General features: G+C 45.5%; 1 protein-coding gene across 1 annotated transcript; it reads right to left on the minus strand.

Moving 5' to 3' along the window:
- Positions 1-22783: 22783 nt before the first annotated feature.
- On the minus strand, positions 22784-54608 carry HAPSTR1 (HUWE1 associated protein modifying stress responses). Its single transcript, XM_069210407.1, has 4 exons — positions 54088-54608; positions 53200-53280; positions 45971-46246; positions 22784-24829 (listed from the first exon to the last, which is right to left on the minus strand). The coding sequence occupies exons 1-4, from the start codon at positions 54281-54283 to the stop codon at positions 24585-24587; spliced, it is 798 nt and encodes a 265-aa protein (XP_069066508.1). The 5' UTR covers positions 54284-54608; the 3' UTR covers positions 22784-24584.
- Between the last annotated feature and the right edge of the window lie 17481 nt (positions 54609-72089).

Below are 72089 nucleotides of genomic sequence, written 5' to 3' on the forward strand. Positions count from 1 at the left end.
TTACTGCCTCAGTGCTCAGGTGACTATCTTAGCACCAGAGCACCGAGGCAGATGAAAGAGGTATCACTGGAAAGGGGAGAATCTCCCCTTTTCAACGGTACCTTTCATAAGTGGATGTCTGCTTGGGGATCACAAGCAGGGATCCACTCCACTAGACACCAGAGAGGGGGAGGGGCCCCTTGGGCAAGGGCTTTGGCTCCCCTTTTTTTGGGGTACCTTTCAGTCTTTCTGCCCTCCCCCTCCTCCCCCGAGAGGCAGATGGAGGCAATAGCTCCTGATCTTCCCCCGGGGGGGCAGAATGTCCACTAGAACACCAGGGAATATCTTTTGTAATTACTCTTTAAGGGTGGGGACTTCCCATGATGGACCTATCAATGCCCCCACCCCCCAAAAAAATGAGCATAGTCTTTCTATGGCCAGGGAGCAGAAAGCTTGCTAGGCACCAATGATTTTTTTTTATTAGTGGAGGGGTTGGGGCTGCCCAGAATGGGTATTACAATGCCCCCACACCCCCTAAAAAATGAGCAGTCTTTCTGCCCCCCATTGGGGAGCAGATGGTGGCAATAGCCCCCAGATCTGTCTCCCTGGGGTGGGCAGAAAGCCCACTGGGGATTTTTTTTTTATTATTAGTGCAGGGGTGGGGCTGCCCAGAATGGGCATGGCAATGCCCCTACCCTCACAAAAATGAGCACACGGGGCAATTGCCCCCAATCTGTCCCCCTGGGAGGGGCAGAAAGCTCTTCAGGCACACAGGGCTATTTGTTTTATTAGTGTAGGGGTGGGTACTTCACAAATGGGCATCACAATGCCCCACCTATCCCTCAAACAATGGGCACAGTCCTTCTGCCTGACTTAGGGGTCAGATAGGGGTAATAGCCTCCAATCTGCCCCGAGTGGCAGAAAACCTACTAGGCACGAGGGACTATTAGGGGTGGGGGGCTGACACAATGCGTATGACAATGCCCTGCCCCACCTCCCCCAAATGGACACATTCTTTCTGCCACCCCCGCTGACTAAAGCATCTCGTCCCAATGGCAAGCAAAATGAGATTTTACTCTTTTAGGTGTTGATTTCACATATTAGCCAGCGGAACTTGACTCCGTGGACTCCACTTGGTGTCTAATTTTCAGAAATGTCTGGGTTTGGTAGGTTTCCCTGAATGGCCGCTGAGCCCAAGACCAAAAATGCAGGTGCCCTCCCTTACAAAAACAGTTCATTTTGATATAGATAATTTTGGTGTGTCCACAATATGTTTTGAGCCCTTATCTGTTGTGGGCACTTGGCCCACCCACACAAGTTAGGTTGCATTTTTATCAGGGGACCTAGTGGAACGCTGGGTGATAGGAAATTTGTGCCTCCCCTCAGATTCCACAACTTTTGGTTTTAGACCTATTTTGAGGTTTGCAAGGGATTCTGGGTTACAGAACCTGGTGAGAGCCACGTCGCCCCATCCTGGATTCCCCTGGGTGTCTAGTTTTCAAAAATGTACAAGTCTGCTAGGTTTCTATAGGTGCAGGCTGGGCTAGGCACATTGCAAAAAAGGGCTGTTTTTTGGTGGGAAAATGTGATGTGTTCATGTTGCATTATGGACCGTTTCTTGTCACCGGCACTAGGCCTAGCCACACAAGCGAGGTACCATTTGTAACGGGAGACTTAGGGGAACACAGAATAGTAGAACAAGTGTTATTTCCAATTGTCTTTCTCTGTATTTGCCTTCCAAATGTAAGACAGTGTGTAAGAAAGAAGTCATTTTGAAAAACTGCCCTCTAATTCACATGCTAGTATGGATACCCACAAATTCAGAGCTGTGCAAATAACCACTGCTTTTAAACTCCATATCCATTTTAGAAATACATAGGTTTCCTTGATACCTATTTTTCACTCTATATTTTACCAAATGAATTGCTGTATACCCAGTATTCAATGAAAGCCCACTGCAAGGTGCAGCTCAGTAATTGGGTTCGGGTACCCAGAGTTCTTGGTGACCCTACAAGCCCTATACATCCCAGCAGCCAGAAGGGTCCAGAGGACGTAACGGTATATTGCTTTCGACAATCTGCCATGCCTAGAAGAAGTTACAGATTAAAACGTAGACACAAATGGCTGTTATTTGCAACTCAATTGTAATATGTTTTTTTTTTTGCAACTGTTTCTTTCTATAGGAAGGAAGTACACAAATGACCCCTTGCTGAATTCAGAATTGTATACCATTCTGGAAGCCACCAGTGGTTTCATACCCATTTCTACCACTAACTGGAAAGATGTTGAAAGCACAAAAAATAGGAAATCAGGGTTATGTCGCAGTAAAATGCCAAAACTGTGCTGAAAAACTGTGTCTTTCCATTTCAAGTCTGTCTGTTCCTGGAAACTGGGAAGATGGTGATTTTAGCACCATAAACCCTTTGTTTATGCCATTTGCATGGAAAAAACACAGACGCTTTCTTCGACAACACTTTTTCCCTATTTTGCTATGTTTAGCTCGTTTTCTCTGCCCCTCCAGGGGAATCCACAAACCCTGGGTAACTTTAGATTTCCCAGCATGTTAGGAAAAAAAAGTTGCAAATTTGGAATGAATTCCTTATGTGGACAAAATATTATGGGGGCCTAAGCACAAACTACCCAATATAGCCAAAAAGTGCTCAGCACTGGAGAGGAAAAGGCCTAGCAGCGAAGGAGTTAAGAACTTAAGGTAAACATGAAGGTTTATATGAAGACACTAGCAAATAGATAACCCTTTGTGTTATCAGAACTGTTCGTGAAGACCAATGCAGGGTTCATCACAGGATGGTAAACACCCCTCGTGTCCCTCCCCGCCCTATCGCCATGAAGGGGGTGGGGTTTGAGTGAACAGTAGCATTGGCCGCGTCACAGCACTTTTCCCTAACTTTTAGCAATGCTGCTGTACAAAATTGCTAAAAGACATGGTCAAACCCAGACCTATTGGCTTGCTAATGCTCATTACCCTTGCCACTGTACTTCTGGACAGCAAGATCCTGATGAAGCCTCAGATTAAGGGAATTGGGTTTTGGGATGAAAAATAATCTAGTTGTTTGCTAATGCCTAGCCACTGTGGTCCAGCCCACCTCTACGGGGCCATGGTGTACTGTCTGCTTATAAAGGGTAACAAAGAACAGTCTCTTAATACTACTGAAGCAGATTTGGGAGCAGTGTGAGAGAGGGTGCCACTTTGCATGGCAGTTAAATTAGTTGCGTGGACATAGAAGTGACTCCTACCGTAAATACAGCTAAAACATATTTTACTGCAAAGGATTAAAAGACACCTAAGTAAGTGAAGAAAGGAAAATGTTACTTACCCTGTAAGCATCTGTTCGTGGCATATAGTGCTGTAGATTCACATGCTTTGTCCTGCCTTGTAGTGTTGGGCTCAGATGTGTGCAAGTTGTTTTTATTAAAAGAGTCACATGGTAGAGTGACTCCTCCTCTAGGTGATAATGCGCATGGGCATGGATTCCATTGTTAGATTGTTTTCCCGCACAGCGGGTGAGGATGGAATGTGAAATGAAGTGATAAGTAAAGAGCTGTCCATGCTTAAGAGGAAAAGATGTAATAGGAGAATTGTTTTTAACTGTCACGTGTCCGGGGAGGAGGGTGGGCGCAATTTAATCTACAGCACTACATGCCAAGAACAGATGCTTATAGGATAAGTACCTTTTTTTTGTTCGAAGAATGTGTGAATATAGACACAAATGATTTGTATAGACTGTAAAACACTCCTCTACAAGCACAGTGGCTAACCTGTGGATGTTGGAGTTGTTTGGAAAAGTGTACATAGCACTGCCTGACACACATTAGCTTGTTGGCATGCTAGAATGTTTACACAGTAGTGTCTAGTGAAAGTGTGTGGTGTGGACTAAGTAGCTGCTTTGCATATATCAGCTATTGGAATGTTTCCTATGAAGGCAATAGACGCTCATTTCTTTAGAGGAAAGTGTGGTCTAGAATGTGTAGGTAAAATTATTTTAGCTCTGGCATAACAAGTTTGAATGCATTTAACTATCCACCTGCCAGTGCCTGATTTGGATATGACATTTCCTTTATGAGGTTGTAACAAAGCAACAAAAAAATTGTTGAGTTTTTCCAAATGTTTTTGTCAATGTAGTACATGAGGACTCTTTTAACATCTAATGTTGAAGAGCCCCTTCCGGAAGAGTCTGGCTGTGGGGAAAAGACAGGAAAATCTATAGATTGACACGGAGATGACAGACTACCTTTGGAAGGAATTTGGGGTTGGTGTAGAGGACAACCTTGTCTCTATGAAGTTGGAAGAAGGGTTCTTCAAGGTTAATGGTTGAAGCTCACTAACACCTGAGTGAAGTAATAGCAACTAGAAATTCCACCTCTAAAGAGAGAAATTGAAAGAGGCAAGTGTGAAGGAGCTCAAATGGAGGGCACATAAGTGGTGTAAGAACAATGTTAACGTTCTATGAGGGTGCAGCTGGAACCCGTAGTGGAATTACTCTTTTAAGACCTTCCATGAATGCCTTAATTAATGGTATTCTGAAGTGAGAAACGGGTTGCCTATTTTGAAGATAGGCAGCCACTGCGACCAGATGTAACCATATGGAAGTGAAGGCTAGGCCACTGATCTATATAATGAAGCAGATAACAGACAATATTTTGTGCGATTTCCTTTAAAGGGACAATTTATTTAGAGTGATAGTAGCAGACAAACCTATACCATTTGGCTTCATAGCATGCCCGAGTGCCAAGTCTACAATCTGCACCAAGAATGGTCATGAACTTAAATGGAAGATTGAGGTACAAATTCTATGACCTCTGGAACTAAGTTGCTGGGTAGGACGATTTGGGATCCTGGTACCCGTTATCTCCATGGTTCTGTGAGAGAAGGGCCCGACTTTGAAGAGATTCTCGCGGGGAACTACAGAAAGGTCTAGAAGAGTTGTGAACCATGGCTGGCAAGCTCATGTGAGAGCTAATAGGATGAGTGTGAGACACGTTTGCCTGAGCCTCTCAACCACAAATGGAAGAAAGAGAGGAAAAAGGTAGGCACATATACCTGACCAATTCAGCCATAGTGCAGTGCCACTGGTCTGTTGGAACCTGGAGGCACGTTTGGGGATTTGGCATAGTCCGCGGCTGCAAACAAATCTGTTTGAGGGAACCCACATTTGCGGATATCAGGGGAGAATTTGTGGTTAGAGTTCCCACTCATGGACTTGCTGCCACATCCTGCAGAGGTTAGAAAAATTGTTGTCCATCTCCCGGAATGTACATCACTAACAGGTGGATGTTGTGACGGAAAGCCCAGCACCAAATAGTTTGAGATAGATGCAACAGTTGTAAAGAACGTGTTCCCCCTTGTTTCTGTACATAGCACATAGCTGTCATACTGTCGGTCCGGACTTGGACAACCTTTCCAATTAGGTGATGTAGAAACGCTTTTACTACTAGGTGAACAGCAAGCAGCTCTAGGTAGTTAATGTGGAGACCAAGTTGTTTGGTCTCCAAAAAGCCCTGCACAGTGAGATTCTGTAAGTGTGCACCCCATGAATGATGTATCCGTTGTTAGAATGATGGGTGGAACAGGGTCAAGGGAAGGCCGCTCCTGAAAATGGTTGTTGGTGTACCACCAATGCAGAGCGATGAGTCCAGCGGACGATAAACACTCGATCATCCCAGTGACCCTCTTTTAGAGACCACTGTTGAGGTAGACATTCCTACAACAGACATTTGTGTAGCCATGCAGGAGGTACTATGGTAATACAAGAGGCCATCATGCCTAAGAGGCGCATCAATGTCCAGTGCTGATTTGGTTGAAACAAAGGAATTAGCGCCTGAAAGGACAGAATCCTTGCATGATTGGGATATGCTAGGCCTACTTCACGTTTAGGATAGCTCTTAGGTAAGGTTGGATCTGGAAGGGTTGGAGGTGGGACTTGGTGGCATTGATGGTGAATCCTAAGAGATTAAGTGGATCTATCGTGATTTGGATGTGGTATAGATACTTGACGGCTTTGATAAGCCAATCATCAAGGTATGGAAATACGTGGACTCACTGCGAGCACAGGTGTGCAGCTACTACTGCAAGGCATTTGGGGTTCAATTACAAAGAAATGACGCAGAGTGGCACTGCAACCCAGCTTGCTGCCCCGCATCATTTTGAAAGTGCAGGGTTTCATCGTATTTACAGAAACACAATGCATCCCTGTACTTTCCTTAGCGCTGGCACATAAACTGCTGCCTAGCGCCAATGGAGGCACCCTTGCACTATGGTGCAAAGGTGTCTGAGTTGCAGTGATGATTGTTTATGTGCAGGAAGGGAGGCCTTCCTGCACATAAACAATCATTCATGGCATTTTCCTCTGTGTGCTGCAGAATGTAGCACACACAGAAAGGGGAAAAACATGGAGAAATAATGTTATTTCTCCCCGCTGCACCATTTTAACGCCATCCCTGAGTTGGAATAAGAATATGACGCATTCCCAGCTTTTTAAATCTGGGACAGCATCAGAATCCATGGGTGTTGCTTGGGAACACCCACAGCGGCACCCATGGAACACGCCTTTTATGCAGAGTTATGCATGAGAGGAAGCCATATTTACAAGGCCATGAAAACCCGTGGCAGGTGGCTTTGCGTGGCCTTGTAAATATGGGCTGGCACACTGTGCCACCGGAGTGTCAAAAACAAATGCGCTCCAGTGGCACAGTGTGCAGCTAGGGGCTTGTAAATAAGGCCCGTGATGAATTCTCAAGGTGCTTGGAGGGGGCGGGGCGAAGCGCAGGATGGAGGGGGTTTAGGCAGGTGTGAGAAATAAAAATAAAAATATATTATAAAAAAAAAAGAAAAAACACTTACCTCGTTCCTCGCCGCGCTGCTCCTCTCTCGTCTTGCTGCTACAGGCACAGGTTCCCAGCCTGCCCTGTGGCCAATCCTGACGCTGCTCAATGAGGTGTCATGATTGGCTGGGAGCACCCACCCAGGGCTCTCCCAGGCAGACTGGGAGCCTGTGCAGGATCTCTCCAGCCTGGCAAACGTGTTGCCGGCTGGAGACAGCCTTCTGCGCATGTATGTTTGGCCGGCCAAACAGACATGCGCTGTGAGGGGGGAGTGCTGAGCACTCCCCCTCGCCTGCTCGTCACCCCCACGTCCCCGCCCTTTCAAAAGAAAAGAATAATAAACAAAGTTTATTATTCTTTTCTTGCAAAGGTTTGAAAGCTGCTGGCGGGGGGCAACGCTTCACCACCCTAAAGGAGGAGCTGCCCCTGTGCAGTAGCCACCCTGAAAGGAAGGATCTTGAATTAGTAGTGTTTTCTGCCTATTACAAAACTGAGATATCGGCAATGTGCTTGGTGTTTTGAGATGTGGAAATAGGCATCCCTTAGGTCTAGTGTAGTCAGAGTTGCCTTGTTGTAGGAGCGGGATGAGAGTGGTGTTCTGATAGAATATTTTAGTTTAGCAGCCTGAGATCTAGAATGGGCCGTAAGGAATGGTCCCTTTTTTGGATATTAGGAAGTATAAAGAGTAAACTCCTGTATCTTTCTGATGGATGGAAGATGGGTTCTATAGCTCCTTTGAGAATGGTTTTGTCCTCCTCTTTGAGTAGTGTTTAATGTTCCACAGGTAGCCTGTGTTTGCAAAGCGGTATGTTTGGAGATGTGATAGTGAGCTCCAGAGGAAGGATATCAAAAGGATCCAAGGGGAGCTGGCATTTGTAGTGCCCTTATTGCTTTTGCTGTCTCCTTGTCTTTTTTTAATTTTTGAGGGTTTAGCCCACCCAGTTGCCAAAAAGATGTCCACCATCAAAGTGCATGTTTAACACATTTTGTTGAACCTCAGGCTTACAACCAGAAATATAAAGCCATGCATGTCTTCTCAAGAGGATGCCTGTGTTGACCACACCCCTTCTGCCAAGCTGCAATGTCAACTGCATCTAAAGTGCAGCAGATTGAAGTGTTTGAAATCTAGTGGTCCTCTGAGACAAGTTCTTATCACTGTTTTCTGTGCTCTTCTGGGACGTACTGGAGGGTCTACATTTCTTCCTAGTGGCCAGTCATACCTTGAAAGGAGGCCCATGGAGCTTGCAATCCACCAATTGTTGGTTGATTGTGCTGTTTCCGTCACATCCATTATTTTACTCTGTATCTGGTGGTGGGGTGTCTCCACTGCCTGGACGTTTGCTCGCTTGTGTGCAGTGGTAATTACCAGGGAATCTGATAGAGTATGAACCAGAATATAAATGGGGTCAGATGTGGAAGTCTTGTAATTCTGGTCTACCCGGGTGTTATAACCCTAGCTTTAATTGGGTGTTTAAAATTGTCTGGGGTATGTCTAAGCATGCTCATAAGCATTAGAAGATACTGGGTGGATCAGTGTGTGGAAGAGTGTCTCAAACAAAATCTTCCACTCATTCAGTCATTTGTAGAGCACACTGTCACCCCAGGGGGTATCTGGTCGCTGGGGTGTAATGTCTCTGTGAAAGAGCCAGGTCTTGAGTCTCTTCCTCAAGTCTGCCAGTGAGGGTGCAGTTCTGAGGGAGAGGGGTAGGTTGTGTCGGCTGTGGCAGCAATGTAGGAAAAAAAGCAGCCGTCACTACAGCTCGTCAGATTCTGGGGGGTTGTGCGCAGGCCTGACAGGCAGAGCACAAGTGTCTGGTGGGTTGGTGGAAGTGTAGACGGTGGTTGATGTAGTCCAGTCCTTGATCATGTAGAGCTTTGTAGGCATGCGTGAGGAGCTTGAAATTACATCTCTTCTAAGGGCTCCCTATGAAGTTCTACCTGATGGAATTAGGCAGCCGTACCGATAAGCTCCTGATAAGACGTAGAGTCATTGGGTGGGGAGGAGCCGGCAGGACACAAGTCAGGGTCTGTGTCCCCAGGTGGGACTTTATCATAGCTATCCCATGGGTCACCTTCAGGAAGTGTCACAACTGTCCTGCCCCACCTCTACTATGGCCAGCAGTGTCAGAGTATGAAGGCCCTTGAGATCAAATGTCGAGGGGATCCCTTCTAAAGAATGATGTGGGAAGGAAGAAGGCAAAGAAAGTGGATTGAATGGTGGTGCAAGAGGTAAAGGGGTAGTAGCCTTATCTGCGTTCTTGCAGATCTGCGTAGGATCTAGAGTGTCCAGGGCTTCTTGAACGGACAACTGTCTTTTGGTTGGTTGAGCCATAGCTGTGGAAGGGCGAGCATGCAGCCTGTTTGAGGCGGGATATCAATTTGTCTGTTTTGAGTCCAACTGTTCTTTCAGTCAGTGGAAGATGGGCTCCACTGCTGTCAGAATCAGCCTTGGAGATTGGCTTTGAGATGGTTGTTTCTTCAAGTGGTTTCCGCGCCAAAGGTCCACTCACTGTTGTGGCAAAGGAACTCAATGTTGTAGTTTGGGTCAGCACCAAGGTTTGGGTCAGTGCTAATGGGTGCTCCAATGCAGACGTGGTTGGTGCCAAAGCATTCTGCATGGATTGTTTTTAGTGCAAGGTTGGTGGCGGAGGGTCTAAAATAGTTATTTGGTGCCAACCATGGCCAGAAGGCAGAGGGGGGCCAAGAACCTCAGTTTGGTGTTCATCAGAGGCCGAATGTCTTTTAGTCAGAGGCTGTTCAGAACAGTGTAGAGAGGGGTTCCATACTTATAGCCTGGTGAGTAGGTGGGAGATCCTCTATCTCCCAGTCACCAGGTCAATCTCAAAGTCAGAGCTGGAGCTGCCTTCAATGGAGGCTTCTTCCTCTGCAGCCGATGTTTTAATGGGTAGTTCTTTCTCAATGTAACCAGAACCAAAAAGACCCAATGTAACTTTCAAGCTCTGTGACATCTCAAGCCGATTTGCAGCATGCTTCATATGACCCTTGCTGTGTTCCAGCAAGAGGCAGGGGTTGCAGACCTGATGTAAGTCAATGTCAGGGTACTTTGCACGGCATGAAGGACAGTAACGGAAAGGCGACGTTCCATCACCGCCAAGACATTTTTGAGAGATGAAATGGAAACCAGATGAGGCCCTGGGGGTGCAGCGGTTGAGATGAACCAGACTATCGAAATCCATGTCCGTCAATGCACAAAGCAAAACAGGAACGTGACCAAAGACAATACCAATGGCAGGGGAAGGTACTGTGTAGACCAAAAAAAGCACCACTATGTTGTCAAACTGGAGCACATGTACAGACCAAACAGCGGAAAGAAGACAAAAGGAAACAATGGTATCAACACCCATGCACATTATCACCAAGAGGAGTCACTACCTTGTGACTGAAAAGATTTCTTTGAAGAAAAACAACTTGCACACATCCAGACCAAACACTAGATAGCAGGAGTATGCAAAGCATGTGTATCTATAGCCACACACACTCTATATTTCGTGACTGAGCTAGATCTCAGCATTTAAGCTGATTGCACCAAGGCTGTCAAAAGTAACAGGTTCCCCAATTATTATTATTATTTTTATTTAAGTTTCTTAAACCTACAGCAGGATATTCTGGTTTGGCAGGAAAAAAAAAAAAAAGAGTATTATTCAAATTAATGAAGTGTTCAACACTGAATGGAGACTTGGAATTTTTGGACATCTAGTGTTAGAGAGCTCTTCACTTGCAAGTGGTCTCAGAGAGAATCACTTAAGCACTGGGCACAGATGAATAATGCAGTTGCAGACAGGCATTAACCTGTTCTGTGCCTTGGACTAGGTGACCTCGTCCAAGGCTACAGTTCCCCTGTGCCTTGGACGAGGTGACCTCGTCCAAGGCACAGGGGAACTTGGGGGGAGCGCTAGCGTGCCCCCGTGCACCCCCCTCCCCCCCAAGGCGGGGATGGAAGGAGAAGACCTTCCCCTTCCACCCCGACCCCCCCTGTGACGTCAGCGCGCGAGCGCGCGCTGATTAGTCACAAGGGCCTCCCCCATCACGCTGGAAGCAGAGCTTCCAGCGCGATTGAAAGAGAAATGCTCAGCATTTCTCTTTCAATCACGTGGGGGAGGCCCGGAGGGGCTTCAAAGGGAAGGAAATGTATTTCCTTCCCTTTGAAGTCTCTCCCAGGGTTTCAAAAGCCGGATTGCTAGCAATCCGGCTTTTGAAACCCCACTAGACACCAGGGATTTTTTTTTTGAGAAATTGAAATAAGGGAGCGACCCCTTCGTGAAGGCCTTTTCTGCCCCCCCCCCCCTGGGGGCAGATCGGCCTATTATTAGGCCGATCTGCCCCCAGGGGGGTCAGAAACCTCTAGGCACCAGGGATACATTTTTTAATTTAATGTTTTTTTTTTTTTTTTTTTTTTTTTTTTTTTTAAGGTGGGGAGCCTTTTTAGGCAAGGGTCGCTCCCCTTGGGGGAAAATTATATTTAGGCCATTTCTGCCCCCCTTGGGGGCAGATTGGCCTATTTTGATGAGGTCAATCTGCCCCCAAGGGGGGCAGAAACCACTAGACACCAGGGAGTTTTTTCTTTGCATGAATTTCACGCAAGGGGAGCGACCCCTTAGGCAAGGGTCGCTCCCTGGGGGGGCAAATTTATTTTAGGGCGATCTGCCCCCAGGGGGGGCAGAAACCTCTAGACGCCAGGGCAAATTTTTTTTTAATGTTTTTTGTTTGGTTGGTTTTTTAGAGATGGGGAGCGACCCATCAGGCAAGGGTCGCTCCCCTGGGGGGCAAATTGTATTTAGGCCATTTCTGCCCCCCTTGGGGGCAGATTGGCCGATTTTAGGTCAATCTGCCCCCAAGGGGGCAGAAACCACTAGGCACCTGGGATTTGTTTTTTGGCGCCAAGTCACGCAGGGGGAGCGACCCCGTAGGCAAGGGTCGCTCCCGGGGGGGGAGGGTGGGGGTTGGAGGGGCAAATTTATTTTAGGCCATTTCTGCCCCCAGGGGGTGCAAAAACCTGTAGGCGCCAGGGCAAATTTTTTTTTTTAGTTTTTTTTTTTTGTTCGTTTGTTTTTTTAGAGATGGGGAGCGACCCATCAGGCAAGTGTCACTCCCCTAGGGGGCAAATTGTATTTAGACCATTTCTGCACCCCTTGGGGGCAGATTGGTCGATTTTAAGTCAATCTGCCCCCAAGGGGGCAGAAACCACTAGGCACGGGATTTGTTTTTTGGTGCCAATGTCACGCAGGGGGAGCGACCCCGTAGGCAAGGGTCGCTCCCGGAGGGGGGGGGGGGGGAAGGGTTGGGAGGGGCAAATTTATTTTAGGCCATTTCTGCCCCCCCGGGGGCAGATCGGCCTATTATTAGGCCGCCAGGGCAAATATATATATATTTTTTTGTTTGTTTTTTTAGAGATGGGGAGCGACCCATCATCAGGCAAGGGTCGCTGCCCTGGGGGGCAAATTGTATTTAGACCATTTCTGCCCTTTAGGTCAATCTGCCCCCAAGGGGGCAGAAACCACTAGGCACCAGGGATTTGTTTTTTGGCGCCAATGTCACGCAGGGGGAGCGACCCCGTAGGCAAGGGTCGCTCCGGGGGGGGGGGGCTGGGGGGGCAAATTTATTTTAGGCCATTTCTGCCCTCCCTGGGGGCAGATCGGCCTATTATTAGGCCGATCTGCCCCCGGGGGGGCAAGAAACCTCTAGGCGTCAGGGCAAAATTTTTTTGTTTGTTTGCTTGTTTTTTTTAGAGATGGGGAGCGATCCATCAGGCAAGGGTCGCTCCCCTCGGGGGCAAATTGTATTTAGACCATTTCTGCCCCCCTTGGGGGCAGATTGGTTGATTTTAGGTCAATCTGCCCCCAAGGGGGCAGAAACCACTAGGCACCGGGGATTTGTTTTTTGGCGCCAATGTCACGCAGGGGGAGCGACCCCGTAGGCAAGGGTCGCTCCCGGGCAGGGGGGGTCAAATTTATTTTAGGGCATTTCAAGGGCATTTCAGCCCCCCCCCCCTGGGGCCGGCTGAGCTAGAGGCCAAACTCCACAGGTAGGCACTTTGCAAAAAACACCTCTGTTTTCTGTGAAAAAATATGTTGTGTCCACGTTGTGTTTTCGGCCATTTCCTTTCGTGGGCGCTAGGCCTACCCACAGAAGTGAGGTACCATTTTTATCGAGAGACTTAGGGGAACGCTGGGTGGAAGGAAATTTGTGGCTCCTCTCAGATTCCAGAACTTTCTGTCTCCGAAATGAGAGGAAAAAGTGTTTTTTTGGCCAAATTTTGATGTTTGCAAAGGATTCTGGGTAACATAACCTGGTCAGAGCCCCGCAAGCCACCCCATCTTGGATTCCCCTGGGTTTCTAGTTTTCAAAAATGCGCTGGTTTGCTAGGTTTCCTCCAGGTGCTGGCTGAGCTACAGGCCAAAATCCACAGGTAGGCACTGTTTTCCATGAAAAAATGTGATGTGTCCACGTTGTGTTTTGGGCCATTGCCTTTCGTGGGCGCTAGTCCTACCCACACAAGTGAGGTATCATTTTTATCGGGAGACTTGGGGGAACGCTGGGTGGAAGGAAATTTGTGGCTCCTCTCAGATTCCAGAACTTTCTGCCACAGAAATGTGAGGAACATGTGTATTTTTAGCCAAATTTTGAGGTTTGCAAAGGATTCTGGGTAACAGAACCTGTTCCGAGCCCCACAAGTCACCCCATCTTGGATTCCCCTATGTCTCTAGTTTTCAGAAATGCACAGGTTTGGTAGGTTTCCCTAGGTGCCGGCTGAGCTAGAGGCCAAAGTCTACAGGTAGGCACTTTGCAAAAAACAGCTGTTTTCTTTAAAAAAATTGGATGTGTCCACGTTGCGCTTTGGGGCGTTTCCTGTCGCGGGCGCTAGGCCTACCCACACAAGTGAGGTATCATTTTTATCGGGAGACTTGGGGGGAACATAGATTAGCAAAACAAGTGTTATTGCCCCTTTCTCTACATTTTGTTCTTCCAAATATAGGAGAGTGTGTAAAAAAGACATCTATTTGAGAAATGCCCTGTAATTCACATGCTAGTATGGTCACCCCAGAATTCAGAGATGTGCAAATAACCACTGCTCCTCAACACCTTATCTTGTGCCCTTTTTGGAAATACAAAGGTTTTCTTGATAGCAATTTTTTACTCTTTATATTTCAGCAAATCCAATTGCTGTATACCCGGTATAGAATGAAAACGCACTGCAGGGTGCAGCTCATTTATTGGCTCTGGGTTCCTCGGGTTCTTGATGAACCTACAAGCCTGCAACCAGAGGAGTCCAGCAGACGTAACGGTATATTGCTTTCGATAATTTGACATTGCAGGGAAAAGTTACAGAGTAAAACGTAGAGAAAAATTTATGTTTCTTTCACCTCAATTTCAATATTTTTCTTTTTCAGTTGTTATTTTCTGTAGGAAACCCTTGTAGGATCTACACAAATGACCCCTTGCTGAATTCAGAATTTTGTCTACTTTTCAGAAATGTTTAGGTTTCTGGGATCCAGCATTGGTTTCATGCCCATTTCTGTCACTGACTGGAATGAGGCTGAAAGCACAAAAAATTGCAAAAATGGGGTATGTCCCAGTGAAATGCCAAAATTGTGATGAAAAATTGGGTTTTCTGATTCAAGTCTGCCTGTTCCTGAAAGCTGGGAAGCTGCTGGGTTTAGCACCGCAAACCCTTTGTTGATGTCATTTTCAGGGGAAAAACCACAAGCCTTCTTCTGCAGCCACTTTTTCAATTTTTTGTAAAAAAAAAACGAAATTTTCACCGTATTTTGGCTAATTTCTTGGCCTCCTTCAGGGGAACCCACAAAGACTGGGTACCTCTAGAATCCCTAGGATGTTGGGAAAAAAAGGACGCAAATTTGGCTTGGTTAGCTTATGTGGACAAAAAGTTATGAGGGCCTAAGCGCGAACTGCCCCAAATAGGCAAAAAAAAAAGGCCTGGCACAGGAGGGGAAAAAGGCCTGGCAGCGAAGGGGTTAAGGAGATGTGCAATGGGCACCTACAAAATATTGTGAGTATTGGTTGCCTTTATAAGACGGTTTACTACCTACGCATTGACCGATTGATTTCAAGCCGTCATTTTTATTCGTTAAGTATGGGACTGCTCTTTAGAGATGGTATGGTATATCAATTTATCTGAAGACCGTAAAATAATGATTTATAGTCTAAAAACAAATGTTTCATTGACAAATACTACTTTGAGTGCTAGTATTTTACAGAAACCAGTGAGAGAACGTGCATGCATCAAAAATTTAAAACCACATACTTAAGTAAACATAATACGTTGATTTCAAGTGCTTATAATTGGTTAAGACCCATCTAGATGGCATGGTAGAAGAGAACTGGGGAACATTTTTTCAATAGGAACCTTGGAAACACTACATAAACCCATCAACAATAAAGGTGTAGGAATACAGAAAAGGGAATCCTGTAGGAAAGGCACAACAAACTGGCAACTAATCCCCACCCAGCTTAAAAAAAAAAAAATCCAAGGATAGGTGGTGGTGGGGCTACAGTATAGGAGCAGGAGTCAGAGAAAAGGGCACACGCATCCATTCACAAGAGGTGGTCATGGTGTGAGTTTGAGAAAAACATTAGAATTCAATATAAAACAGTGTAAAGGCATGATGCTGAAGCAATCCTCTAGCCCGCCCCATCTAGAATGTGTTGTTGGAAGAGGTTAGAGACAAAGGACATGGAGAAGCTTATAATAAATTAAAAAGTAAATGAATTTTCTAGCTAGAGTGTTCCAGTTATGGAGATACTTAGAAGGGGGATACTGAAAAGGGCTATCCCTCAGAAGCAGCAGACAAGTGTCTTGACGGAACAGTAACCGCTACCCTTTTACATTGGAGCAGTCGGCAGTGTTAAAAAAAATACTAGGTCTGCACTTTTCCTGCCCATTAAACTGTCTTTGTACAAAATCTATGAGCAATTTGAGGCTCTGACAGAACAGACAATTAGCTGATTATGGAAAAAGCATTGGCAAGGTCAACAGGTCTCCCCGGCAGAACAGAGCAGGGAGTGAAAGCATAGCAGCAAACAAAAGCAGAGCTGGGGAGCAGCTGGCATGGACTCCCAAGAAAACCTTTTGGACTGGAAATGTGTGGTATTATGTGGAGTGTAACTGTTAAATAGAGTGGAACTGTGTGGTATTGTCTATCAACAAGTGGCACTGTGTGGCGTGCTGTAACACTGTGTGGCATAGGCTGGAGTGGAAATGTGTAGCATAGAGTGGAACTGTGTGGTGTAGACTGGAACTGTGTGGTGTAGACTGGAATTGTGGGGTGTAGAGAGGAACTGTGTGGCATTGTGTAGCATGGAGTGAAATTGTGTCATGTGGCATGAATTTCAGTGTAATAATGTGTCATTGTGTGAGGTGAAGTGAAATTGTGTGGGGTTGAAATGTGTAGCATGGAATGGTGCGGAATGAAATAGTATGGCATTGTGTGTAGCGGAGTTAAATTCTGTCAAGTAGAATAGTATCATTGAGTGCACTGGGGTGCAACTGTGTGGAGTGTAACTGTGTGGCATTCTGCGTGGATTGGTATTGTGACAATGTGTGGGATGCAGTGTGCAGGAGTGGAAGCGAGTGATGAAGCGGAACTGGGTAGCGTAGAGTGGCACTGTGTTAAGTGGAGCATTCTCATTATGTAGCTGTGTGGAGTGGAACTGTGGGGCATGGATTGGAGCTGCATTGTGTGGAGTGAAACTGTATGGCACTGAGTGGAGGTGAATTTTGTGGAAAGGAGCAGAATTGTTTGACATTGTGTGAAGTGTAATCATGTGGCATTGTGCAAAGTGAAATCCTGTGGTTTGGAAACGTGGCACCATGTGGAGAGCAAGAGTAGAATTGTGTGGCAGTACCTGGACTGGCTTTGTGTGGAGGAGAAATATGTGGCAGGAATGGAGTGGATGAATAGCATGAAGTGAAAATCTATGGCATTATGTGGGGAACAAATGTTTGGCACTGTGTGGCATGAAATAGAATTGAGTGAAGTGAAATTGTGTGTCATGGACTGGATAGGAATTAAGTAGAATTATGAGTCATTATGTAGCAGAGTGGCATGGAGTGGAATCGTGTGGTGTGGAATTCTGGGAAGAGAGTAGAATTGTGTGACATACTATTGTGTGGGGTAGGATAGAATTGTGTGGCACTGTAGCAATGTGGAAATGTGTGGAATGGTTTAGTGTTGAGCTGAATTGAGAGACATTGTGTGGAGTGGAATGCAACTGTGCGGCGTGGAACCATGGAGTGAATGTGTGGTATGGAGTGGCATGAGTACAATTGTGTGGCATGTATTGGAGTAGAACTTTATAGCATTGTGTTGATTACAGTTACTGTGTGTGCATTAAGGGACAAAGATAGGGTGCAGAGGCACTACTTGGCACATATACAGACTATATTTCTATACTAGCATTTATCACAAAAATAAAAATACAATTAAACAATATATCAGATGCACAGCTCCCATGGACAAAGGCAGCTATGCTTCAGAATCCTGTAAGTCTATCTCCAGTACCTGCAGCTAGAGCACAGATGAAAAGTGGCTCCAAACTAGTCCAATCACCTCCACCACTCTGTGTACCAGGCTATGCTTTTTAAGAGCAGTGTGTGTGTTGTGGCAGAAGGAAGTTCTCCTAAAAGAAAAAGTTACTTACCAAGTAAGCATCTGCTTGTGGCATGTAGTGCTGCAGTTTTGCGTGCTCTGCACACTTCTGCCATCTGATATTGAGTTCAGAAGCTTGCAAGTTGTTTTTTCTGCAAAAAGTCTTTAGAGGTACGAGATGATGTGACTCCTCTTGCTGGTAATGTGCATGGTCATCAACTCCATTGTTATTGGTCTTCTCGCAGACAAGTGTGAATAGACTGTAGTGGAAGAGTTAAGAGGTCTATGCAAACATACTTTTTATGGAAATAAACTATAACAGCCACAGTCTATATCCGGGAAAGAGGGCAGGCCACATGCTCTGCATAGACTTCAAAAGCAGTGGCTAACCTGTGGGTGTTGCAGTTGCCTGGAAAAGTGTACATAGCACTGCCTGTCCTACATTAGCTTGCTGGCATGTTAAGACATTAAAACAATAATGTTTATTGAGAGTGTGTGGTGTGGACTAGTTTGCTGCCTTACATATGCAAGCTATGGGTTCACTAAAAAGGCCATAGCTTTAATTTTTACATAAGTGGAGTGCGCTCTAGGAGATATAGGATACAGTTTACAATCCATTTAGCTATGCCATATTTAGATGTAGGGTTGCCTTTGTGTGGCTGTGAAAAAGCAACAAAAAGTGGTTTCATTTTCCTGAACGTTTTAGTTCTACCAATGTAGACCATAAACACTTTTTTCTAGAACAAACTCTGGTTAAGGGAAGAAAACAACTGGCAGCTCAATGGATTGGTTGAGGTGGACTGAAACCAGACTCTGGCCAAAAACATTATGCTGATGAGGGAAGCTGCAAAAAAAAAAAAAAAAATTGACCAGCAGTAAACCGCTCTGTAATGGACCCTCACTAAAATATTTTGTTGCTTATATTCAAGCTGAGACTATGTGTGAAAAGGGAAGGGACTCCAAGTGCTCTTCAAATCCCACCCCACTTCTAATAATCACAGTGGATACTTTTACAGGTTAACAAGGATTGTCTGAACAGAATAGTATGTTTGATATAATTAATTTGATTGCACTTTTAAAACAAGAGCTAGTAAGTGCGTGTTTTTTTTCCTTTCTAGAAGGATGTTGATCCAGGGCTATGCAGAGGCTACAAGTATTAATGTGAGGGAAGCGTAGGCAAATACCCCTGACCAACTCATTCATAGAGCATTGCCTTTAGACTGAGGTTGTGGAAACTTGAAGGCCAAGTTTGGACATTATGCATTTTCTGCTCTTGCTTACAAGTCTATGAAAAATATAAATTAATAACAATCTGGAAGTAGGGAAGCAGGACTTGTAGGAGTACCACCCACTCATCGACTTATTGCTGCATCCTGCTGAGGTCAGCAAAATTGTTGTGCATCCCCAGGAGATATCCGCTAGAAGGTGGATGTTGTGATGAATAGCCCAAAGCCAGAATGTTTGCAATAAGTGAGACAGTTGTAAAGAATGTGCCTCCCTCCCATTTTTTGTACACAATACATCGCTGTCATACTGACTGAGCAGTTTAGGACAACCTTGCCCACCGGATGAGGAGTGAATGGTTTCAGCGCTAGTTGGACAGCTAAAAGTTCTAGCAGTGGTGTAACAAAACTGGAAGCCCCTACACACTCAAGACAGAGTCCCGGTGATGTGCCAGAGGGTGGGTGTCCCCTGGCGCTCAGGCGTCCCCCCCTGAACCCTAGAAGCCTTTGTTATACCGCTGATTCCAGGTAGTTGATGTGTAAACTGCAGTGTTTGGTATCCCAGAGGCCTTGGTGAGGCATTCACCTTCACAATCTCAGTGTTGCGTTGTCCGTTCTCAATATAGTCTGAGGAACAAGGTCAAGGAAAGGCCACCTTTTTACAGGGTGTTTTTGTTTCTCCACTGCAAAGAGTGATGGGTTTGGCTGTCTACAAACACTAAATCCTCCAGTTGACCCTGTGACAGACCACTGTTGTCAGACGTTCCTGCAGTGGACAGTCATGCATTCGGCACTACAGCAATGCATAAGGCCATTCTACTTAGTCTCATGACCAATCTGGACTGCGACCTGCTGTTCGGGGTAGACACGCAATATTTGTGTTTGGAAGTTCTGTATTCATGATGCATTGGGATAAGCTAATCCCAGCTGTGTGTTTAGAACAGCTGTAACATATGGTTGGATTTGTACAGGCTGAAAATGAGATTTTTGGAAGTTGATGTAGCAAATCTATGATAGTTTGGGTGTGATGAAGACAAAGTGGGAGAGTACTGGCTTTAATGACCCAGGCGTCCAGATATGGAAAGACTTGAATGTTTAATTTGTGCTGCTACTACCGCTAGACATTTTGTGGATACATGAAGGGTGGTAGTTATACCAAATGGAAGAACTTTGAGCTGGTAGTGATTACCTGCTATCACGAATATGAAGTATTTGCAATGTGCTGGATGTATGGGAATGTGAAAATAGACATCTTACATCTAGGGCCAAAAGGAAATCACCCTGTTGAATAAGTAGGATCACGTCCTGGAGGATGACCATGTGAAAATGCTCTTAAAGGATGCAATGATTTATTGGCCACAGATCTAGTACTGGCCAGAAAAATCCATCTTTATGTGGATTAGGATGTATAGGAGTATACTCCATACCCATGGTGTTTCCCGAGGATGCGGTCTAAGGCTCCTCTGATGAATAGAGCCTGAACTTCCTGTTTGAGCAGGGTCAGATGTTCTGTGGAAAGTTTGTAAGCGGGAGGGAGGAGGTGTGAAAATGAGCTCCAGGCAGTAACCATGTTGGATAATACCCAACACCCACAGTTCTGATGTTATATTTTGCCAGAGGGGAAATTGTTGTAATTGTGGCAGAGTTTGTGTCATATGGTGAAGTGGTTTTGTCTCCCCCCCCCCCCCCCTCCCTTTCTTTTTGAATTATTTCATCTGTATGTGCCTCTGTGGAAACCTCTGGGGGGAAGATTGATAACCTTGTCCTCTGGCAAGAAGTCTAATGATGTTGTCTTGGAGCCTGGTTTATAGGATGGACAACAAACTGACCAACAATTACTATCAGTTTGCAGTGCACCCATGGAAATTGCAACCTGTGTGTCCTTTTACATCTTTTTAAGTGCCTGATCAACCAGAAGGCTGAAGACGTGCTCTATATCAAAATGTACATTCAGGTTGGTTTGCTGCACCTCCGGTTAAAAGCTGGATACACATAATCACACATGGAGAAGAAGCAGGACACTTATATTAATTCCTCTGGTTGCTGTGCCTGATGGACCTAATGCACACCTAATAGAATTGTTAAAGATGAGGTTCTGCCCCTCCTCCCCCTGTAGGCTTGACACAGATAGTTGATTTAGGCTAGTGCTTCAGTTCCAAGAGCAGGAAATCCGAATCCGAATGGCCTGTTGGCAGTGGTGGCCCAGTAGCCTTGGTTTCTGTTAAACGTGGGTGTTTTTTCAGCAGTACATGGATATCTGTACTTGCAGTACCCTGCAACAGTAGGAGAACCTCCATTCCTCAATTGAAAAGGCCTCTTGGAATTCTTCCTCCTCTCCCTCGTCATTGTGGTGTTGAAATAAGTTAATTCTCAACCTCCAGCCTTTCGATTTCTCTACAGGGTGCTCTTTAGTCCAGTAGAGTCCATTTGACTGAAAAGACAGACAGGCTTCGCAGACTTCCTCTCTGTGGTCAGGAGGCAATGAGGCAAGCAGACTGTAGTCCTGATGTCCTGATGTCCGTCAGACCACGGGAACTTGGCATGCCACTTTGGGCAAAAACAGAAAGGAGTCCATATGATTAGCAAGCCATTCTCAAGGTGAATGTAATTGAGAAAATGGTGGCCCGAAGGGCGCAGCCCAGATGTCCTCTGATCAAACGTGTTGATCTGAGTGGAACATTTTCTTGGCTTCGAAACACCAAAGATGTGGGTAAACATGCTCAACAACAATACCAATGAATATGGATGGATCCTGAACAGAAGGAGCAGAAAACAAGGTCTCAAAAGCAGAACTCAGAGAAACATGACTGGACCCAACAGTGGAAGAAAATAATCTAACAATGGAGTCAAAGACCATGCATATTACTGACAAAGAGGAGTCACTACACCTCTTGACCCAAAAGTCTTTTCAAAGAAAAACAATTTTTAAACCTCCAGACCCAAAACAACATAGCAGAAGTGAGCATTGCAAGTAAATTTACAGCCACACATGACATACAAAAATAAGATAAAAAACCTAAAACAGAGTTCCCTGTTAGCACTGCAAAAAAAAAAAAAAGCCACAAAACACTACGATAAAGTAGGAGAATGAGTGCATGTGGTTGAGTAAACACATGTAGTGCAAAGGCGGCCCTGGTAGTGCATAATACACAGATGGTGGGCATCCGCACTTAGTTCCCTAGTTGGCAGCTCCAAGTTCAAGTTTGCGTCTGCTCTAACATCTCTTTATTCTTGGCACATCACTTGATCTCTCCATTGTCAAAATAAAAAAACCTGTAAACTTTGGGTGGGCTGCAAAGAGTTTATTGTAAAGAATACCACTTCCTGCGGGCACACATGCGCTGTTGATGGCAAGACCTAAAAAGAAGCAGGCAGTTCAGGGCAAGTAGATGGATGAGAAGCCTTCTAATTTGACAGCTACGTAAACGAGTGAAGTCTGCTTCTGCCAATGCTGGATAAGTAAACTGTCATTGATCTGTTTATAACTTCAAAAAGATGAAATTAGAGCTTCCAGCACAAAGTCATTAGGAAGCTAGTTGGATCTTTATTGGTATATATGATTGTTTAATCTGCCTTCTTTGCAATACTCCATGCTAATTAGAAAACCTTCCATCAACAGTCGTACATATAACAAGAAAGAAAAAAAATATTAATTTAGACTTCTGAATCAACAAATGTTTGAAACAATCAACTCAAATTACAACTTGTATCACAGCAATAATATCCTTGTAAAAGAGTTTTCTTGTTTGGGAGGTGCTTCCACAAAATGACAGGTGAAAGGCATGCTGTTTTTAACAACCAATAGAGCAAATAGATGCTTTAGGCTCTGCTTACCTTTGTACCAATATGTGGAAAAGTTAAAACGTAAGATTTTTTTTCAAGAGCATTAGTCGATAACTACATAGTACGTTAAATCATAGATGTAGCAAGAAGTTAAGAAAAACTCAATCTGCACTTAAAATGTAGACATTCAAACTGAGAGATACTTCGTTTTCAAATTAAAGAAAAAAATAAGCATTGCATCAAGTTATTTCTTTTAAGATTGGAAAAAATGTCAATATTCAAAAACCTTACACTGGACCTGAAGCTAAATGGTCTACGTAAAACACTGTATTAAACAAAAACACGTTTATTTTAACTTGTAATTTAGAAATGCTAATACAGATAACAAAGCCTGCGGGCACCTTTCACAATTAGGAATGGGTTTAGTTCTTAACAATAAGCCGGTGCAAACATTTACCAAGATTGAAAAGTAATGTAGAGAGGCTGGCAAAATATTTTTTTCTGCAAAAGGAAATGTATATTCTGGGTATGTTATAACCAAAAATACTATATATATATATATATATATATATATATAAATAAAAAAAACAATCAATACCAAATGTTCTTGCCAGGGTCCTACAAAGCCCACAACACTTACGGTCGGTAATATGACCAAATTCAGATATAGATCTATCTGCAAGTCACACCAACTAAATCACCATTTTGCATCTGTCAGTTAATATCTCATCAATATGGCATTTATTTTTTGTTTTTTCTCAATTAACATTAACAGATGTTCACAACTTGGGAGATTGGCAACTAACATACGTACCCAAAGGGCATATTTCCCAAACTGAGGATTTACACCAACATTATCAAACGTTTTCTGCAGTTTATGTTAATGGGATAAAACATGTATGTATGTATGTATTCAAATTTCTTAAAATGTTAGGCCAAAAAAAGAAACCGGCCTTCTAGAAAATAAATTATAGTAGCTAGCAGAAGACTATTTTAGTAGTCTATCTACCCTAGCATTCCATTACAAAGTCCAATACATCAGGATATTAATCCTAAAGCTTTACTATTTACAGCTGCATGGTGTGTCAACTCAAGAAGTAGAACTGTTCAGAATCCAGCTTTGTTTAAATATGGGCCATTACTCAAACATGCATTTTTTTCCTTTCTTAAAGAAAAGAGCATTGAGTAAAATGTCACTGCAGTGATCACAATCCCCATTCAAAGAATCCCACAAAAACTTCCCTAAAAACAAAAAAACACTTACATAGCCCAAAACATGAGCATTACTTACAAATGTACAATGGGATTTTACTGCATATAAAAATACTCATCCTCAAATGGAAGTGAAACAAAAGACTTAAGCCATAAGTATTTACACTGCAGTCTACCCTCAGATAAAAGGTAACACCACCATCTAAGCGCAGACGTTTAAGCCAACATTTTTGAAAGCCCATGGAGGTTCATTAAGGAGCAAATCGGTAGGATTACTTCAGAACATAAAAACAAACAACGTGAATCCAATAAAGATTTTGTATTGATTCAATAAAGTATTAATTGCATGACCATCATAGCACCTCTTTACATTATCACACAATCACCAGAATGATACTGCTTTAAAAATAAAGGGTACAGTCCAATATTTAATTTGCACAAAAGTACTACAAACGTAGGTGCATGGTAGTGCTGCAGAAATGGAAGCCGTCAGATTTGACAAAAAGATGCCAAGTTATGTTTGAAACAAGACAAATCGGTCAAACTGGCAATACTGTTGAAGCAAATACTCATCACAATAGAAATAAAATATCTTTCTATAACCATACAACTGTCACTTCCTTTCCCTTTATGAATACAAATAAGGGCACTTTTAGCACTGAAACGTGTACATATTCGCCTATGATGATCTTGCTAAATACTACACAATATCTGCTCTCCTCTGACATGAATATAGTTAAAGAAAGCCAAAGCTACAAGAGGAATCTACTGCAATACCTAACTTTCTTTATGGCAATCAGTATTGAATTTGCTTGTTTGAAACAGTGAAACGGGAAGATGGTCTTGAGTTTCCTTTTCAATTTTATCTTGAGGATCAAGTGGCTTTTAAGCAGCATGGTGGGTTTGAATTATCTGGAGTTTAGATCATTCGGTTGCGTTTATGCGTTGGTGAGTCTGTTATAACATCGCCACACTGGGCTGAGGTACGTTTTCTAGTTCCACCATTGTCCAAGTGGAGTGCCATTTCTTCGGATATGAAAGTGTTCAAATCAACATCATGAAGTCCATTTCTCCTACGACCAGCATTAGAACCGCTGCTAACATGAGTGGGAGATCCAGGAGTACTGGAGCGGACACTTATACTAGCCATTGCACCACTCAATCCTGCATTGGAAAGAAAAAAAAAAGAAAAAAGCATATGTATTTTTTTTTTTATAAAGTACACTGCATACAGGAGCACAGCCGGCTAAATACAAATATTGATGTTAAGAAGCAAACCTAGAGCATTTCTGAAATGCTGAACATTAAAGCATATCTTCATCACAGAGAAAAATACAGTGTTAGAGAAAGGCAAGAAAGACCCACTGCAAAATTTTAGATGTACAACGTTCACAATAAAATACTCCTTCCTCCGGGTGTGAACATCGGTCCTGTCAGGAGGGGAAGGAGGGGTTAAAGCCAGTTAGCATGGTACTATGATTTAATAACTTCGGTTTGAATTTCCAATTAGAAAAACGTTTGCAGGAATAAACACACTAGGCAACCAAAAGATTGGGACAGAAATCGAAAATTCCCTTGCCAATTTATCTCCTCTTTCGTGGCTTTATAAGATTTAGCATCAAAGTAACAATCACCATCAGTACAGTAAGTGGATTGGACAGAGCAAATGCCCGGCTTCCTAAAAATCCTATTACAACTTGGAAGTTTTTAAAGTAAAGGAGGTCTGCGTGGAACAAAACCCTTCACAAAAGCGGATTTACTAAAGTAACCAAAAGTTAGGCTAAAATGCTTTCAAATATAAAGAGGCCTATTTTGAGGATATACCATCTACAAAATGAAATAACTGGTTGAATTTATGCTATCCAAAGACACCCACAGGAAATTACAACATTGTCACCTAATGTGTAATACACATATGCGTGCTAAAGCTTTTAGCACTACCCTCGACCTAGGATGGAGATCAAAAGGTTGATGAAGTGCTTTTCCTTTTCTAGAACCTCAGGATGTAATCTAACTGCTGTCAAAACACGCTACTGCAAAAACATTCTAATTTCAAAATAAAACTTTTAAAATTTTCAATCCCATTTGAGGTTTCTAGAGAATGGCAGATCCCAGATTTTCTAAAACTGAGACCTTAAACGGAAAAAATCTACAAAAAAGTATTTAACTCTTTCAAACTAACTGGGCACCAAAAACGGGGGGGGGGGGGGGGGGGGGGGGGGAGACACAAAACAAAAGCATATTTTTCTTCCTAAATCCAAGCAAAGCTTCCTACAAAAGCAAAAATGGGAAAATATGTGGATTATGCCAGAGCATATTTCCCAATAAAAAAAAAAAAAAAAAAAAAAAAAAAAAACACACACACAAACAAACATAAGTATAATGGTTTCCCTGTGTAAAGTTTGCAATCTGAGGCAGTCCTGTGTTTTTCATGTCAATTTTGCTTTATTGTTGTAATCTACTGGATCCTAACCTTTACACTGTAGTGCGTTTGTTAATTTGGTTGCACTATTACCATTGGGCCACATTTACTTGTACTGCCCTGGAAAAATACGTTGGGTGCCTTCAGTAGTTGCTTGCCTCATTAAACTATTTTAAACATACATGGTGTGCACACATTATGAGACAGCTTAACTCTCCTGTGGAGGAGGGAATTAATCATTTATTACCCTAGGATCTGAAACGGTTTCACCCAATAATTATTTTCTTGACTATACCTCTATATAGCAGTGCTCAGGCAATATATTAATCTTTGATATATTGCACACAGATACCATGAAAGTGAAGGAGTGGTTTTGTTAGTTTGCCAATGCCAAATCAAGAATCAATCAAGTTCCCTGTTCCACTCCTAGCGGACAGCAAACGAAGATTATGGTTTAAATTAAAAATAGGATGTCAACTGAAATATTTTCTTCACTTCATAATCTAGGTCTAAAGCTCTTCATAGTGATGCAGAGAACCAAGATTGAGATTACCATATTATCTGTAATTAAGGTTATGACATTAATTAGTGAAAAGACCCGTCATCCCATATTTGGTGGGAGAGATAATGTTGCTTGGTTACTGGTAACTCCAGTCACATTAAAGTAGGCTCAGGCAAAACTTTTGTTACTCCAACCTAATCCTTTGTAGTTTCTGGCGTAACATGTTGCACACCTTTTTAAAATACACCATTACACAAAGCACAGCAATTTCAATTCTGGGGTAAACATACCATCTCAGGAGCATGGGAATAATGCAAACAGACTCAACATGCACAACTGCTGATCACATCACTTGTTTGTTTCAACCTTTAACATGAAAAGCTAGTGCTAATTGTGAGACTTGTTCCCCCCCCCCCCCCATAATGTTTAAAAAATGTCAATTACTCATAAGGAAATATCACAAATTTCGCAGAACCACATTGATAAAGTCTCAATGTAAGCTAACGCTACCCCCTGTAGGAAAGTACCCTCTTTCTTGGCATGGTTACCCCCATTTGCTGCCTGTTGTCAGTGTGTTTGACTGTGTCCACTGGGATCCTGAAAACCAGGACTCCAGTGGTTATCCTCTCTCCCTTAAAACTTGTTAACTGTACCTTTTCCTCCTCACATTTGGCATACGGGTGCCCCCCTTCAAGTCCCGAGTATACAGTACACAGGTACCAATGGCACTGGGGTACCAGGGGACCCCCATGGGCCGCAGGATAAATTATGCCACCAACTAGGAGGGGGGGGGGGGGAGGGGAGCCCATGCAAAGTGTTCTGCAGGCCTGCCATTGCAGCCTGCGTTAAAGGATGAATGCACCCTTTTTCACCATAGAACACTGCACCAGTTCACTATAAGTCACCCCGATGGGAGGCCCTCCTAGCCCAGAGGGCAGGGTGCAAGTACCTGTGTGTGAGGGCACCCCTGCAGTAGCAGAGGTGCCCCCGAACTTCAGTGCCACTTTCATGGACTTGGTGAGTGTGGGGACGACATTTTACGTGTGTACTGGACATAGGTCACTACATAATGGAAACTCCGAACCAAGGCATGTTTGGTATCAAACATGTCAGAATCATATCTTAATACTGTTGCCAGTATTATAAGCATGATTCCATGCACTTTGGGGGCTCCTTAGAGCACCCTCAGCATTCCTACCACCAGTCTTACAGGGTTTTCTAGGCAGGACAAGCTGCTGCCACCCCTCAGAAAGGGAGGGGGGGCAGGGGGTTAACACCTTCTCCCATTGCAAATAGGTGTTACATGGCTTGGGATGAGTAGCCTCCCCAAGCCACTAATATGCTTTGAAGGGCACATTTGGTGCACACCGTGCATAAACAAGTCTACACTGTTTCAGGGACCTCCAGTCCCTGCTCTAGTGCGACAATGGAAAGGGTAGTGACAGCTCCCCTATCCATTACCATCAGAGCTCCTCCACAGATTCCCTGGGTTCTACCATCTTGAATCCAAGGTTGTCAGGGATCTCTTGGAGCATCTGAGTGGCCAGGCCAGGCCGGTGATGTCTCTTGGGTGGGTCCTCAGATTAGACGTGCAAGACTCCAGCAGGATTTCTGGCCACTGGAACCGCAACTGGACTTCAAAGGAACCTACAATCTGCAGCTACAGCAACAACCCTGTTCTGCAACATGTTTTCTCCGGCTCCTTCCAACAACTGCAACACTTCCCCAGCTGTGCATCCTCTGAGGGTGGCAAGTCTACAGTCTGCACGAAGGAGGACTCCCCTTGGAGTGAAGGAGTCGATCACCTGCATCCGCAGGCACCTACTGCAACGACAACGGGCTGATTGGATCTCCTCTCAGCCTGAGATGTGTAGATCCTACATCACGGGTGGAGGTCCGGAATAGTCCTCTTGTTCCACTCTGCCAACTGTCCAACTTTGGTGGCGGTAAGCCCTTGCCTTCCCACGCAGGACAGAACCCCGTGCACTGTATTTCTTGCAGCTGCCAAGGTTTGTGTGCACAATATTTAGCTCCAGCACTCCTTCCTGCAATGTGCAGTCTTCTGCATGGTTCTCTTGCGGCGGGGATCCCTTTCTGTAGTGGTGTGCAGGCTCCTTCGGTGTCCCCATCCTCTGGGTGCTCCTGTGGGCTCTGAATCCTCCTGGGCCTTGCTGGTCCCCAGCAGCTCCACTTTTCCACTACCCACGAATTTGCCTTTGTCACAGCTTGTTGGTTGAATTCCTGCACCGACACTCATCTGCAATCTTCATTCCAGAGTGGGACATCTTCTGCACCCCTCAGGAACTCTTCCCCGTCTCCAGGGCTGCAGTGCTGACCTGATTACAATCTACCTTTTGGGTGGTTTGGGAGAATTCCAGTGATTTACTCCTGCTTTCTGGGGGGTGGGGGGCCTCCCCTCTACACATTCCACTTAGCTAGGTGGGGTCCTGTGTTCGCATTCCATTTTTTAAAGTTTATGGTTTGGGCTCCCTCTAGGGTCACTATTGTCTATTTGCACAGTTTTTTAAAACTTTTTCTGTGCCTATTACTGTTTACTATACTAGTGTATATCATTAGTGTATTACTTAGTATCTTGTGGTAGAGTGACCAAAAATAAAGTACCCTTATTTTTGTACAACTGAGTGTTTTCTTTCATGTGTGTAAGTGCTGTCTGACTACAGTGGTTTTGCATGAGCTTTGCCTGTCTCCTACATAAGCCTTGGCTGCTCATACACAGTTACCTTTAGAGAGCCCAGCTTCTAGACACTGCCTAGACTGCACTAAATCGAGGATACCAGGTGTAAGTACCTTTGGTACCCACCACACATCAGGCCAGCTTCCTACACCACCCCGCCGCCTCTACTTTGCACAATGTTGTCTAGGCTAAAATCTTGCCAGACAATGACTAGCAGATGACTTACGAGCACAATTTTCGAATGGTAAATGGCAATATTTTATACTAGTGATTCACCCCCCCACCCCCAGCCCACCCTACCCACACACAAACAGATGATCCAAGCCCAATGTGGCACCTCAATGTTTTGTACCGCCAAGATGAGTTTTACACACAGGCACTGGAAAGTGAACTAACAGCCTTTTTCCATATCAACGAGGAATCAGTTAGGTCAGCTGGCACCTTGTGGGCGGACAGTAAAGACAGTATTAGGGGTCACGCCAAGTTACTGAACAGGAGCTTGCCTGATTCCAGCACAACTCAACTGGAGGCTTGTGCCCTTCACCGGGAGGCACACGCCTTCCCGCTGACCCCCAGGGAGATACCCCCTGGCAACTAGAAGTAGGGCGCAAAAAGATCTGCTTCCCATTACTTGAGGGGTGCAAAGCAAATATAGCACCTTGGCGGCTTAGGTTTATGGGGTGGCAAGAATAAAAGTTGTTGTTCTGGCTGGACCCCAGCCCTCAAGTAAATAGGGTAATACTAGAAATAACAGATTAACACAGCTGTATCCATCGCACTCTTTGGAGCATTGCCCTAACATTCGCAGATTACTACAGCTACCTTTATACAGCAGCTCCTAGATTAGAGGCCGAGCCCAATCCTCACTACCTGAATGAAGTGCCCCTCCCTCGGTTAGCACACTCAGACCCTGCCGATGGATCAACCCTTATCAGCTTAAGAGGTGGGAGCGGCCACTTCTGTCGCGGCCTCCGGGAAGACTCCCGGTCTTGATGGGAAATCCTTATTCGACTACTCGCTCTCTACAGAGAGGCATCAGAGTACAGAGCTTTTCCACCCGAGATTGATACTGCCACCATCATGGTTATCCCGAAGACAACCCCTGACTGCCTCCTACTCAGGATTACTATTCGAACTCTTTCTTTAAGGAGTGCCTCAGGCGACTCCATGTTGCTCTTGCTCACCATCACCTGCTTCTATCCTGCTTGGCTTCTCATTGCTTGAGAAGGCTTTACACACAGTGGACTGGGACTACCTGGATCGTGTGTTGTGGAGGGCTGGCTTCAGGTCCCGTTTCCGTGGCTTTGTCCGTATGCTTTACTCCACACCTACAGCACAAGTCCAGGTCAGCAGATCCTTTATAAGGCAGGGATCAGACAAGGTTGTCCCATCTCCTTTTCACATTAGTGAGTGAGCTGCTCGCATGCCTCCTCTGGTGGAATGCTCCTATGCAAGGGAGGAGGTAGGATGAGGAACATGAGTACCACATTGCACTCTATATGGACAATGCCCTTCTCTTCCTGGAGGACCCTAAAAAAAGTGCCTTCGGATCCTCCAGCTTTTCGGGGGGGGGGGCCTCTGGCTTAATCAGTCTTAGTACCCCTGAACCCATCTCAGAGCAGTGTGACCTGGCAAAATGATAACCCCCATGCAACATCTGAGCTCACTTGGTCCCTTAACTATGGAACCTTGAATCAAAGTCAAAGAGGGCCTGAAGAAGTGGCAATCCTTTCAGCTGAACATGATAGGTAGGATCACCCTTTACAAAATGATGGTGCTGCGAGTTTCCTCTATGTTTTGCAAAATCTTCTGATATTGCAGCCTACTCAATGGCTACAGGAACTAGATAAGTTGGCGTCATTGTTCCTCTGGCACAATTCCAGGCCATGCTTGGCGCTTACCCAGGGTCAACTTGCCCTCCTCTGACAGGAAGACTAGGGATGGCTCAGAGCTCCTGGTGATTAACGACTAGCTTAGTGGGGGGAGGGGGGGGGGGGGGGAGTTGTCTGACATCAGGCAGAGCTGGCCTCCGTTGGGTTCCCCAAAATTATGGCCAGGTTATACAGCTTCTCTGTCCCTACCACTATCCCTGTAGTGACCCTGGTGGTTTTCATTTCCTGGAGAGCTGTGCTCCATCATACTAATTGGGCTACCTAACCCACACTACCAACCTGTGGAACAGCACATGGCCATGCAAATTGACGACCGTGGAGGGATAGGACCTCATCAGTAAAGCACTACTGGGCAGCGTGTGCTCTGGGGCACACACATGCTCCAAGACACCTACGCACTTCCCACTTCATAAATTTACAAGTACCTGCAATTACAGCATGTGCTTCAAACCCACTCTCCCTGAAATCAACCCACATTTCCCAGATTTACGGTACCCTTGTCAATGCTCCTGGCACACAGGACCACCTCCGCACAAACTGGGAAGGATGGCTGGGCCCCCTGGACAATGAAGATTGGTGTGATGCTCTGATGGTGCCTCAAGTCATGATTTTTTCCAAGATGCGCCTGGTCCATACCTATTATCTCTATTGCGTCTACCTTACACCGGCCAGGTTACACCAGGCAGGCCTTCTTCCCAATCCTGCCTGTCCCGCTGTTATGCTATAAGTCCCGCTGCTGACACTCCCCCACAGACTTCCATCACATGGTATGTGGTACGGTATGTGGTATGGGTGTGCCCGGTGATTCTAGGGTACTGAACTGCCGTGGTGCAAGAACTGACGGAAGAGCAGGGCTGAGAGGTGCACCTCTTGCCATTGATGCTGCTATGGGCCCTGTACAGTTCCAGCGGATTGAGGGCAGACCAGGGATATCTAGGAATGACACCATGATGGTCAAACGGCTCACTGCGGTCCGATGGAAAAAGCCTGAAATGCTGCTGCAGTGGTGGCATTAAGTGGACTGGTACACACAGCAGAAGAAACCAGCGTTTGAAGCCAGAGGGTGTCCCTTGAAGCACAAACCGATACGTGGGAAATGGTTGGGCCAGCAGAAGCAGTCTTCCATCATATCGTATCTTATGATAATCTCTCCCACTCAAACAGTTGCCTTACAGTACTTTACGAGCCTGCAGTGTACTTTATTTGTACCCCTTGCGACAATACGGAGCATTTTATTTAACAAAAAAATTTAATAAAATTGTTCTCTATATATATAAAAAAATAAAACTACATAAAAAATAAACTGATGCAGACTAAGATCTGAACAAAACGTTGAGAAGATGCAAGGCCTACTTTGGGCAACATAACTGAAAGATATTTTACTTCAAAGAATATTTGTTTGAAGACTATCTGTAATATTAAACTAAAAAAAATAATCTTGTGATGTGGCACAGAAGCAGCCATAAATGAGGTGATAAAACATCACAACAGCTGTTGATGCTAGTGGAGTAGCATCTATGCTTCTACTTGCCCTCTTGTCCGATTGTCACTCTTTACTGACCCACCCTCCTTCAAAAACTACAAGAGTAAGGAACTCAAGAAACTATTATAAAATTGTATCCTACTTCATCAACATCATGCTCACCATATCACCTGCCCCTTCCGCCAGTAAACCGTTCAACCTGTACATATGGCATACCACAACAACCAACGCTGCTTTATGTTAATTATTTACCCAAGACCAACAGCAAAGCCCGTATGTTCGATCTTAGCCGATTTAACTGAGCAGGAGGCAGTCAAACCTTTTTTGAAAGCCCTTTCAACCTGCATTAGTGTGCCACAGGGACATAAAATGCCTTCCTGCAGAGGATCTCTAGATATTTACTAGCTATGCCAAACTTAAAACCTCAAAAACGGAGATTCTTTCTCGCGGCAACTGGGCAGATCACCCTTCCATCATTAGTCTCAGGGGCTGTGACCTCACCATCGAATTCAATTAAAGTAAAACATATGGGGCAATCACGGACTCTCTAAAGCATCCGTATACCACAAGTCAAGTTGTGGAACAAGCTTACACATGATGAGTTGTGTAAGAATTTCCTCTGGAGTTCACACAAAGAGACATCCTAGAATCCTGCCCCACTATAGTCAAATTCCATAATTCCGTGTCTGCTACAATAAGGAGTATGGAAATCATCTAGAATTCCACAAAGTATTAAAGACTGGGCTCTTCTCAATACTATAAAGCCAAACCACTGATGCCAGGCCTTGCAAATGTTAGCGTCTGAGATTCCCCCCACTCCACACCACCACCGCACGTCTGCAATGCAAACTCTGCTGCATCAAGTTTGGAGCATGTATTCGAACCTCATGCCCCCTAAACATTTACTACATGAGACATACTGCATCCAAACCCTTCCAACTGCACCCCGTTGGAGTGCCCAGCAAGAAATGGTCACTTACTTGCACCTCTGGCTCTGCATGGTAAGCAACTTTAAGTTATAAATAAATGTCAAATTCCACGCTGCAAGCTGAATACATGTTCTTGAACCGGTGAAGAGTTCAACGTAATGGAATGCAGCAAATCGTCCACAAAAGCATATTCTGCGACATCTTCTAAATTTCTAAACTATACAATAACATTACATCAGGAATGACACTACCAAAGCTTCACTGCAACTAGGAAGAAAGCCTGCTTACCAACATATTTAAAAACAGGGGAAAAAGACCAGCCTGATTAGCTTGGATTAGAATAGACAAACACACAGTCCCTTCAATCCAGCAGCTTCTATACCCCATGAGGCTTTGTACTGGGAGTTACCAGAGTCCTATATAATTTATAAAAGAAACTCACTGAGGGAATAAAATATGCAACAAGCCGATTGAGAAGGGCTGGTCATTTAGGACATCAATGAACATGCCAATGATGCAGAAGCATGAATAAAAGTACCACTTGCACCGCATCTATAGAATCTTCAATAATCATAAATGTATGAATATCTGGTTTTTAGCTCCTCTTAGCTATACAGCACATTAAAAGGTTATCATAAGTCATGAATTGAGGGCAATGTGACTATTACAATTGAGATGTTTTTCAAAACAGCTTGATCAACTTTAAAGACAGCTCTTGTATCAGTCAAAACAGTGGCCGGTAAAGGTGTGGATGGGCATTCTGGAAGCCTCCTTACATATATCTGCTGAAGAGACATTTCCCATCCACACTGCAGTAGCCGTTTTACCTACAGTGGAATGAGCTTTGGAGATCCCTGTAACAGACATTACCGAATGGATTAACTTAGATCTGTTTTTTAATTGGACAAAAGCAAAGAATTCTTCTGGCATCAATTAAATGTAAAGAACGCTTGGCTGGGTTAGCAGGATTGCAAAACAAAACTGGAAAGATCCAGCTTGGTTGTCAAGAAAATTCGATACCCCTTTTGGAAGCAGTGCCCTCATGACTTTCCTGTTAAAAAAAAAAAAAAAAAAAAAAAGTGCCAAATTCCTTTGTTATGTTATGCCGGTTTGTATAGCACACTATCTCTTGTGAGGGTATCCAGGCACTTTGCAGGTGGGTAGGCCGAGCGCTCCATGAAGGAGATTATTTGAAGAGCCAGGCGACAAGGAGGCTCTTCACCAAAAGGGCATGAATCTCACTGTCTCTACAGGCAGAAGTGATAGCCACTTCCAAGACAGATGCTGCAAATAAGGCCTGTGAATTGGATGATAAGGGCTCATACGTTTTGAGAACATTAAATTAGGTGCCCAGGTGGCAGTAATTTTTCAAGAGGAAACTTAAAGCCTTCTGAAAGCCTTTAATCATGAGAATTCTGAAATAAGACATCTGAAGAGGATCTCCTCTGTATGCTGCAATTGCCGCAAGGTGGACTTTAAAAGAAGAGACCTGCAGCCTGTCTTGAGCCAAATAAAGTAAAAAGCATTTGCAATGCGTGGGGTCTCACGTTTGCTCGAGTCAGAGCTATTAGTGTTGTAAATTTCTAACTGGACTTTTCTTGCCAGATGAATTGAAAATGTAAAAGTACAACAATTGACATAAGCAAGACAATTCATAATGCCACAGCCGCCATGAGCATGAAGGAGAGACACAAAATGAAAAAGAAGTTTGCTTGAAGTCAAACGTATCAGCAAACGTGCAATTATCTATTTACAGGTTCGGTTTCCAAGGCGGTAACAAAACCGCACCAAGGCGAGACAAATGTAAAGCATTTACCAATGTCAAAAGGATTTTTGAAAGGCAAGCCCACAAACAAGTGAAAGTGATGGGCATCGTTAAAAACCCACATAGATACTAACACATAGGAAAAGCAGCGCTTGCGCGCTGCTATGCTCAACCTAAAAAAGGGTAGGATCATTACATTTCTGCTGAGACCACAAACTAACTAGTTTACATCTGAAGGAATAGGAGGTTTTTGAGGGTCGTTTGTGCCCCTTCCATATAGGCCTGAGGCAAGTTCAGGCAACCATAATGGTAGCTATCCAGCAGCATTACTGCCAAATTCAATGATAAGTTTCAATGAAAGCTGACAGTGTCCTGGTCAGGAATTTTGGTGTGCATGAAAAACTTGCGTGGCATTATCTGTAGATCCGGGAAACACCACTACAGGGGCCACTCAGGAGATATCAGGTTCTTTGTTGCTTGGGAGGCCTAAAGCTGACAGAAGGAATCAGTGATATTGGTTGAACAAACTAATGTAACTGACTAAAATATTAAATGATCATTGCACAGAGAAGAGTACCCACATCCCGGAAATGAAGACTTGGAAATTCCTGGTTTGGGAAGTTGCACAGGGCTCGAAAATGTACTCAACCACTCATTATGACAAGTTTTATTTTATGAGATTGAGCTATTTTTAGATTCCGCTCGAACCTTCTGGCAAGTGGACAAAGAACAGGTGTTCTGTTCAATCACAAACTGGATTAGCAATTAAGATGCCTTTTAATCTTATTCTTGTCACATTTGCTCTGTGTTCAAAGATAAGGTCAAAAGTCAGTTTGTCTTCTTGCAATGCAAATACTTTTAAGGTGAACTGTCTGACCTATGTGAAGTCAAAGGCTTTTGGCATCAGGTTTTTCCCTACCACACAACATTTATATAACTAAGTCAAGTTTACTAACATTTCAAAATATATTTCAGTAGCTGTGAAAGAATTTTTGTGCTCCTGTGTGAAGAAAAATACTTTAATAGGATGGAGAAAAAAAAAAAGAAAAAAAAAAAAAAATGTTTAACACTTCACTTGGTGATGTGCAAATGAAATGTTTTCTGAAACCCAATTTTCACTGAATATTGTTAATACACTATATAGTTTTATCAGTAAAGCTGCAAGTTAATGGGAAGGTTTTTGGACATTTCTTGGAAATGTAATGTCTGAAAATTACAGTGCGCTACTACATCATGCTTTAGTAATATATTTACTAAAAGTGAGTGTTTAAACAAACTGAGAAACTCTTGACCTGATGACAAAGTTGCTAGTAAACTAAGAGGCAAATCATGCATGGATCATGTGTACCGAATATGTGGGCTAGATTTATTATACATGGAGCAAACGTTTAGTGTATTTAGTAAAAAAAAAAAAAATTATATATATATATATATATATATATATATATTTTTTTTTTCTTTTTCGGCAGAGATGCTGAACTCACACATTTGAAGGTGCACTCATGAGAATGAAGAAAATAGGAGACTGTAAAATACAATATTTGCCTAGGAACACACAAGACCCCGTTTCTGGGTCAAGTACATTACTGTTAGGTCAAGTAGATTATTCAAGCTGCTCGACCTGCAGATCTAGTAACATTTTTATGATTTTGAGGCCTGTGCAGAAATATTTACAGTTGGCCAATGCCATTGTGCAAAGAATTGCTTTAGAACCGCACCGATTAAAAACAGTTCAGGTTTTCCATGCAACACCTGCTGAGAAAGACTTGTGGCAGTTTTGCTGTTCTGGCAGAGGAATTTCTTTATACATAAAATTCAGACCATGACCAAATATGTTTAACCAAAGGATCTCAATTTAGTTCCCCCATTTCTTGAAGTAATGCATACACTTGTGTTGTCTAAATGAGAAAATGGTTTGTCAGATAGTGGGAGAACCTTGTAAACCAGATGGACATCTTACAGCTCTAAATAGTGTATGCAATACCAACTCTATCAACCAGAGCCTTGAATTAAAAGGGTAGACTTGATGGGCTCCCAGTTTGATAAAGATGCGCGTGTGACTACTGGTTACAAAGGAGGACTCTCCTGAAAAAGCACTCCTAGAAGATAGACCTTTAAAGCACCATCAAAAAAAGCTACTGCTTTGTTACCTTCAACGGTAGATGCTCGTAGCCCAACTTGTCCTTCCATTAAAGATAATGAATCCACCAGGCACTGCTGAAGGTCCTCATAAGAAGTCTGGACTATGGTGCAATTAAAACAAGCATTGGCAAAGCCAATAGCTTTTGCCTTATTTTTTCCCCTATGTAACTTGCTTACAATTAATTGAAAATGTTATAATTAAGTTTAATACAAACATTGTATCATTTTTCTAATATTTGTAAGACCGTTACATAGAAGAAAAAAAGAAAAAGAAAAAAAAAGACAGGCGAAATGTATTGGCACGCGGGAAAGATGGAAGAACTCCGATGCAGAAAGATGGCAAAGAAGGAAGCTGGGTGAAGAGGGCACAGTGCAGACGTGACAAGACAGCATGTGGTTGAAAAGACAGAAGACGGCACGCAGAAAAAGAAAGACATCAACAAAGAAAAAGACAGACAGACATTTAAGATAGAAAGAAGACATCAGCGAAGCAAGAAGACAGCATGCAGGAAGAAAATAAGAAAGGAGACAGCAACACAGGAAGAAGAGGGTACGCAAGAAGGAAGATGTCAGTGAAGAAAAACGGCAAGTAAGAAGAAAAAAGGTACCTTAAGTGTCACAGCCAGCTGGAAGGACACTGGCTAGTATCCAATAGGAAGTGAGCGGAAGGAGACCTAGGTCCACGGGCAACTTGACAGCAGGATCCACGAAGAAGATGAAGACAATGACAAAAAAGTGACGCAAAGACAACATGCTGGCCAATCCGAAGCAGGTAAAATCAGAGACGCTGGACTAAGGTCAGGTTTATAAAGGGATGGTTCCAAGCCTCTTAAGTTTATTTTGACCAACAAAAGATTTTCCAAGCATTCGCACAAGCGCACACAGGCGAAACCTAAAAAAAGGATGACACTGAGCCCAGCAAATAGATTTGATGATCTGTTTGTCTGCGCGTCCTGTAGGAGACAATTTATATCTCCAACACTAATGATATTCTCTCATCCATAACAAACACTTTGTGTTGTGTCTAGTGCTGCTCCTAGATAAGAAAGGGTCTGCACTGAGAAAGGTCATTGATTTAATAGTTTTTTTTTTTTAAACTGTAAGCTGTGCAAAAGCTAGATCATTGCCTGCAAATCCTGCACTGCATTCTGTTGGTGGTGAACTTTTATCAGCAAGTCATCCAAATATGGGTAGATGAAAGCTTTCTGCCAGAAATGGACTACCATAACTGCCATGTACCTATAAATAATCAGAGCACACTTTAAAACGAAACATAGAAAGGCACACTTAAAAGATGGAATCACATACTATGAAGTATAGATATTTCCCGTTTTTCAACGTAGTCAGCATGTTAACATTATCTCCGACAAGATGCTAATCAAGAATTTGATGGAGAACTAAAATACCAAATTTACTTTGGAGCAGGGGCTTTAAAACATGGAGTATACTTCTTTCACCAATTAGTGGTCTAATTTTTGTCGGTCTTACAGATGATGCATAATAATAATAATAATAAAAAAAAAAAAAAAGGAAAAAAAACAACAAAAAAACACAAAAAAAAACACACTGTAGTGGCAAAGGGCAGGAGAAGAAGTCACTGTTTGAAGGCAATCCCCCCCTAATGAGCCAAAGGCCTGATTAGGATACTATTTGATCCTATTCTCTGGTGGCATGGGAACCTTTGGCCTTGGAAGTGCTACTGGCAGGGCCAACGAAAGGACTAAACCATCTGATGAGTTTATCTACAATTTTTCATTCTGAATGGAAACCTTTTAAAATCTGCCCGCCTTTCCTTCAGGCCAATATTTTAAAGAGTCTCACCTTTATCCTTCAACCTGTGCACCTCTACCCCAGTGTGCTGAATAAAGAACGAACAGCCTGTAAATGATATATTTGGGATCTTCTGCTTGGCATGGGGTTTTACAAAGCTAAGGAGTAGGCTGCCACTGGAACCAAACAGCACTCTTACTGAGCACGCGTGTATGGAACTGCAGACAATTACTGAACCCAGGTTGGAATCAAGAGTGCAAAAATGACAGATATTGTTGAGGAGGTTTTTATTTTCCTTTATTACGTTACCACTTTAATAGGAGGGAGTGTAATAGAAAGCTAGGGTTACTAGAAGTAAAAAACGTTTCTTCAGCAATTTATTAAGCCAGGAGCAACAGGAATAAAGGTTTGGGTAAAGCCCTTAGCGTTAAGGTCTCCACGATTATCCAAGCAGAATTGTTTCCAGAGGTAAGGTAGGCTACTTCTGTCCCAGAACTAGCATTTCATGAAAGGTGTTGCCCTTAACAGGTCACATTTTAGAAGAGGATGTTACAGTAGTAGGAGTGTATGCAGAAAAAAAAAAATCACATCAGAATTGGAGGACACCGACTGAAACCTTTTAGGAGATCTTCTGCCTATAGTCAAGCAAGGGCAGATAAAGTCCTAGGTTCCCCGACGATAAAACACGCTCTTAGTGAGACTAAAAAAAAAAGAAATAATAATAATAATAATAATAATAAATAATATAAAGAACCTGTGTGTTACTGGTCTCTTTCGTATTGGAAGCATGCATGTGTGCCTCATTACTTATGCAGGCCTTAGGAGAGGAGGGACGATTCAGAAAATAGATGTTCCTGCAACAGACCTTCTGCTGGGATGATGAAACACAGGGTACTAACGGCACCAAGAGACAGTCAGAACCTTTGATTAGAGTAAGATCCCATGAATGACAACGTAGAAAAATAAACGTCAGCCTCCTAGCAGAGTGGTGACGATGTCGAGTGGCACTTCGACTGAACACCAAATGGAATGGAGCTTTGACAGAATGTTAGCTTGATGTCAAATAGAGGGCTGACGACGGCAATGGTCATGCACGGCAACGAACGTGATCACATTGAGAACTGATTGCAGACATGTCTGTTGGCGAGTGACTGGCATGCCATGGGCAATGACCATGTCTTCGATAGTAGACAAGCTGGCACTGTCCCATTCACCAACATCTTGTACATCAGTTAAGTCAGTGATGAGGGACAATCACAACACTACTGTACCTTAAAGGAACAAGCCAAAATCCTGTCCTTTATACTCATGACTGAGACAATTATTTAAGGGTCATGGAAGCTTGCCTCCCGTAGTCAACAGATTAGTAAGAAACAGGCCAGTGGGAAAAGATATTTGAATTGTCTAACAACCTTATTTAGGGCCAGACTCTCCTTTAGATCGGTGGGCTGGACACCCATGAAGTGTCAAAGCTGTTAAAGCGTCCAGAAAGCACGTGTGCAACATCAAACTTGGAACAGGACTTCAGGTAGTTGCCCAGAAACGGGTAAGTTAAGCCCTACACGAATTCAGGACCCAAGTACCACATAAAATATCCTGAAATTGAGAAGCCCTTGATGCACCATCTTGTGTGGTAACTTACTCTTCCCCAGTAGGCTGGTAACTCATTTTTGGTGCAAGAGTGGCCTCAATTTGCTGAATTTGGAAATGCTCAGATTTAAACTGATTTGGCTTTCCCACTGGTTTCTGTGGGCGGGCTGCATTTTCATTACCGACACGTTCCGATGCCTTTATTAATTTATTTTGGTACAATTAACGTTATCACTTTCTTTTAGGAATTTTACTGTCTGATTTCTTAGCATTTCGGTTTTGATGGTGCTAAAATACTCTACAAGTAAGAGGTTCCCATTGAATCCATTCACATACTGATATTTAAGAAGACTAGTTGTGGCCTGGTAGTTATAAAACATCCCCTATTCTAAAAGAAAAATTTACTGCTTCCTTCATTACTCTGTACGAAATTGTTGCAAAATACATCTCACATCGTTTTATATGAACCCAACACAAGGCATTTCAAAGGTATATGCAAGAAATGATTTGTGATGTGTCTCAAAGTTAAGTATGCAAATATATAAAAATTATCAAGCTGGAGAATTGCCCAATACATTGTTGAGTGAGAGGGGAAAAGCTTCCATGTTTGTTTTCTCCCCAGGACAGGCAGGCCCAAGCCAAGCAGTCAATACCTTTCCCAGCAAAACACAATTTGCTCCAAAGGCACAGTAAGTAGCCTTATGACCAGAATGTTCAATACTGTAAGTGGTTAATACTTGTAGAGCCTTCATTAGTAGGGTGAGCGCTTCAAGGAGATGCACTGAGCTGTAAATTCAGCTTTCATTACACAGTGGTGACAATGCAAAAACTTCACAAAATCTATCTGGCCGTCTGTAATTCTCCGAGGGATCCTCTATTTTCTGCAAATACACGCAGAAGGAAGCAATAGTAACGATTTTTTTTTTCAATAGCTAACCATATACCAAAATATAGCTAACATTCTCCATTTCATTGTAGGATCTTTACTGAATGAACCCGTCCTGAACTGCAATTTATCAAATTTTACACCGCCCCCCCAAATAAAATCGTGAAGCTTCCTTAGAGCAGATTGGCCACTTTGTTTCTGCTCTAGAGAGACGGTAATGCATGGTGTAGGTATGGACACCTCGGAGGTTGCTATTCTGACAAACAACCCTGGCACATTCTTTAGCCATGCAGGACTAGCAGGTTTCACTTGGGTGGAATGGGCTTTCGTTGAACATGTAAGGGAATTGATGGCTAACTGGTAACACAAGGAAATACAAGAGATTATCCACGTTGAAACAGACTGTTTACCATGGACAGTGCCTATTTGAGGCAACTCATGGTTGATCATTGAGGAGGTTAGATTTCCTTTGGCCACTTAAAAACTTCAAGACGCACGTTCTATTGAACATAGGGAACATCCTAATGGCGAAGTGAGACTACTAAAGGAAACTTCTAGAACGATAATTTGATGGGGGTGGGGGGGTGGGGGAAATCAGGCAATACATCTTGAAAGACTGGCATTGTCATAACCACTCTTGTCAAACAACGTAAGTTTCTATTGCAGAGGGAGCCTGAGGGTAATTTTCTTTTCAAGTTAAACTAATGGACAGGTGAAACAAAAAAATCTAGGACCCTCCACTGTCCTGGCCTTTTGAGCGCAGGGAGAATCCTTATGTTGGCATACCAGATTTTCACTTTACACGTGGGTTCAATTATACAAGTGTGAAGTGCAGAAAAATTTCTCCTACCGAGCTCTCATACACAGTGCCAAGCAACCTAGATACCCAAAACTCAGGGGTGTGGGGTGCATTTTGCTATGTCACAAACAGAGCGATTTAAGGAAAATCTCAAGCCGAGATAATGCCTCTAGCATGTAATTTTTCAAGAACCCATTTGGGGCTTTCTAGTTCGATTCTGCCAAGTACTAGTTTTTGAAGACCCAGGAAATTACGGTCTTTTGTGGCTTCCTATGGATTTAAAAAAAATAAAATAAAAAATAACAGAAAAAAATCGCCTAAATCAAAGTGAGTTTTATTTGTGCTGGCACTGCAATTCTCTCCCCCCCACCCCCCAAAAAAAAGAATGTTGAGGGCACGCCCCCGCATCGGATCTAGAATCAAGCCCCCCCCCCAAAAAAAAAATATATATTGTAGTAGAGAAACAATTCAAAGAAGGATCCCTTTTGTAACAAACCGACCGAAATGCACATAAAGGGGTTGAACGAAGTCAACCACCATTTAGGTTAGGAGCTATTCATTTAGAAAACTGAAAATTGTATGTTATGTATAGCTTTCCCCAATCATCGTCAGCTTGCAAGAGGTACGCAGCTGTTGGGTAATGGGGAGCTATATGTATGTAAAAAAGAAAATACCTTTCCTCCTTCCCTGCATCGACATCATCTTCCCTCCCCTTCAGTCTGTCAGGCTTTTCTTCTATCGGAAGCATAAATCCGGTGCTAGGTCTAAAGTAACTAGGGGAGAGCAGGTTTGCAGAGACCCGCACTGTCAAAGGAATTACGTCGTTTTTTTTCAACGGCAGCACTGTTTTTCTGACTTCAACGGACCTGGAAGGCCCAAGAGGATCAGAACAAAGCGCACCAGAAGAATTTTGAAGAGACCGACAGGTGCCATCTCGCTCAGGTCCCTGTAGAATGAAGCAGCAGAACATGAAGGAAGCCAACGGTTTCCACAGATGACTTAAAAGTGGAAACAACTTTGGCTTTCCAGTTACACAGTAGTAGTGAATAACAATTTCTTATCAGTTGTTCACACCGATTCTTTAGGAGCCATACATAAGAGAATGCTCATCATGTAAATCTCACAAAGGAAGACTTGCTCGTTTTTTCCTCAAGTATTAAAAAAAAAAAAACAACGATGCAGGCGAAACATGGCACAACTCCAACAGCTACATGGTGCTAAACTTTTTAATGCCTAAGAGGCCATGTTCATGGAGAGCTACGCCAGGTCTCTGGCCTGGAGATCAAATGCTGCCTGAGTCAACAGCAGTGAAGGAAACAAATTAAAACAAGCATTTGCAATGCAACGGGTCACGCATTATGTCGAGGTAGCGCTATTAGCGTTGTAAACTCCTAACCAGACTTTTCTTGCCACATTAAATGGTAACAAAAAAAAAAAAAAAAAAAAGCACGACGCGCTGCGAAATAAAGAGAAAGAGTGGTCCTGAAACCATACGGAAAACATGGAGCCTCGTATGTTTCCAGTAGTTTACGGTACTCTTGAAGAGGGCTAAGCACCAGAAAAGGCATGACCTATGCATGCCTTTTCAAGAATGAAAACAAGCGGATTTTAAAAAGGCAAGCCCACTAACCAATGAAAGTGACTGACGTAACATGGGCGTGGTTAAAATACCCCTAAAGCAGTGGTCTCCAAACATTTTTATGCTGCCCCCCGTTGAAAAATTAAAATCATGGTTCCCCCCTTCAGAATTTCAGATTTTTTTTTATCAAGTTGCCAATATTTAAATATGTCTAGACGTATTTAAACATTGCAGTTAAGTACTTGTGTGTGAAGGGGGGGGGGGGGGGGGGGGTAAAGCAGTGCTTTGCTTTCAGCTAGTGAAACTATGAACCAGTTCAACATCCAAAATAACTTTACTGCCGAGGACATTTCCTTTTAGTGATGACACTTCAAGGCATGCACGAATCTGCACTACAAGGTCCTGGTGCACCATTTGACACGCTATAGCAATAATTTGAATGTTTCTTATCGGATATCACAATTACCAGTGGATATGAAAGGCATGTCATGATGACTGCTCTTTTAACGCCATGCGACTTCACCTTTTTATCACAGGATGCTTCCAAGAACTACTTAATTCTCATTAGTGTAGGTAAATAAACGTGTTTCCTCAGAGTCTCACGGTGGTGGAACTTCACAGACTGGAACCGAGGGAGTAGGGGGGGGGGAAGGAGGATAGGGGAACACAAACAGATGTGAAGACGATGGAATGAGGACCAAAAACGGCGAACAGAGGGCACTGAAGAAGCAAGAAGGAAGGGAAATTAAGAGAATAAAGAATAAGTACACTGGCCAGCTCCGTGCGCCTCTGGCTTGTTCAGCTCCATTGTCGCCACAAAAGTTACTACACCCACGAAAAGTTATTAGAATGCACCAGATGCCACAAGGAGAAGGGCACTTTAATACACATCCTCTGGTAATGTCCTGTTATAAACCCGAATTGGATGAGAATTCAACAAACAATAAAATTAACACCTTAAGTGGCTCAGCTTAGATTCATGGAGCAAGTGGACGGCACCAGGGTTGCTTGTACACTTATCAGTCTGGTATTACACACTGCCATTGTGGGGGCGGAACCAGGGCATGGACATGTTGCACGATGATCATGTCTATGGTCTATACAGCACGAGGATGACCCCAGAAACACAAGGTGGTCAGTTTTTTTTTTTTGTGGGGTATTTGGGGGAGCCAAGCGTGCAAATGATAAGGTTGGAGATTATGCAAGTCTGGCATGGAGGTCGGTTTGAAATTGGGATGAGGCGTGTCTATGCACATTTGGATATATTAAATTCTGATGTGTTATGGACGTCAACTGTTTATGCGCACACACACACTCCTGAAATTCGTGGAAAAAAGGAAGTGGCATTGGAGTATGTACAGTGAGGAGAAAAAAAAAAAAAATAGACAGCAAAAGTAGAGCATGAACTGCTGAACAAAAGTAGTAAGGGTTGGACAGAGAATCAAGCGATTAGGGCAAAACAAAGTAAGGGAAAAAAAGATGCAACCTACAGAGCAGTGGGACGGGAGATCAGGTGCGGACTAGGAGAAGCAGGCACTGAAAGTTATGATGTAAACGGTAACGGGACGAAAACATTTGCTTGGGGCTACTAGATGCCTTGTCACTTTGCAACAAAAGCAGAACAAGCCCGTGCAGTCTGCTAGGCAACTAAACCTAAAAGGTATTAGGATGCCAGCCAGCATAGCACACCATGAACAGCATTCAAAAAAAATGCTTAAAAGTACGTTTTAACTAGTAAAGCTGAAAATGTATACTACAATACGCATCTTTAATCACAAGATTAACAGTACACCACCAACAAAAACACTGCATGAAAAAGTAATAATGGATAGTATCAAAAGCGACTGTTACCATGGAGAGCTATGGCTTCCCGGAAGGGCTGCAAATCAGTCTCTACAGAGGAACTAGTTTCTGTCGAAGTCGCCCGACTAGGGGCTACAACAGTCAGTCTTGGGGGTGCTCTAGAGTTACGTGGAGGAGGAACTTTTCCACAAAGAAAGCTGATCAAATCCTCTCTACGAATAGTTCTTCTGCGCTTTTTTACCCAGGCTAACACGTCCTTATTACGTCGCTGATATCCAATTTGAATTCCTAGATCAAAACTTCGTTGGTGGGCATCCACGCTTTCTGCAAGAGGGAGAGAGAACATAAAGTGAGAATGTGCTAAAGCATCTAGATAAAGCCACTTCGATAGAATTGCCAGTCACCCCCAAATCGCAGGAAATGGCAAAACCCTCCCATAAACACATGTTTTCCAATAAACAGCAATTGGTAATAGTTCTATTTCTGTACCCTTTCAAACACTTCAGTTTTGTAGAAAAATCAGGTGATCAGGGCCTTTCCAGGTCGAAAAGCACTAGGATTCACTCCGCAGCATGACATTAAAATTGCATTTACTGCAGTTCTGGTGTAGCTAGCTGTGTGCTCTTCATAGGGTAACACTTCATTAATGTATTTACAGGTCACGGAGTTACCAGCTAGCGAACGCGGGGAGTCTAATAACTTCGGCTTTTTGGGGGCGTTTATTAAATAGGTAATACGTTTCTCGAATGGGGGGGGCACACACACCTTTGTTATGAATATAATTTTCATTCTTATGCTTAAAAATAAAAAAAATAGAAGTTACCCATGTACCAAAAACGTAAAATAATTTGTGGTCTGCTCTTTGGCCAAGTAACTACTTGATGTTATGCGGTTTGTATTATGCCTAGCTATATTAGAACCAAACGCAGCAGAACACTTGAGAAAGCTTATACGAGAAATGGGTCACATTTCAGCTGCTGAAAAGCAGCACTTGCTGCTAAACGATAACTTTCTGCCAACAATAGGAAGTTAAACTGGCTGATCTAATGCAAGAAACTAGCCTGATTTAGAATGAAATCATATATAACAGTACAGCAGTCAGTACTTTCATAGGTTTCACGACTGAGTTATTACAAAGACTGACTGCCCACATTAAGGTAAGCGGTCAGAGAACGGCATCAGAACCATTCCTATAGAATCAGTAAATACTTAAGCCAGAGGTCAGCCGCTTAATAGAATCAGAATTAAATTTCGGGTTCCAGTATTATAGTCAATTCAAAGCAAGGACTGACATAGTCATTTTGCAAAGAAAGACTTTGTAATGTTGGCTTCGTGGACGTTTAGTAAAGTCTGACTAAATCTGCAAGAGACCCAATTTAAAATTGTGATTACAATTACTAGAGATTCATGATAACACCAATTCAGTGAAAACAAAAATACTACAGAGTTTATCATTCCACCTGGTGGAATCCGAAAAATATATCCCAGTCCTCGGCTCCTAGCTGTTCACTTCTCTATCCAGAAAATTAACCAACTCTGCTGAGGAAGAGTGAAACAGCCTGCCAGAGAAAGTAAAATAAATTATGGTGTAAAAAAAAAATGTATATATATATATATATATATATATATATATATATATATATATATATATATATATATATTTTTCACATAAGCGTCGCCGGTGTTGTGAGCATAGCTAAATGTACAAATCCTTCAACTCACACTGGAATATAATGGTTATCCAATGCCAAGCCACCCAGAACAGGACCAGCACATCTTATCAAGTTTTAGTACAGCAATTTTACTTAGAGCCATGCTAAGCACCAATTTGTATCTTGAAATTAATGCAGTCAGGAGACCGGAAAAATGGAGGTGTCCAAGCGAGGTGCTGAAGGTCAAGAGACCAGCAGAGCAGAGAAAAGGCCACTCGTGCTGCAATACCCCTCCAAAGTAGAAAGGTTTTCAAGAGTCTTTCTATGGCCAATGTAGAATGTAGCCTTAGGTACAGTAACTACAGGTTCACCTTAACGAGCACCCTGAATGACTGCAGTCAGTGACACAGCACATCTTATCAAGTTTTAGTACAGCAATTTTACTTAGAGCCATGCTAAGCACCAATTTGTATCTTGAAATTAATGCAGTCAGGAGACCGGAAAAATGGAGGTGTCCAAGCGAGGTGCTGAAGGTCAAGAGACCAGCAGAGCAGAGAAAAGGCCACTCGTGCTGCAATACCCCTCCAAAGTAGAAAGGTTTTCAAGAGTCTTTCTATGGCCAATGTAGAATGTAGCCTTAGGTACAGTAACTACAGGTTCACCTTAACGAGCACCCTGAATGACTGCAGTCAGTGACACAGCACGAGAGCTTAACACTCCAGTTGTATCAGACAGCAAAACTCACACCACCACCTCCTCGCAAAAAGTTGTCAGATAAGGGCTTTAACCTGGAGGAGTTGAAAGAAAAATCTACGGTGGGTTAGAGGAGTCATTAGGATTTCTACAGCTGTACAAACCTGATTTGGACATTACCATTTGAAAACAAGAAATCGAGGGCCTGTCGGTCTTGGCCCTCCTCAGCATACACTATACAGACACAGGATACCCAAACTCCCCATCCAATCTATCACATTACACACATATAGCATACATATTTAACCCAAGCACCATATGCTTCTTAAAACATCACCGCTAAACAAAAAAAAAAACAAAAAAAAAAAAGTATAAATAAACCAAAGCAGTGGCGGTCAAAATGTGTTACCGACTATTGCGCAAAAGAAATTAAAGGTTGTCTCTTTAAGGGGATCTAAAGAGAGAAAAATCGCACAATTAGGGTTTACACACAGGCCACAGACAGCTTTCTCTCGACACTTCATATTATTTTGTGGGACCCAAAGGATTAAGAGGGCTTGGCGAGAGTCTATGGTACACTCCACTTGGCACTTACTAGTCGGACGGCACAGGGGATAGGATTTGAAGAAGCCCTCTGGTGCCACTCATGTAATTGAACGTAACCCGGTTAGGCTACAAAACGGAGTCTCGCTGTAGGTGGCCTAACCGAATGGATTCCCTAAGCTCTCGGTCGAACTAGGGAAAGATCGGAGATTAAATATGTTATGAGAACGTGTAAAAGGTGAGAGGAGAATGAGGAAATAATTTCAAGGGCACAAAAGTTCAGTGGAGAGATCCTACATTTCATCTTATGATCTGTACAGGAGAGGAACCTTTTCGGCAACAGAAGAGTTACCTGTTTTAAACTGTGGTCTTGTATTGAGCAAGGCTTATTATGAAAGCTTATTTGTGCCAACAGCTGACTAAGCAACAAGGTACTGCAATATATTCTCTAATTCAACAATTTTATCTACAGCAACTCGCCGTCTACATGAACCAATGTTTCTTACCCACTAGAATCAAGCCCATCCGCAAATGTTTACTTTGCGACAGCTTACTCCTTGACTAACTTACAGAAGATTACACGTGCAGTAGCCATTCGAAATGCTACATTAACGGCACAAAATAACTTTTACACAGACATCTGTTACTCTATACTAACAAGCATGTTTGAAAAACAAAGTGCTCTTCTGCTGGCACGCATGAGGCATCTCCATTCGAGGCAGCTTAAGTTGACACTACCAAATACTATGAGAACTTGAAAGTTGGTTACACAATTATGTAACGTATTTTGTATAGCAGGTTCAGCCAATAAATATTAGTGTGATAAAAAAAAAAAAAATGTTGGCTTCTCAGAAGGATATGATAGTCAAGGAAGTTCTTAAGCTCGATGGGGAGAGAGTTCTAATTGAATTGCCACAATCTGGGAAAAGGAACTTTGAAGCAAACCCCGCTTTGAACAATGATTCCAGAAGGAGCGAGTACTTATAGTTAGAAGGATAGGATTTTCAGGTGGATAGCTTTGTGTGCTGGGCAGAATTTTAGGTCTAACCTTTAAGGCTACTTTAGCTGCCTCACCAGATTAGGTTCTAGTGAAAAATATACATCATATACACACAGTAAGGGGCCTCTGTTCATCAGGCTTAATCAATAGTCCACTAAATTGTCATTACCATTTTGCTTCTACCCAACACAAGTAAGTAGGTCTTTCCACTTCACCCACTGCCTCCTTTCGCAAGGCAGGACTGTACGAAGAATGCGTACAACGTTCACATCCATTTAAAATTAGAAAGCATCTCGTCAGTTGCAAAACTGGTTCATAGTGTGCTTTAATATAGGTCTTGTCTCAATTTAAAATACTATTTTGCCACTACTCCTTTTCAAAATGTGTTATAAAAGTTTAAGTGACACTGTAGCTGCTTTCAAACTGAGTGCTTGCATTGGTGGCAATTTATTGAGTCCTTCACAAATAATAAAAACCATGGCGCAACTGAAAGGCTTGCACTTTAAAATACATCACCAGTGAAACACCAGTACCTGTGAATTTCACCATTTAAAATTTGTATTCGGAGCGTAAAATTGCTACATTTAGATCAAAGTGCATTTATTTTGTTGTGGCATGTGTTACCCTTAAATTAAAAAAGAAAACCTAATAGTTACACAAGGCACCTCTTCCCCAAAGCAAACAGTGTAAATCCTTTAGGTTGGGCGTTAGGCACACATTTCAATTCGATACAGACCAGGGGCTGAGTGAAAGACATCTTATACTGGCGAGAGGGATTAAATGAGCACGACTGCGCCACAGACCCGTTCAGTAACGTATAGGGAGGGCATGGGCAGCATATTTTACTTGAGTTTTTGGACAGATTGGTGCTCAGCCTTGTATGTTACTTCAGTACAGGTTCCGTCCAGTAAAGTGCAGGAATTTAAAATTCCAGTACCACGAATTAACAAGGGCATAATATGGTGTCCTGTTAGGCCACATCGCCTTCCAAGTGTTCGGTTATTGGTTCACAAATACAGAAAGCTTTATTTGTGCAAATGCTAAACAGTCGGAGGATAATTTAGCATGCCTTCCGAGAAATAACACAACGTGGCAACAGTGACTACAACATGCTTGAGTTCCGAGAGAGTTTGCAAAAAGGGCACTTAAAGTATCGAAGAGAATTGTGGTAAGGAGGCCATAAGGGCCCAAAACAAGTAGTGAACAGAGGACTCTGAAGGCCGCCTTATTCGGAGACGAGAGAGAGGGAGAGGGAGAGAAGTTTATAAAGCACTGTGAACGTAGAAGTGTAAACCATTTTCCATTCATATAGGCTGCATGAGAGTTAAAACAGGAGCGATTGACAAATAGAAACTATTTAATCTGCACTTTCGTAAGGGTTGCCTTGGTAAATAAAGCATTAAAAAAAATGAACGAACTGGCAAATACAAAAATATTGAAATAAATAGTACGAATACAATATTAGAAAAGAAGGGTCAGTTAAAGAAAATGTGTTAATTGGCAGGTACAGCACTTAACATTCAGAAAGATAATGCAGCCTATAGCAGGGAAAAGCAGGTTCCCCAATATCAGTCAGAAAAAAGAAAAAAAAAACGAAACAAACCTAACACCCCCACCTCCTTTTCCCATATTAAAAGCAGGCAACAAAAAGGGATGGCCTGCTTTAAGAACACAACTGCCATTCATTGGTATTATCGTCGAAATTACTAGACAGTGCGTGGAGTAGTTTCATAATGCAAGTGGAAAGGACTAGTAAAATGACGTTATAAAGTACATTTATCAAGGGACACGCGCATAAATGAAAGTGGTTGAACTGTACGTCAAACTCAAGTACTTCATAACACTCCTGAAATGCTGCTTGCGCATAGTGTGATGCAGCTATGTGTCAATGATATCTGGTTCCAGTATCCAAAAACTGAAAAAAGCGATACGTGTTTTTTTTTTGTTTTTATTATGATGAAACACGTTTACTAGTTAATTCCTTAGTTCTCTGCAGTTAACTGTACTACCCACGTACGTTTTAGTAATTGTGTGTTAGAATCCTGGGCTACAGTGTATAAAGCAGCTTAAGAACAAAGCCATAAACGGAACGCCTTTCTAAAAAATATAAGTGACCCTATATTCAGTGGGCCATACACGATTTGAGAAACACGCAAGCCAACGAATCCACTTACTGACACACCGTGCAAGACATACCTCTAACAACCCTGTAAATAGGCATGTTGTGTACCGACAGCTGCAGAACGGGTATGTTAAGAACAAATTAGGGTAGCCACTACGAGCCGAAATTCAAAAATAGCGATCACACAACAATAGATACATGGTGCAACGTTTTACTAACAGTGGACTCCTAAGCACCATTTCCACCAGAACTGCTTCATAAATGCAATAGCACGGATACTAAGAATGCAGTTTAATTGAGGGAAACTGACCTCACGTAGAAACAATGCAGCAATAAATAAAAGAAAGCTATAAAGTCAAATTATTGGCGAGACGAATCGTTTGGAAACTACCCAACATAGATCAAAGGGCACGTCCTCCGATCGGCCACTCGTTCATAATCAACGATAGTGTCACCCGTATTCTACTTTACTGAAAAAAGCAGAAACAAAAACGTTTAAAAAAAAAACACACACACACACAATCAGGGAGCACCAAGCACTGCCATGGGTTTGACAGAAAATTTCAAGAAAAGCAGACGGGAGCTACTATGAAAGTCGAGTCAAGACCTTCAAATGTTATGTGCATAATTATCCATGTGATGTCAAATGAAGCTTCAAACTGCACTGCCAATCGAAGCTTTGGGCTCCTTGCGGTTTGGGTCATAACAAAAAAAAAAAAAAAAAAAAAAAAAAAAAAAAAAAAAAAAAAACAGCAATATATTTGGATGAAAACAAAATAAATGATACTTGTAGCGCAAGTTGGAAGGTCAGCAACCATAAAACAGTATTTAGGACTAAGGTAACCTACTGCTCATCTAACCAATATAAAAGCAGATGGTGGATTTTCAGAGAGCTAAAAACAGTAAAGCGCACAATAAAGTGTAGTAAATAGGTCGTGCCATAAGGATATTTAAACCATCGAAACTCAAATTACTAGCGGTTATGCTAACGCTAAGCACTTTACTAAATATGAGGCGAACTGTAATGTAAACTTGACATTTCCACAAGTTCAAGAGAACTCAGACATACAGTACTAGAGTCACCCAAAGCTGAACGACCATAACCTTCCCTGCTGAGGATTAAATAGGAGTACACATCCGTAAACAACAATGCTATTCGGATGAGCCAGCAACAGGACACGCCTTCAAAGAAGCCCAAACATGACTACCCCACAAGCCAGAAGCACAGAAGAGCACGAGTCAGCGAGACGTAAACATAAGTACCTACCTTTATAAAGATTAGTCACTGCCGTAGCTGCATTTTGGAAGGGGACCCAGAGAGATAGACCCTGCTGCTGGCATACACGATCTGTAACCAAACAAAATGCAAATGTAATTAAAGATTATAGCAGAGTGTTATAACAACGGCCATGTTGGATTTCGCCATCTTGCCCCCTACAGTTTGCCGTGATGCCCGTGAAAACAACCCCATTGGCTGTTTCCCCACCCATAAACACTGAAGAAATCACTTAGCCCGGGACCATACGCCCGTTCATTCCCAAAAAATTGAGGCCATCATGGCGATTACAATTTTAACTACTAACACCTATTCTTTTGGAATTATTAAAATATGCAACAAAGAATCCTGATGTGGCAAGCAGGAACGTTAATGTGTAAACATGTGCATGAAGACATGCCAACTTACAAGACAGTCGGGATCTATAACAAGTAACTGCAAAAGTCATTTTTATATAACCATTTTAGTAAGCAACATTAATGATCAGCTCCGAAGACAACCGCCCGCAGTTCCCTTACCCCTCACCAAACCGATCGCCATTTTGTTTTTGTGATTTGCATAGACATCGGCCGGGAGGAGGGGCTGTCCCCCTTCTCGCTCCTTCAAAGAGCGCTGGTTTAGCGATCGAACTAATAGCAAAATCAATCCTGTCAGTCACCCCGATCACTAGTCGTAGGTGTACTTTTGGGGTCTGAGACCCCTGGAGCCAGCCCTTACGCCATTTTGTTTTCCACTGCTGATCTAGGCAGGCTTTCTTTTTCTCCCGAGAGAAGCCCCACCCGTCGAGCGCCACCCCGCCCCTCGGTCTTTAAGCGCACACATTCCTAACACCCCATCCCGTTGTTCTACCCCTGTCAAATTACAGGCCCCTTGCCTGACCTTTGTAGAGTTGAGCTACGGCGGTGGCCGAGTTCTGGAAGAGGTGCCAGAGTTTCTGCGGGCTGCCATCTGCCTCCTCCTCGGGCGGCTCATCCTGCTCAGCCTCTGCTAAGCACTGTCGCTCCCACTTCGTGAACCAATGTTCGGGCCCGTGTTCCTGGATCTCAGCTTCGCCCTCTTCCTTTTTCTCCTCCATGCTACCCGACCGCTGTTGCTGCCGCTTTCTTCTCCTCCTCCTCCTCCAGGGAGCGGGTGCCGCGCCCTGCGCCTGGCAGACCCCGCGGGCACCGTACGCTCCTCCGAGGGCCTCCCCGGATTGACACAGGCCCGTCGCGGCCGCCTATTAAACACACTGCCCGCCGGCGCACCTCTACCTCCGAGCCATAGTCCCGCAGCGGCCTTGCCTAAGAAACTGAACAGATTACGCCACCGAGCGACTCTAAGAATGTGGTTACATGCTGGCCGGGAAGCCCCACCCTCCGTGGACCGCCTCCACGGCCAGCTGTCACTCGCTACCTCTCTGTTTGGAACAGGCTTCAACTGATGAGGGCTGTGGTTGATTGGTGGAGATGTGTGTCACTTTGGTAGCGTCACAGATATGTTGGGTGGGTCAAGGTTGGTTGATGCGACGCAAGGGGAAAGGGGAAAAAAAAGTTGCGTTTACGCCTGCGTGTTGGCTTGAGGTGTTTGTCTCACGGGACGTTGCGCCGCTCCTGCTGAGTAATCCAGTGTCACGCATTTAATCGTCAACACAAAGAAAGGACTAACCCTGTCGCTGCGTCTCGTCGGCAACAACTAAGAGACCATCTTGGAAATGCTGGTGCTGTGAATTTTTAGGGGAACGTAGTAAAGAATAAAACACATCGAAGTTAAAAAACACATCAGGCTCCACTGATGGGAGTGTTAAGGTCTTATCGTATCTGTGTGTGCTATTTTGTTTACACAGTGAGGCAAAATACTCAGTAGTACACATCTTCATAAATTTTAATAGTGTGTGACAAACGTTCTTTCTTTAAAGCTACTGTGGATGATGTTATGTCTTTAACCACAAGCGTTGGCAGTATAAAATACTAACCTTCTTTACACTAACGAGTGCGAAAGGATCAGTTCAGTAAGAAAGGCCCTAACAAAGTCCTTCTTCTAATGTCGTTAGCTGTAACTCCTCCCGTAAATATTACTCGTTGACGTCTGCACTGTTACAAGGCATATGCTCCTCCTTTAAACTCTATTGGTGACAAAAAAGCCATGTGACTGAGTGTTTTCATTCCTGCCTCATCACAGCTGTGTGTGACACTTTCTTGTTTTTGTGTGTTGCCTCCCATGACCTGGGTAGAGCGAGGTGTCGAAGCCTATTATTATCGATGTTATTCTTCACAGCAACAAGCTGAGGTTGTTCTCCCAAAGGTAATCGGGGACAGCCACAACGATTTTATTTTTTGAATAAAAGATATTATTAGATTTTTAGAACAAAGAAGACGTGTTGCACGTCATAAACGATTCCCAGCCTTCCTCATATCCGTCCATGTCTTAACATTGTTAGAGAGCAAACTTTATACATAACGTGTATTAAAACAGCTAGAGAAACGTGTTAGAAAAATAAAATGTGTATGTTTAAGTTGTGGTCGACATAGTGTCTGCCACTTAGAGTTCTATGTGAATTAATAAAAGTCTGTGAAAATGTATTATGATTAATTATAACTACATGTACTGACAAAAAATGATTAATATTATTGTATTACAAAACTGATGGTTTGAAATTATTAGAAATGTTTTATTCTTCATATATTAGCATTAGTAAAAAGGCCTATGTTATAGTATTTTTCCAAAAGCACAGTGTTGAAATGTTATGCAGATTTACTGAAACACTTTTGAAAACATTATTAGCTGTTCCTTCTGTACTTCCTTGTGATAAATATTGCAAGTTTTACAGGAAGCTTTATTTAGTTTTTGGTAGGAAGCAACGTTAGCTAAATGTCGTGTTCTAAGCTCCTGTTTTAACAAAGTTCAATTTTTGAGGAAATTGCAGTCCGGAGAGGAGAGTGAACATGAGCCTATTTTGAAGAAAGAACGAGGTAGGTAAAGATGTATTGTTTAGTTACTTAAAACCATAACAAAGGTAAAAATAAGCAAACACTTTTAAAATGCATTTGTGATATTACTAAATTATCATCAGAGGGTTATGGGCATTCTCCAATCATTTCGATATGCCCTCCATATGAGCTTGATTTAAAACATAATGAGAAATTGCTACTTAAGGCTTTGCTTATTCCAGTGTGAGTAGAGCTTCGCTTAATACCCTTAGAGTTAATTGTCAGGTTCTGCGCTGTGAACTATCCTCCTGTGGGACACAGGGAGGATGGTGCTATTTTGTTAAATGTTGCTTTTGCATCACCAGTGATAGAAACTTCACTAAAGCACAGTTCAGCTGCAGGTCCCCAGGTGCAAAGCATGCCATCACTGCTTGTCTCCGTGTCTGTATGCCTTTTTCGTTGAATTTGTTCTTTAGAAGGGCTATTCGTTCTAGTGCAAGACCGTTACAAGAGCAGAGAACATGTGGGAGATCTTCGGTGTCCTCACCACACAGGCGGCAGATAGAGTTGGATACGTCCCTCATCCAAGGGGCTGCATTTGAAGCAAGTGGTAAGAGTGCAGAAAAAGATACTTTAAGAATTGCTCCTTTGTTCTTCTCAAGAAACCCTGGACTAGATGTGACTGTGGTGCTAGAGACGTGTCGGTGGGCAAAGTCATCCAAGCATGAGACCTCCATGAGAAGGCTGCTTTGTCCTCCAGTAGTGACTGAAGCCTAATTGATTTCCTAACTGCTTTCTTAAAGGCGCTGTGTGGGATTGGGATCCTCCAAGGTTAGTGAGCCCTGTCTTCTTAAGTGAATCATCTAAGTGGATTCTGAACGGGAAGTGTTCTTGAGTTCAAGCTCTTGCCACATATAGTAATTGAGAGTGTCCAGGGTGGCACCACAGGCTTTGCTCCAGAAGTTTATATATGCACCGCGTCGTGCCAGGAATTGGTTCAGTAGGCCAAACTCCAGTCTCAATTGGGCGAGAGAGGTGAATCTGGGGATGTTGAAGATCATCCGGTAAACTTTGCTTACTGCGTGGTTTAAGATGTCTAAATCTCTGCCTATTTGTACTTCGCTCTCGTATGTTATTGTGGGCAGGAGCTTGGCTTTTAGCACTTTTAGGAGGGGGGGTGCATAAAGGCCCATTCAGATACGTTTTTAGTCTTTTTAAAGATAGCACTGTGGCTAGGCTTTTTCCCATTATGCTTTTTCTTTGATGCATGAAGTTCCCTAATTTATCAATAACGACTCCAAGATATTTGTTCTTGTCTGTCTGAACAAGTCGTGTCTTACCCCAAAACCATGCTCTTGAGGGTGCTTTTGATCTAATTGACGAACAAGTTACTTACCTTTCGTAACGCTTTTTCTGGTGGATATAGAGGCTACCTGTGGATTCCTCACCTTATGAATAGTCCCAATGCTTCAGCATTCGTTGGAAATTTTCTTCCTAGCTCTTCACGTCGACGAGGATGTCACAATTGCACGGCTCAGCACACAACTCTGTCTGATGTCATCGTGGCAATAAGAAGTCCTCACCGGTGCCTGACCGGTCAAACCAAGAAATCCTGCAAAACAGAACACGCAAAATAGCCAACACTCCTAACTTCTGAGTGTAAGCAATAATGCTTCGCGAAAGTGTGGAGGGAAGCCCAATTTGCAGCCTTACAAATTTCAGCAACTGGGACACCTCTAGCCATGGCCAAAGTAGCAGACTTGGGCCCTCATTACAACCCTGGTGGTCAGTGATAAAGCAGCGGTAATACCACCAACAGGCTGGCGGTAACAAAACTGGAATTATGACCACGACGGAAACCGCTCAGACAGACAGCCACTTTAAAACACCGACCGCCACAGCAGTATCAACAAGCACCACAGCAGTAAACGCCAACAGCCAGGTGGAAGACAATGTACTGCTTACTGCATTATGACCAGTCTATCCGCCAGCCTTTCCGGGGCGGTACCAACTACATCAAAAGCACGGCGAAAGCAGAACACAGAAGTCAAAGGGCTCACCCATGGAGACACAGGGAACAACCACGACACCACGGAGCCCGAGTTGCACATATTTCCCACACTCGTCTACCTTTTCCTGCATTACGAACACCAACACCGGCAAAGATGACCACAGTGAGTACTGCCGCCTAGCACACAAGGGAAGGAGGAGGAAAAAGAGAGTGACACACACACGCACCACCCCCACCCCCAAAACCATACATACAACCAGATGCAGTAACAATACATATCCACCTGGTACCCCTCAGGAATAATGCAAGGACAAAACGATTGGAAGAAAGTGAGTGTAATACGATTAAAGAACATAAATAAGTGCAGTAAATTAGAAACATATATACATATTTACAAATGGAGGGATACTGCCCAGTCCTCAATATCCGTGAGCCACAGGGCCACAACGCATAGGCCAAGGCCCCACCTCACTCCTGCAACAACACGGAGAGAACACTGCAGCGGCATCAGGTCGAAAATACACAGACACCTCAGGGGGATGGGGAGTGGGGGGGGCACCTCAGCCGGAAGATAGTACAACACCACTGGTCCTGGAGGGGGCTACATGCACTGTGCGATGTCCTGGGGAGTGCAGAGATACAGTCTCTAAAGTGGGTGGTTTGCCCACTGCTTGGTCCTGGGGAGTGCAAAGCCACAGTCTCTCAAGTGGGTGGTTTGCCCACTGCTTGGTCCTGCGGATTGCAAGGCCACAGTCTCTCTAGTGGGTGGTTTGCCCACTGCTTGGTACTGGGGAGTGCAAGGCCACAGTCTCTCAAGTGGGTAGTTTGCCCACTGCTTGGCCCTGGGGAGTGCAAGGCCACAGTCTCTCAAGTGGATGGCTTCTTCCACTGGTTCTGGAGGGGGCATTGTGCCCAGTGTACTTCATCCTGGAAGGATGGGGTGAATGGATGGCTTCTTCCACTGGTTCTGGAAGGGGCTTTGTGGCCAGTGTACTTCATCCTGGAAGGATGGGGTGAATGGATGGCTTCTTCCACTGGTTCTGGAGGGGGCTTTGTGCCCAGTGTGCGTCATCCTGAGAAGGATGGGGTGAGTGGATGGCTTCTTCCACTGGTTCTGGAGGGGGCTGTGTGCCCAGTGTGCTTCATCCTGAAAAGGATGGGGTAAGTGGATGGCTTCTTCCACTTGTTGTGGAGGGGGCTGTGTGCCCAGTGTGCTTCATCCTGAGAAGGATGGGGTGAGTAGATGGCTTCTCCACTGGTTCTGGAAGGGGCATTGTGCCCAGTGTGCTTTATCCTGGGAAGGATGTTACTGGTTCTGGAGGGGGACTTTGTGCCCAGTGTGCTTCATCCTGGGAAGGATGGGGTAAGTGGATGGCTTCTCCAGTGGTTCTGGAGGGGGGCATTGTGCCCTGTGATGCAGATCTTGGGGAGTGCAAGGTCACAGTCTCTCACCTGGGTGTCAGACCCACTGGATTTGCAGGGGCCAAGCCGCAAAACAGCCCATGGAGCAAGGACTACACATGGTCCGCCAACAGTGACGGCTGCTCAGTGGTGGCAGTGGCGGGGCTGACAGTGGTGGGGGGAGGCTCGAGCCCATCCCCTGCAGTCTTGGTTGGCTGCCCACTGGGGCTGCTTCTGGTGGCAGTGGTGGCAGTGGTGGGGGGAGGCTCCAGCCCATCCCCTGCAGCCTCCTACGGCTGCACACTGGGGCAGCTGGTGGCAGTGCTGGCGGTGGTGCTGGTGGCGGTGCTGGCAGTGGTGGGGGAGGCTCCAGCCCATCCCCTGCAGCCTCGGACGGCTGCCCACTGGGCCTGCTGCTGCTGGCACTGGTGCTGGTGCTGTTGGCAGTGGTGGGGGGAGGCTCCAGCCCATCCCCTTCAGCCCCTGATGGCTGCCCACTGGGGCTGCTGCTGCTGCTGCTGGTGGCGGTGCTGGCGGTGGTGCTGGCGATTGTGCTGGTGGCGGTGCTGGCAGTGGTTGGGGGAGGCTCCAGCCTATCCCCTGCAGCCTCGGATGGCTTAACCACCATGGTTGCTGCTGAGGGCTCAGAATGAGTCCCAGCAGCAGGCCTCCTGTCCTTCCTGCCTGCTGGTGCAGGCCCCTTGCCCTTCCTGTCAGCAGCCGGGGATTGCCCCTTGCCCTTCACACCTGCAGCTGGTGGTGCCTCCTTGATCTTCCTAGTCGCAGCTGGTGGTGCCCCCTTGCCCTTCTTTGATGCACCTGGTGCAGGCACCCAGTCAGTGTTGCTGCCTGGTGCCCAGGATCCTCTCCCACCTGCAGTAGCTGTCAACACTACTGTGCCCCTGGACTGGGTGTGGTGACTGCCAGTGAGGGGCGTGTAGTGATAGACGTGATGGTGGTAGTGGTTGAGGGTGTAGTGCATACAGGTTTGAGTGTAGACACTACTGGGAGGGAGGTGGACGACGAGGAGGAGGGAGACACAGTGGAGGCAGTGGATGTTGGTATGTCTGCATCTGGATGGTGTTTGTGTGAGTGCCTGTGGGATGATGTGTGGTGCTTGTGTTTGCCTGAACAACTACTGTGTGTTATCCTGGGTGCATGCTGGTCTGCCTGTCTGCATGGGATAGGTTGGGGTTGAGGGTATTGGGACTGGTTAGAGGAGGTTGGGGGGGCTAGAAACAGGGACAATGGCTGCCATCTGGGAGGAGGCCAGCGCCTGGGTTGATCTCTGTTGGGCCGCCATGCTAGTGTGAATGCCCTCCAGGAATGCATTTGTTTGTTGCAAATGGGCTGCCAGCCCCTGGATGGCATTCACAATGGTTGACTGCCCAACAGAGATGGATCGCAGGAGGTCAATAGCCTCCTCACTCAGAGCAGCAGGGCTAACTGGGGCAGGGCCTGAGGTGCCTGGGCCGAAGGAGATGCCCACCCTCCTGGGTGAGCGGGCACAGGAAACACGCTGTGGGGCTGCTGGGAGGGCAGTGCTGGTACGGGGGTGGTGGCTGTACCTGTAGTTGGGATGTGCACAGAGGTGTCCGCCACCACCAGGGAGCTTCCATCAGAGGAGGTATCACTGTCAGAACTGTCCCCTCCAGTCTCCGCCGTGGTGCTCCCATCGCCCTCCGTCCCACTGGTGCCCTCACCGTCGGTGGATTCGGTCTCTTGGCCCTGTAGGATGCAGCTCTCCCTATCGCCAGTGCTTCTGCTCCTCCGCCAGATGATGCCAGTGCACATAAGGACAGGGTGACAAAACAAAAAGGGGGGGTGAGATAAAAGATACCCTTGAACAATGACGGCAACCACACAACCATTGGCGTACACAACACACACAGGGAACAGCACTACGCACTAGGCAATGCACTACCAGTCACAAGCCCATGGACAGCATATCTAAAGCCAATTGCAGCATACCTTGGAGCCACAGATCCCTGCCAATAGTGGAGGCCAGTAGTGGAGGCCTACTAGCTTGTTTGGAGGAGGTTGATATCAGACCCTGCCCAACATGGGCCCTACCCTGCACTGGCCGGCCTGGCCTACGGGCATCCACAGGTCCACATCCACCACCCGGATGCCACCCCTCCACGTGCAAGTAGTATATTGGGGCACTGTACTCACCCCCTTGTGGCTGCTGTGATGCACCCAAGCCCCCATCCAGCTCCAGATAGGCCACCGCCAGTATGCCGGCCATCTGGGGGGGTCAGGGTTCGACAGGCACCCCTTCCGTGTTGGAAGGCCATCCCCAGCCTCCGCCGTCTTTCGTGCCCAGCGTCTCAGGTCCTCCCACTGTTTACGACAGTGGGTTCTCCACGTGCCATAGAGCCCCAGGGTCCGCACGTCCTTGGCGATGGCGCACCATATACTCTTTTTTTGATGGGCACTGACCTGCAGAGAAATACACATAGGAAAAGGTATCAGTCAGACCATCCTGCCTGTTACATTCATGGCCCACCATATCCCTCCCATCCCCTTCGCACAGACATTGCCCACCATACATGCAGCACGCTGCCCAGGGCTCTAACGCCAATCCACCACCCTACACGAGGCCCTCACACACATCACTCCATGCATTCATGCCCCATTCATCATGCTCACTGTGTACTCACCTGTTGGTCTGGAGGCCCATACAGCATTTGGTACTGGGGTAGGACCCCACCCACCAGTCTCTCCAACTTCGCAGGGGTTAAAGCAGGAGCCCTTTCCCCAGTGACACGAGCCATGGTCGGTTCCAGACACAGGTCACAGCAGCATTTGCAGTGTAGGTCCTCTCCTGTTGAAGGTCAGGTAGCAAGTGAGGAATCAGATAGAAAATGGCGGTCATGTCCGCAGCGGTGCGTACCGTCACCGCCGGTGTACATCACCATTGGCCACTGTAACCCATAGGGCCCAATGGTATCCAATGAGGAGTTGCACGGCGGTTTTTGACCGCCTCCCGCAACGGCGCACAACGTCAGCAGAATTACCTCATTTCCACCTGTCCGTCCATACAGGACAGGCAGATGCCATTTCAGGGGTGTGGGGCAGGCCATGGCACCCAACTGCGTCACAGTACACATAGACACCATTTGGGCCTATACAACAATATTGGCCCACATTACAACCCTGGCGGTGAAAGCCTATTACTGCCGTGCTGACTGCCGCCAACATACCGTGACCGCGGCGGTAATCCGCCATGGGTATTATGACCCACTCATAGAAATCCGCCACTATACAGACACACACACAAGTCTGCCAGACCAAAGGTCAGTGATAAACTGGCGATAGCAAAACACACACCATTATGCCAACAGGAATATGCCCACAGTATCACAACCCACAAATCAACGCAGCGGTCTTTCAACCATGGTAAACCATTGGCGGTACATACTGCGCTCAAAATACACACACACTTACAAAACTACACCACATTGGACAATTAAAAAAACAGACACCTGACACACAAACACACACCACACACCCACATTACCCACAACCCTTTCCGACCTCCCAAAAAATTGCGAACAGAGAGAGACACAAGCCAGGAGCACCCACTCAAACTGAGCCACAGAACACCAGCACCCATACACCATCCACGCACCTCACAGTATACACCATGACACATCACCCCACACATCCTCACACATATCACTCACACCACATCCATGGCACCCCAAAGACACCCCAGGTTCTCAGAGGAGGAGCTAAGGGTCATGGTGGAGGAAATCATCTGGGTAGAGCCACAGCTTTTCGGATCACAGGTGCAGCAGACATCCATTGCAAGAAAGATGGAGCTATGGCGGAGAATCATGGACAGGGTCAACCCCGAGGTACAGCATCCAAGAACAAGGGATGACATCAGGAAGAGGTTGAATGACCTACGGGGGAAGGTGCGTTCCGTGGTCTCAAGACACCAGATTGCTATATAAAGGACTGGCGGTGGACCCCCACCTCCTCCCCCACAACTAACAACATGGGAGGAGCAAGTCTTGGTGATCATGCATCCTGAGGGCCTGGCAGGAGTACTCTGGTAAACAAATCTTTACTACTTTATCCCCCCCCACCTGCATGCCATCACAAACTCCTACCCCCATCCCCAACACTCCATCAACTCACATATACCCCACTAACACAACCCACCCATCCCAATACCAAGCACTGCATGCACCCCCAATGCATGGACACCCATCACCCCAGCATGCCCAATAGAGACACTCACCCAGCCCACAAAAGCACCACTCACACAAGTCCAAGACGACAGGGAAATCACATTCATAGAGGGAAACACAGCCATGCACAAGATGGCACACGCAGATACATTGACATTGCATTTTCCTCCCAACAGGACCCCTACCCAAAGTCACCGTAGAGGAGGTGCCAGCCACATCCAGCCCCCCCCCCAGAAGAGGCCCACAGTGATGACAGCAGCTCTGCACGCTTTGATCACGATGACAAACGTGGCCAATTTGGGACCTCTGGAGAGTCGGTTGCCCTGCCACAGTCCCAAACCACCTCTGAGCCTCCCCCGTCAGGAAACACCACCACAGCACCCACCCAGCGGGCCCTTACCTCTGTCCCCAGGACACGTCAGTCAGCAGTGTGTCCACCACTACAGGGACCCCAGGCAACCTCACAAACACAGGATGATCAGGGACCTGGCTCAGTGGCAGTGGGCACACGGTTCAGGGGACAGAAGCACAGGACAACAGGGAAGCTGGGAGGACTGCTGTGCGACAGGGGGAGGACAGGCCCAGGGAACCGACCCTCCACGAGGCACTCTCAAACATCATGGGAGCGTACCACCATTCCAAGGAGACCATAGGCCAGGTACTGGCCAAGTTACAGGAGACCCAGCGGCTGCAGGAGGGACAGTACTTGGGGATCAGGGAGGACCTAACAAAAATATACACCATCCTGGTCACCATTACAGGGGTGCTGGCTGACATGGGCAAGACCATGAAGGAGGCAGTGGTACAACAACAGGCGCCTAACACTAGCCAAACCGAGAAACAGCCTCCCACCTCCGCCGGCACTAGTGGACAGGAGGCCCCACCTCAGGACCAACAGGCCACCAGCACCCCACCCCCTGCAGAAGGAGAACCACCTCGCAAACGGTCCCTGCGATCCAGGCAGAAGACAGAGAACATTGCCAAGACCCCCGCCAGATAATTAGACCCTCCTGTTTGTCACCCTTCTGTCCCACCATGTCACCCTGTCCACCTTGAACTGACATTGCTCCACTTCCTATGTCCCCTTGGACAATGCACCTGTGATACCAATAGACTGGACTCTAATTGGACATTCCTCCACCATCACCCCAGCCCCTTGCACATACCCCATACTTACTGGGACAAAAAAATAAACACCCTTGAAACAAATACCATATTGGAGTCAGTGTCATGAATCGATAAATGTATTAGTACAACATTATCAAAGCATTGCAATGTATATGTACAGTGAAATGTACTACAGGATGACCTTTGGTGGGCAGCAGTACATATAGCAGGAGCCAGGATGGGGCACACAGATCTGAGAATAGAGAATCCAAAGGTTACAGTCTGTGTCCATAGACAGAGGGTAACAGGCTGCCATGTACAATGTCCAAAAGATTACTGAAAAGTAAAGTTGAGTTACAGTCTCATACCTGTGTGTCACTGGAAGTACTGCTGTATAATGTTTGTTATGTTGTCCACATCTTCTTCATCTGCCGCCTCTTCCTCACTGTCCAGAGGCTCCACCGCTGCCACAAGACCATCTCCAAGCTCATCCTCCTGCAGAAAAGGCACCTGACGTCTCAAGGCCAGGTTGTGCAACATACAGCATGCCACGATGATCTGGAACACCTTCTTCGGTGAGTAGTACAGGGATCCACCTGTCAGATGTAGGCGCCGGAACCTGGTCTTCAGGAGGCCGAAGGTTCTCTCAATAATCCTCCTTGTATGCCCATGTGCCTCATTGTAACGTTCCTCTGCCCTTGTCCTGGGATTCCTCACTGGGGTCAGTAGCCATGACAGGTTGGGGTAACCAGAGTCACCTGTAAATATCGAGGGACAACTGTTAGATACACACTAACCCTTAGGAACAACCCCATACCCAGACACCTACTTATAGTGGGTGGGGACCTTGGGCTCACCTATTAGCCACACCCAGTGCCTCTGGAATTGGCCCATCACATAAGGGATGCTGCTATTCCTCAAGATATAGGCATCATGCACAGAGCCAGGATATTTGGCATTCACATGGGAGATGTACTGGTCCGCCAAAAACACCATCTGCACATTCATCGAGTGATAGCTTTTCCTATTCCTGTAAACCTGTTCATTTCTCCGGGGGGGGGCAGGGGGGACAAATGCCACATGTGTACCATCAATGGCACCAATGATGTTGGGGATATGTCCCAGGGCATAGAAGTCAGCTTTCACTGTGGCCAAATCCTCCACCTGGGGAATACGATGTAGCTGCGCATTTGTTTAGGCAGGGCAGACCACACTCTGGACAACATGTTGGAGAACATTGGCTGAGACATTCCTGATGCCATGGCCACTGTAGTTTGAAATGAACCACTTGCCAGGAAATGCAGCACTGGCAGAACCCGCACTAGAGGGGGTATTCCTGTGGGCTGACGGATAACTGACATCAGGTCTGGCTCCAATTGGGCACACAGTTCTTGGATTGTGGCACGAAAAAGTCTGTATGTGATGATAATGTGTCTGTCCTCCATTGTCGACAGGTCCACCAGGAGTCTGTACACCGGAGGATGCCGCCATCTCATCATCTGTCTCAGCGGCTGTAGCCTATGGGGGAGAACAATGGGCAGAAGGTCATATTTCCATGCACAACTGTTGCTGAAGTTAGGTCACAGAAGCAGTATGTGAAGTCGAGAGTCAGTTGATGGGCCAATGTCTGCTGTGACGCAGTTAGGTGTCATGCCATGGGTCCCCCTGAAATGGCGGCTGCCTGACCTGTGAGAAAGGACAGGTGGAAATGAGGTAAGGGCGCTGGCGTTGTGCGCCGTCGTGGTAGGCGGTCGATGACCACCGCACAACTTCTCATTGGTTGTCATTGGGCTCTATGGGTTCCAGGAACCAATGGCAATGTACGCCGGCGATGACGGTACGCACCACTGTGGATGTGACCACCAATTTCTAACTACTCACTCACTTGCTACCTGACCGTCAACAGGAGAGGACCTACACTGCAGTGCTGCTGTGACCTGATTCTGGAAGCGACAATGGCTACAGTGGCTGAGGAAAGGGCTCCTGCCTTCACTGCGGAGGAGTTGGAGAAACTGGTGGATGGGGTCCTACCCCAGTACATATTACTCTACTGTCCTCCAGACAAACAGGTGAGTACACTGAGAGTATGATGTGGGGGCAATGCATGTTTGGAGTGGTGTGGATGTAAGCCACATGTTGGGGGGTGCTGAGGCGTCCAGGCCTGAGTGCTGCATGAGAGGTGGTCAGTGTATGTGCGTCAGGGCATGGGTGGGAACTGGGGGACAATGAGTATGCTGGTCCGGACGGGTGAGTAATTTCCTTTCCGCCTGTCTTTTCCCTCTAGGTCAGCGCCCACCAGAAAAAGGGTATTTGGCGTGCCATCGCCAAGGAGGTGCAGACCCTGGGGGTCTATCACAGATGGAGCACCCACTGCCGCAAGAGATGGGAGGACCTGCGCCGCTGGACGAAGAAAATGGCGGAGGCCCAGCTGGGGCTAGCCTCCCAACGTGGAAGGGGTGCCGGTCGCACCATGACCCCCCTGATGTTCCGGATCCTGGCGGTGGCCTATCCAGAGATGGACGGGTGCTTGAGGGCATCACAGCAGCCAAAAGGGGGTGAGTACAGATTCTGAATCCTGACTTTGCGCGCTTTAGGAGGTAGCTGGGTGGGGTATGTGAGCTGTGGATGCCCCTAGGCCAGGGCGATCATGGCAGGGTAGGTCCCTTGTGTGCAGTCTCTGAAGCACTCCAAACCCAATGGTGTAAGTGGGCATATACTACTGGGCAGGGTCCTGTGGGTGTCAGGTGTGCAGATGCTGGTGTTAGCCATTGTAATCCATGGACTTGTGACTACCTTAGTGACTAGTTGGGCATGTCCTAGTGCATAGTGCAGCTCCCTGTCTGTTGTGTACGCCAACTGTAGTGTTGTTGCTGGCATTGACCAAGTGTATCCTCTGTCTCTAGCCCCCCTTTTTGTTTTGTCACCCTGTCCTTGTGTGCATTAGCATCATCTGGTGGAGGAGCAGAGGCACTGGCGACGGAGGGAGCTGCATCCCACATGGCCCATGAGGGCGAATCCACTGAGGGTGAAGGCACCAGTGGGACGGAGGGCGAAGGGAGCACCAAGACGGGGACAGGAGGGGAGACCAGTGACAGCGACTCCTCCTCCATGATGGAAGCTCCCTGGTGGTGGCGGACACCTCTGTGCCCACCCCAACAACAGGTACAGCCGCCACCCCCCCTACCAGCACCGCCCCCCCCAGCAGCCCCTCAGCGTGTTTCCCGTGCCCGCTCACCTATGTGGGTGGGCATCTCCTTCGCCCCAGGCACCTCAGGCCCTGCCCCAGTCAGCCCTGCTGCCCTCAGTGAGGAGGCTATTGACCTCCTGAGATCCCTCACTGTTGGGCAGTCAACCACAAACAAATGCATACCTGGAGGGCATTCACTCTAGCATTATAGGCTCTGGCATCAGCACTGATAGTAGCCACTGTCCCTGTGTCTAGCCTCCCTCCTCCGACTTCCTCAACCCCAGCCTATCCCAAGCACACCTTCAGACCAACAATCACCGTAATCAACACACAGAAGTGGCTTAGGCAAACAAAAGCCCCACACTTCATTCCACAGGCACTCACACAAGTACCATTCCCATGCAGACACACCAACATCCACTGGCTGCACTGTGTCCCCCTCCTCCTCCTCGTCCACCACCTCCCAGTAGTGTCTCCACTCACACCTGCATGCACTAAATCCTCATCCACTACGTCCATCACCAGCACGCCCATCACAACACACCCCTCACGAGCAGTCACCACCCCCACAACCATGCACACATCCCCTGTGTCCTCTCCCAGTGTGTCTGTGACCCCTCCTCCCAAAGTACGCAAGCACCCACCCAACAGCCATCCACCTTACAACAGCATCCAGCCTGTGCACCTGCACCCAAACTCAGCAGAAAGACACCTCCTACAACCACGCCCACTTCCTCCACTCCCAAACCCTCTCCATCTTCACATCCCACTGTGGCTAAAAAACCTTTCCTTGCAAACTTCGACCTCTTCCCTACATCTCCGTCCTTCCCCTCGGGCCAGGGTGTCAAGATCCCAGGCCAGCACCTCAGCCACCAAGTTGGCGTCCGCTGTGGTACCTGCAAGTCCCAGGGTATCAAAGGGGGCACCCATCCGGGCCGGCTGTGTGCCAGCGACCCCTGCAAAGGACCAACCCATTCCGCCACCTGCCAAGGTGAAGAGGGTGCCAGCAATCAGCAATGCCAAAAAGCACGACCCACCACCCAGCAAGGCCTCCTCCAAAACTGCATCTGCCAGTGCCAAGGTCCCAGCAGTGTCTGGCAAGGTGGGGAAAGGCAAGAAAACCCAAGGCAAGTCACTTCAGGCCTCTCAGCCTCCAGGTGAAGGACTGATGCCTACCATAAGTACTGACAGCCCAGCAACCTGTACCATGGAAGGCACCGCCACCTGCACCGCCATCTGCCCTGCCACCTGCACCGCCCCCTGCACTGCCGCTGCCACAACAACAGTCAGTAGCATCATCCCCATGGGCAGCCATCCGAGGCTGCAGGAGACGGCCTGGTGTCTCCCTCCACTACTACCAGCACCACGGCCAGCACCAGCAGCATCTCCGCTGCAGACACCGCCGCAAGCACCGCCACCGGCGCTGCCATCTGCACCGCCAGATGCCCAGCAGGTGCCACGACATCTGTCATCAGCAGCATCGCCAGTGGGCAGCCATCCGGAAATGCAGGAGGTGGCCTGGACCCTCCACCCACCACTGGAAGCACCATCACCAGCACCGGCACTACCAGCAGTTTGCAGCCTAAGTCGCCGCAGGATGGAGACTGGCTCTGCCTCCATGGAGTATCATGCTACCTGTTCCCTGCACATCTCCGCCTCAGACACCCAGGCGAGAGAATGGGAACTGCCACACCCCAGGTGCAGCATCACTGGGCACAAGGGCCCCTCCAGAACCAGTGGAGATATGCATCCACTATCACTTTCCTTGGCAGAATGAAGCAGACTGGGCACAAGGTCCCCTCCAGAACCAGTGGAGATATGCATCCACTATCACCTTCCTTGGCAGGATGAGGCACACTGGGCACTAAGCTCCCGCCAGAACCAGTGGAACATGTCACTCACTAGAGAGACAGTGGCTATGCACTCCCAGGGACCAAGCAGTGGGCAAACCACCCACTTGAGAGAGTGTGGTTTTGCACTCCCCAGGACCAAGCAGTGGGCAAACCACCCACTTGAGAGAGTGTGGCTTTGCACTCCCCAGGACCAAGCAGTGAGCATACCACCCACTTGAGAGACTATGGCTTTGTACTCCCCAGGACCAAGCAGTGGGCAAACCATCCACTTGAGAGCGTGTGGCTTTGCACTCCCTAGGACCAAGCAGTAGGCAAACCACCCACTTGAGAGACTTGAGAGACTGTGGCTTTGCACTCCCCAGGACATCGCTGTGGGCATGTTGCCCCCTCCAGGAGCAGTGGCGTAGTACCATCTTCCGGCTGAGGTGCCCCCCTCCCCTTCCCCCTGAGGTGCCTCTGTGTTTTCGACCTGATGCTCCTGCAGAGTTCTCTCTGTTTTGAGGCAGGAATCGAGTGTGGGCTTCACCCATGTTTGTTTGCCCACTGGGCCACAGACATTTGCAAAGGACAGCGTACGACCTTCTGTACATATTGTAAATATTTGTATATACTGTTGTTTACAATCGTTAACTTTATCTGCATATTTCTAAATATCACTATTTGCACTCAATTCCTTTTGTCCTTGCATTCTTCCAGGGGGCTACAGGGTGCAAATGTAATGTTGCTGCATGTTTTTGTGTGTACTGTGCTGTGGGTGGGGGTGGAGATGTTGCGTGTTGCGTGTGTGTGTCACTCTCTTTTTCCTCCCCCCCTCCCCTGTGTGCTAGGTGCGGTTCTCACAGTGGTCGTCGCCGCTGCCTTCTTTGATATTCCTAGTGTATTAGCAGATACACCAGCATCAGCAGGACCTGTAGTTCAGGCTCCATGGTGTCCTGGTTCTTCGTTGAGTGTCGAAAGGTGAGTGGTTCCCCTTCTGTGTACTGTTTCTGCCGTGCTTTTGATGGCGTTGGTACAGCGGCGGAAAAGCTGGCAGATTGGTGGGTTGCGATAGGGTGGGTGATACATTGTCTTCTGCCTGCCTGTTGGCGGTGACCGCCACGGTGTTTGTTGCTACCGCTGTGGCGGTCTGAGAGTTAAAGTGGCTGTCTGTGTTGGCGGTTTCCGCCTTGGTCGTGATCCTATTGCAATGCAGTGTAGTATGTGGAAATATGGAATACTGACCAGCTACTCACTGTTTGCCCCCTAGATTGCAACCGCTGCAGATGAATAGGAGATGGAGACATCCCCACCATGTACAGGCCCCTGGTGGACTTGGCAACAATGGAGGACAGGCACATCATCCTCACCTATAGACTGGACAGGGCCACAATCACAGAGCTGTGTGCCCAATTGGAACCTGACCTGATATCTGCTATCTGTCAGCCCACCGGGATCCCCCCTCTTGTGCAAGTCCTATCTGTGCTCCATTTCCTGGCAAGTGGCTCCTTCCTAGTGACAGTGGGCTTGGCAGCAGGAATGTCTCAGCCAATGTTCTCAATAGTGCTGACCAGAGTATTGTCTGCCCTGATTAAACACATGTGCAGCTACATCGTTTTCCCCCAGGTGGAGGATTTGGCCGCAGTAAAAGCTGATTCCTATGCAATGGGACATATCCCCAACATAATTGGGGCTATTGATGGTACACATATTGCATTTGTCCCCCCCTCCCGGAGAAATGAACAGGTGTTCAGAAATCGAAAGAGCTTTCACACCATGAATGTGCAGATAGTGTACTTGGCGGACCAGAACATCTCCCATGTCAATGCAAAGTATCCTGTGTCTGTGCATGATGCCTTTATCCTGAGGAATACCAGCATCCCATATGTGATGGCTCAACTCCAGAGGCACCAGGTGTGGCTAATAGGTGAGCCCTGGTTCCCACCCAGGGATTGTTGGTGTATGGGTATGGTGTGGGCCCTAAGGGTTAGTGTGTGTCTAACAGCTGTCCCTCGATATTTGCAGGTGACTCTAGTTACCCCAACCTCTCATGGCTACTGATTCCTGTGAGTAATGCCAGGACAAGGGTAGAGGAACGTTACAATGAGGCACATGGGCGAACAAGAAGAATAATAGAAAGGACATTCGGCCTCCAAAAGACCAGGTTTCATTGCCTCCATCTAACAGGTGGATCCGTGTACTACTCACCCAAGAAGGTGTGCCAGATCATCGTGG

This window comes from Pleurodeles waltl, chromosome 10, assembly GCF_031143425.1.
Source record: "Pleurodeles waltl isolate 20211129_DDA chromosome 10, aPleWal1.hap1.20221129, whole genome shotgun sequence".
Taxonomy (NCBI): Eukaryota; Metazoa; Chordata; class Amphibia; order Caudata; family Salamandridae; genus Pleurodeles; species Pleurodeles waltl.

Excerpts from the sequence above, each read along its gene's own strand:
- HAPSTR1 (XM_069210407.1), bottom strand. The coding sequence starts at position 54,283 with ATGGAGGAGAAAAAGGAAGAGGGCGAAGCTGAGATCCAGGAACACGGG. Across the intron at positions 46,247-53,199 it reads AGTGACTAATCTTTATAAAG|AAAGCGTGGATGCCCACCAA; the intron begins GTAGGTACTTAT and ends TCCCTCTTGCAG. Across the intron at positions 24,830-45,970 it reads GGAAGCCATAGCTCTCCATG|GATTGAGTGGTGCAATGGCT; the intron begins GTAACAGTCGCT and ends TTTCCAATGCAG.